This window comes from Pyrus communis, chromosome 4, assembly GCF_963583255.1.
Source record: "Pyrus communis chromosome 4, drPyrComm1.1, whole genome shotgun sequence".
Lineage (NCBI taxonomy): Eukaryota > Viridiplantae > Streptophyta > Magnoliopsida > Rosales > Rosaceae > Pyrus > Pyrus communis.
In genome coordinates this window covers 13924111-13996199 of record NC_084806.1, presented here as the reverse complement: position 1 = coordinate 13996199, position 72089 = coordinate 13924111, and the positions used below count along the sequence as shown (strand labels likewise).

The 72089-nt window shown below is 36.4% G+C and overlaps 4 protein-coding genes, 1 long non-coding RNA gene and 1 pseudogene across 5 annotated transcripts; 4 read left to right on the top strand and 2 right to left on the bottom strand.

Moving 5' to 3' along the window:
- The first annotated feature begins 7177 nt into the window (after nt 1-7177).
- Nucleotides 7178-10005, top strand: LOC137732726 (ureidoglycolate hydrolase-like; annotated as a pseudogene).
- A 32-nt stretch (nt 10006-10037) lies between these two features.
- On the top strand, nt 10038-11095 carry LOC137731946 (uncharacterized). The gene is made up of 3 exons (XR_011068297.1): nt 10038-10274; nt 10494-10534; nt 10852-11095. It is a non-coding gene; the product is annotated as an uncharacterized lncRNA (long non-coding RNA).
- Nucleotides 11096-11219: 124 nt separating this feature from the next.
- On the bottom strand, nt 11220-12860 carry LOC137731945 (uncharacterized protein At2g34160-like). The gene is made up of 5 exons (XM_068471211.1): nt 12561-12860; nt 11819-11867; nt 11578-11640; nt 11424-11491; nt 11220-11310 (listed from the first exon to the last, which is right to left on the bottom strand). The coding sequence occupies exons 1-5, from the start codon at nt 12819-12821 to the stop codon at nt 11245-11247; spliced, it is 507 nt and encodes a 168-aa protein (XP_068327312.1). The 5' UTR covers nt 12822-12860; the 3' UTR covers nt 11220-11244.
- Nucleotides 12861-39893: 27033 nt separating this feature from the next.
- Nucleotides 39894-44239, top strand: LOC137731786 (protein WVD2-like 3). Its single transcript, XM_068471006.1, has 7 exons — nt 39894-39988; nt 41956-42523; nt 42712-42800; nt 42905-42998; nt 43104-43175; nt 43398-43508; nt 43696-44239. The coding sequence occupies exons 2-7, from the start codon at nt 41960-41962 to the stop codon at nt 43981-43983; spliced, it is 1218 nt and encodes a 405-aa protein (XP_068327107.1). The 5' UTR covers nt 39894-39988; nt 41956-41959; the 3' UTR covers nt 43984-44239.
- A 9944-nt stretch (nt 44240-54183) lies between these two features.
- Nucleotides 54184-54876, bottom strand: LOC137732725 (uncharacterized). Its single transcript, XM_068472011.1, has 2 exons — nt 54504-54876; nt 54184-54368 (listed from the first exon to the last, which is right to left on the bottom strand). The coding sequence occupies exons 1-2, from the start codon at nt 54874-54876 to the stop codon at nt 54184-54186; spliced, it is 558 nt and encodes a 185-aa protein (XP_068328112.1).
- Nucleotides 54877-67593: 12717 nt separating this feature from the next.
- On the top strand, nt 67594-71663 carry LOC137731218 (uncharacterized). The gene is made up of 6 exons (XM_068470321.1): nt 67594-68388; nt 69290-69455; nt 69906-70082; nt 70194-70277; nt 70802-70883; nt 70987-71663. The coding sequence occupies exons 1-6, from the start codon at nt 68009-68011 to the stop codon at nt 71421-71423; spliced, it is 1326 nt and encodes a 441-aa protein (XP_068326422.1). The 5' UTR covers nt 67594-68008; the 3' UTR covers nt 71424-71663.
- The last annotated feature ends 426 nt before the right edge of the window (nt 71664-72089 follow it).

The following is a 72089-nucleotide window of genomic DNA, read 5'->3' as shown; positions in this document are numbered from 1 at the left end:
GTTACGGTTAAATGGGTATGTGGTTATGGGTATGGTTAACCGTTTATAAACAGTTATGGGTATGGGTATAACCGTTTAGGCAATTACCCAACGGGTAAACGGTTATGCGGGTATGAGCATAAACGGTTATGGGTAAATAACCGCGTTTACCCGCCCGCCATAACCGTTGCCCATCCCTAGGTGCAAGAGTAACACTCATCTCCACCATTGTGATAGAGGGCCACTTGAAGAAATGGAAAATTGAAGAAGGATTCGCTAAAATTACATAGGAGCCCAAAAGCTCAAGTCCAAAAGTGACCACACAAAAAACCTAAAAACCCTAAACAGAGCTTCGTCAACTGTGTACGCAGCCGAATCGATGAAGACGACCAGTGGACAAATCTAAGAAAAATCACCACATGGGGCACAACTCAAACCCATCATAGTCACAACGATGGAGGAAAAATGCCAAATCTGTAGATCCATTGAAACCACACCAATACCAATCGCCACATTTCTAGTCCTCAACCGATACCAAGCACACAACAAGCAACTAAATGCCCAGAACCAAGCAGTAACAAAAAAAGGTCAGGTGGTGTGAACATCATTCTAAAGAGATACCAAACCTTTGTAGGGGTGACAACATATAGTTGTCTTTAACTGGAGAGAAGCACGAAAGAAGCAGCAAGCAAGTGTTAAGGTGAGATCCACCAAATTTGGAATTTGATTCAAAGTTTTGGAAGATCTTGAGCGCAGGGCCCCAAATCAGAGACATGGGCAACTAGCCTGGAGATGGTACTCCATCCACAACATCTGTAGATGGTGGGTTGCTCCACCGTTCCTTGACGAGAAACAGGGCCACTGTAGGTGTGGGGAAAGACAAAAAGCCCAGAGACAATGCTCCATCCACTTCTTCTAAAGAATGTGTGTAGATTCCCAAATTCCAGACGGGGAAGGGGGCCATTGCAGGTGTTGCGATGGAAGAGAAGGAGAGAGAGAAGGAGGAGGAGGAAAACAAGTTTGAAAAGTTGGCTGCCACCAACCCTAAGCAGAAGCTAGAAGCTGGCGGCAAGAGAGAGGATGAAGTTTAGGGTTTCTTCTAAATTTTAAAAGGCCAATTTTTTACTGATGCTTTACTTAGCTTTGATCGTAAAGTGAGACGCATGTTTAATCCAAGTTGTTCTTTGACTACTTATTTTGTTTTGCATTTGGACCAATTGAATCAAGGTTGCCCAAATGATCCTCTTTGTTTATGGTGTTTACTATGAGTTTAAAACATATCTCAAACAAAGGCGAAAATTATGAAGTAAAGTCTTTTTCTTTCTTTAAAATGTTATTAAAAAAACTTAACTATATACTAATGCAATTAATGATAAACTTAAAAAGTGTTTTTCTTTTTAACAAACGATATCATATACACTACTAAAGGAGTGGGGGAATGCGCTAAGTCTCACGATGAGCTAATAATAATATGGTTTAAATTCGCCTATATCGAGAATCGAACCTAAAACTTCTCACTCACAAGTGAAGAGGAATATCACTAGACTACAGTACCAAACGACTAAAAACTACTATTAGCAGTTAAAAATATCATCTTGTAATCCTCCCCTATAAAAATGTGAAGTACAAATTGCACTTTGATTTGAGTACATGTACCTAATTTTTTTTAGGGTAAATTACACAAAACTACCTTAACTATTGGGTCAGTCACAGTTTCATATTCCATCTTTAAAAACTGTTAATGTCATACATCATCTACGAATTTATTACAATTTCATACATTCAGTCAATTGTCTATCAATTTCTTCGTTAAATGCTAAAGTGGCTTGAGGCGAGATCCACTCTCTATTAAAAAATTAAGTAAATATTAAAAAAAAAAATTAAATATTAACTAAACATTAAAAAATAAACAAAATAAAAAACCAAAAAAAAACCAAACCTACACCCAGATCCCCTTCCCCTCCTATACACCCATCACTCTTATACCTTCTATCCACTGTGTCCCACCTAACCCTCTTCTCTTACCTCACTACCTGCTCTTAATACACTTCGCCGTCGAAGCCAGTCTTCAACTACACCGTTTCTCTCCTCTCTCTCATCGTTTTGTCTCCCCAGTTCGTTTATCTCTCTACCCTCATCTCCTATCTCCTCTGATCATACACCCAAATCTTCACTTCCTTCCGAATCCCATCCCAAGGTTCTGCTAAACGAAAATTGAAAACGATCTGCACCCATGGATTTCTTCAAGTCGGTCTTCTCCGATGACCCCCTTCTCTTTGATGATCTGCACCCGGACGCCCAAAACGACGACTTTGACCCGAACTCGAACTGGGAACCAGACCGCAATCCGTGTTCGAATTACGGCTGTCACGCCCCAATCCCGACATACGTCCAGAATTGACACGTGACGTCGCCAAAAATCCATATCTATCATATCCCACCTCCAGGATATGGGCAAGCACAACTCAAAAATCGAATCACATAGTTATTTTTCGTATGTTTTATGGCTGCATCTAACCTCCCTGTTAGACTACCTACGTACCCTAAACAGGGATCAAGCCATTCGTAGTTCATCATGCACAATAATTGACATATAACACAGTCCGATTAAGTCGAAAGGTATAACATTTCTCAATCAATCAATAGAACTTGACAAACATGAAAATACTAGACTCAGGGTTACATAACAAACCCATCTGAAAAACATGATTTCCCCTCCAACTATATATAAATCATTATGTCGCAACATGATACCACAATTCACAACATATATCACTTCAAAGAACCAACGAAGCACAATACCATTCTCTAGCCACATTTATCAACAAGTCTAATCATAACAATAACCATGATATCCAACATAACAATCCCACATGACGATTAACCTTTCCACTTCATCCATCACGTAATTCATCACGTTTTCCACATAAAATCGCATTTGATAGTGTGTAACATAGTTAAGAATTAATAAAGTACACATGATTCTCTAGAAATATTAATCAACTAAAATATTCATGATAACCACACTCATATCCAACTTCATTCCATAATGACATCAATCAATAATCTCAACCATTACATCATCAATAACACATACAACAAGTCGAAACGCAAGGCTAGAGCAACACAATTCAATTGAAGACTACATCTTTGGAAAAAGGGGATTTTGGACCACCCAACAGACCAAGGCTCCAAAGGGGATTCCGGACCATCACTCAACGGAATCCAAACAGAACTCAGTTCCAAACCACCCAACTGAATTGAACGGAAGTCCAAGAAGCATAACAACGACTCGAAGGAATAAGACATGATTCAAGTTACCCAATTCACGAAACTCAACGAAACGAAGCAATATTAAGCAAAATCCACATCACAATGGGTCATCAGTCATTTACTAGACTTCCCATCTCCCAATCAATTCAATATGCGTTTCAATCACATGTCACAACCATTTCCAATACACAAGTCAAATCACATTTCACTTCATCATACTAATCACTATACTTCCAACATTATATCTCAATACATAGCTTGTAACATATCAAGGAATCACGAAGTACAATATTACTATTTAATTACGTTAATCAATCAGTGAGATAACATATCATTTCACGAATTTAATTAAAGAACTCTACATAATTCCCAATTTGGGTTAAGAATAATAACATGGTAATTCTAATTATTTTCACAATATCTATTTTGGGTAATTCCCATCTACTCGAATTTAGGATTCTAAGATCACCTTACAGAATGAACAAGAGCAAGGATTCCAGACCACTCAACGGAATCCAACAACATTGGGTTCCGGACCACTCAACAGAACCAAAATATCAAGCGGTTTCTCATAATCTACCCAGACCTGTCATATGTAAAGTCATTGCCAATATTATGGAATTGGTGCACTGGCAAATCAGGCACCCAGACAAGCTGAGAGGCTCAGGTGAGGGACAATAAAATAAGCACGTGATACAATAATAAAACTAGCCATCAATCATAATTTATAAACCTTGAATATAAATCTTTTATAAGAAATCAATACCCAACTTTTGAAAACTCCGAGGGAGTCACCCAGACATCCAAAAGTTCATTTCAAACAACCATAACATCTCACACCCATATTCACATACACACAATGAAAGAAGAATTAGGGCGACACTGTTCATCCAAAGCCTACACCTTTGCAACCATCTCAACTAAACTCAATGAACTAATGTGGATACAATCCCGGACCATCACTCAACGGGATCGCGGAGTAAGAGGGATTCCGGACCATCACTCAACGGAACCCAAACCAAGATACGATTCCTGACCATCACTCAACGGAATCGCGAAGTGGAGTAGGAAGGATTCCGGACCATCACTCAAAGGAATCCAAACCAGGATACGATTCCGGACAACCACTCAACGGAATCGCGGAGTACATTGCATAACCACCAATCAATGAAACACCCATGAATCAAGTTGCTCAAGTTATAAAGGCTCAACGAAACAAGAAATGAAATAATGAAACGAGTATTGACACATGTTTCAAAGCAAGAAACCGCATGACAATGGGTTAACGGTCCACCACTAGCCCTCACCTTCATCAAATCAAGCCAATCAAACAAAACAATCCATATTTCCAATATGCACGTCAAATCCCACTTCATATAACAATATCATTGGCTAAATATGAAAATTAACAATTTATAGGAAAAATGATTATAAAACCATTTCATATTCACATATATTAAAGTCACTCACATTTCATCATAACATACCATCTATGTAAATCAAACACCTTTCGAATATGCATGTCAATTCACATACCATGATCATCATCAGTACACAAGCCAAATCATGTTTGATAAACATAGGTCTATGGCTAAATATATATAAATATATATATAATCACATTTCAATAGAATCACATTATAAGACCAAGTCAAATTCACAGATGATACCAATATAAGAAATCAAGGTAATAACCATATCACATATGTTCAAGTCACTCTCTAACCAATGTAGGCCCATTAGACTTCACTTAAGTCTCCCATAGTACTAATTTTATTATTTAAAACATTCCGAGACATGTTGACCATAAATCAATTATCGGTCAACGATGGGGTCCACAACAATCCGCAAATCAGATTTACGATCCATAACTTCCCAAAGTCCACATTATGCTTCGAGGATAACATACTAAAGTTTCATTTTGATCCAATGGTCGAATTGTCGATAATCACACAAACAAGTGGCGGTCCAAATTGATCACCACACCAAACAATTAAATCTTTGGAAACCAAGCTAGACGTAGGTTCACATGGTCACTAGAAGGTATTTGAAACCTAGACAACACTCATGAACGATCCCACGCACCGCCACACGCGGTGGAAGTCAAGATGGAGGGTTTACAAACCCCGAATTTCAACATTAACTAGATGAGCTCAAATTTACGTGGTAGCTAGAGCTCAACAAGGAAAACACTTTTCACAACTAGGCCGACGATAAATTCTAACCGCAAACCGTCCAATTTCACCGGAGAAAACCGGATTTCTAGAGTTCTAAACACCCAACTCTAAAATGAATACGAAAGCACAAATTAAGCATACCCACTTGAAGATTATGAAGAGTAGATGAAGTTTCATACCTCACTCGAAGGAAATTGTTGCCGAAATCGCCGGAAAAAGGATAAAACCGCCGCAAAAGTCGTGGACTTTGCGACCTCGAACTGCAAAGATGGAAAAGAAAGGGGAAAATCTAACATCATAGAGATGTATGGCTCGTCAAGAGCTTTCCATGGACACCAAGATCATCCAAAACGGAGCTCGGATGAAAAAGATACAAGCGGGTCAAGTTTGGTGGGTTTATGGGTTAAATTCTCCCTAAAACGGGTAAGGCAGCTCTTCCCCTTTCATTTTCTGAAAACCTCCCCCTTTTCTAGAGGTTTTCCTCCCATTTATAGCATTTTGGTAATATTACCAAAATGCCACCAACTTTAAACGAATCTAACTTCTTCGTTCGGACTCGGAAATAAGATCTGTTTACGCCTACGCACTCATGGAATTGAACTCTACCTAACCAATTCAAGAGTTGACCGAAAAGGTCGAGAAAATTGGAAATGACTAAAGTAACCCTCACTTCGTTTTTCTCAAATTTGGAGAAATAAAGAACTAGTCCCAATCAAATCTTCGAAATACGTCAAGAATAAAATAAAATCATAATTTTAGGGACGGGATATCACAACGGCACTGGGGCTTGGAGCTTCGAAGGTCTGATTTGCGACAATGTCCAAGTCTGTCATCTAGAACTACTACCGTGATCTCAAGGAGTTTGAGTCTGGGTTGAAGAAGGAGACGGTGGTGATCTGGGAGGTGGCTTCGCGCGCCATCAAGGATCTTCTTGGTTTGCTCGAGGTCAGTGCATCGGTGGCTCAGGATAAGAGATTAAGTAGCAGTGGGGCGGTGAAGATGGAGGAAGAGAGGCAGCGATGGGGTGGTGAAGGAAGGTTAGGGGGGGACACGGGTGGACGGGGAAGAATCGAAGAAGGGTTGGTTTTTTGGTTTTTTTTTATTTTTAATTTTTTAATATTTAATTAATTTTTTTAATAGAAAGTGGGTCCCGCCTCAAGCCACGTTAGCATTTAACGTAGAAATTGACAGACAACTGACGGAAGGTATGAAATTGTAATAAATTCGTAGATGAGGTATGACATTGATATTTTTTAAAGATGAGGTATAAAATTGTAATTGGTCTAATAATTCAGGTAGTTTTATGTTATTTATCTTTTTTTTTTTTAAAACATCCTAATATTTTATCTGTCCAATAAAACTAACTTTTTTTCCCCTAAATCATAAAGCAAATAGTTAATCAAAAGATGCCAGTAAAAAAGCAAATGATGTCACTCCATAAACACCACACTTGTCACTGTCACCACTCGCTATAGTATAAACCAAAGGACTTATCTGCACTTCCACTTTCAGTGCCTTCCGTGTTCTTCTATTTGTGTGATCACGTTAAACCACGTCAACATTTTATATTACTATTTATTTTCATCTTATTATCTCTAGAAAAAATAATATAAAATATTGACGTAACTTAACCGTGACCACACAAAATAGGAGGGCACGAAATGCAGACAATCCTTGTCCTAAACCAAAACAAAACCAAACCAAACCAGTGTCAGATTTAGCAGCCATGGTCCTTGGATAATTTACTTTCTTATGGAATTCTAGGTATAAAATCCCATCTGAAATTATAACACCACATTCCATCATTTTCTCAAAAACCCCAGAAAAAATCATGTCTCTGAAATTCACTCACTCTGCAGTCCTTGTGCTCCTCCTCCTCCTCCTCTGCTCCTTCACCGCAATCTCAGCTCATGAGTATGAAGACCCAACAATCAAAACAATGGAGGATTTCTCTGGCTACCCAATTCACGAATCACACTCTACCTCTCACACCACTCTTTCCTCACTCTCAGTTGGCACTCAAAGTCTGCAGAAACAGGTACTTTAACCAATCAAAACTTGATTTGTATTATACCTGCTAATTGGGTTTTGTTTAATTGTTTCATATGACTTGGGTTTGTTGATTTTCTCATATTTGAGCTAATTTTGTGAGTTTTTCGGTTGTTAGATTGATGAACTTTCGACTATTTCCGATACACCTGCCCCATCAGTTACCAGGATCTTGTATACCGACAAGGATGTATTGGCGCGTAGGTATGAATGTCACCTTGTCAGTCTCAATCCAACTAAGCTTTAATTTCAGCAAGTCCGTTCGGATTTCCTGGGTAGCTAATACTTCGCTTGATTGTAGAATTTCGCGATTCTGTACCGCGGTTGTTGTTTGCATAGATTGATATGCTACATACACTTTGCATCTCTTTCATGTGTTTCTATAGTTTATATGTTGGAGTTAGAGTAGATGTGAGAATCTTGATTGGAGTTTGGTAAATTCAAATTCCGATTATTTATCAGAATGGCAAATAATAACAGAATGAGGATGATGGCAACGCGCACTTGTATTAAGGTTTATGTTTGAGAGGAGATTTAACCTTTGACGTGTCTTTTATATTGTTTTTATGGGTAATGTTTAACTGCAGGTTCATCAAAAACTTGATGGGACTCTCTGGGTTCTCTGTTAGAGAGGATGCTGTTGGTAACATTTTTGGTCGGTAGTGGGTGTACTATGTCCTAATCTTTGAACTTATATTCATATTCGATCTTGTCATTTCAATATTGTAATGCTATGAACTTGGGGTTTTCCAATTTAATCAGTTAAACTGCTTTTACCCCAGTAGATGGGAAGTTCTCGGTTTTTGTCCTCCCTCCTTATTCAGTTGCGATAATCTGTTCTTGATATCATACTTCTATTTAGTTTCTTTGACCGTGTTTTTGTCTTGCTTTCCTATATGCAGGGAAGGCTATAACTCAGATCTTTCTGCAGTTGCAACAGGTTCTCACATTGATGCCATTCCATACTCGGGAAAGTATGATGGCGTTGTGGGTGTTCTAGGTGCTATAGAAGCCATCAATGTACCAAAAAGGTGTGCAACTTTAGTCCTGGTATGAACCGTAAATTGCAATCTTAATTGATTTGGTCAAGCAGTAGCCTTAGCACGCTTGATTTAGCTCTAGGAGACGAGGATGAGGCACCAATCCTGTGAAATGAGAATTATATTCGATAGCAGAATGATCCTAATCAAAAGTTCACATTTTTGGTTTTCCCAAGGTGAAGTGTATTTAAAGCTCTTATGTTTATGCTACTGACTCTGGCAGGTCGGGGTTCAAACCTAAATGATCACTGGGATTTATCTTGTTCACCTCAGAAGAGCCTACGCGCTTTGGAATCAGCTGCCTGGGAAGGTTAGGATCATTACCTGGTCAGACTTTAACGCACTAATTGTCTACTTCAAACATTTTAGTCTTTATCATTTAATTTTTTGGGTTCTGGATGGTGAAGTTCAACAATGACGTCTTCTGTTGTTTTAAATCCATTCTACCTTTTCCCTATATTTAAAAGAAAAACACATATTGTGCAGCTGCTTAATGGCTGGGATTGAGGAGCTGGCTAATGCTCTGAAGACAACAGTTGATGGTCAAAATATATCCTTCTTAGATGCTGCAGGATCCGCAGGCTACACTAAACACGAAGATGAGTGTGTTCTTGAAAAAAGGATGCTACTCTGGTTTTGTGGAATTGCACATTGAGCAATGCCCCATTTTGGAGGAAAAGGTACGCCTTTTTTGACGTATATATTCCCGACATTAGGCATAATATTTTATGTATTAACAATGTATGTTTTCTGATCCAGGTGTATCAATTGGCATTGTAACTGCGATCGCAGCCCCAGCAAGTTTAAAGGTGGAGTTTGAAGGCAATGGAGGCCATGCTGGTGCCGTCCTAATGCCAAATAGGTGAGTTGTTTGCAGGCTGTAAAGAAGAGGACCACTCGAACATTCTTTTTGAAGAGTTGTAAGATTATATGCAACTCTTCCCTACCCGCAAAGTCTGCATGATATTTCCCAATAACTTTAGAAAACTGTTTATTACCGGCATTGCATTAAGAACACAAGTTATGCACAGTTCCAATTGACGCGTATTTGTTTTCATAAATCAATTATACCAGAAATGATGCTGGACTGGCAGCTGCAGAATTGGCGCTGGCTGTTGAGAGACACATATTAGAATCTGGATCTGTTGATATTGTCGGTACAGTTGGTAAGTTGTGTTTCCTTCGCACCTACGTGCAGGACTATGGTTTAGTTCTTTGACTTCCATCAAAATTTCTTCAACATGGTCTAACTCTCTCACGTTGGCTGTTGTTCTTAATTTACGTCGGTGGTATATATTAATAAATTCATTTTGTACAAAGGTATTCTGGAGCTACATCCTGGAGCCATCAACAGCATCCCAAGCACAAAATACAATTTTACTGTAAGTTTGAAAAGATCATCGTATATCCTTTCTCGGCCATAATTTGAGCATGTGGATATTAGTCTTTGGGATTTTTAATACGTGTCGTAGAAAAATTTGGTTTGATGTATATTATACCTTTTCCTTTCGCAGACACAAGAGATATTGATGAAGAGCGGCGGAACATTGTGATTGAGAAAATCCATCAATCTGCAATCGGTATAGCAAGTAAACGTGTGGTCAGTCTTATCAGAATTCAAAATCATAAATCAGGATCCGCCAGCACTTTCTGATAAATCAATACTTGAGGCGATGGAAGCTTCATCGAAAGAGCTAAACTTAACCCACAAGTTCATGATTAGCCGAGCTTACCACAATTCACTGTTCATGGCCAGGTAAGAGAGAGAACCTTATCCCTATAAGAAAGGATTCCCTAAATATCTAAAGTCTATTAGCAAATGATTTCCCCGGAGTTCCATTCTTTTAATACTCCACCAAGTGGCTACTTAGGCTGCTAATACAACTAAATTGGAGGAAATTCAGGCGGTGAAGAGCATGCCGTTATTCGTTTTTGCCACGAATAGATTCTAATAATGTATTTCATATCCTTGCAGAGTTTCTCCGATGGGTATGATATTCATTCCATGTTACAAAGGTAGAATCTCCTTTCTCATTTTCTAGAAATAACCATTTAAAGTAACTGTTCTATTGCTGAAATTAATAATCTTAATCAGACTGATAATTAGTTTTGTTGCAAAGCATGTCAGTTGCCACGCATTTTTAATTATTTGAAATTCGTAATTATAGACATTGAATGACATTCACTCACATAACCGAACAAAAGATTGAATCAGTAGCTAGACCCGTAGAGAATGTGAGATCGAATCAGTAGCTAGACATGTAGAGTATGCTAGATCGAATCAGTAGAGAATGCTATAAAGTATATGCATCCATTTGGATTTGGTTTTGCAGGTTACAGCCACAAGCCTGAAGAATATGCATCCATTCAGGATATATCTAACGGGGTGAAGGTATTAGCGTTGACCCTTGCGAAGCTGTCATTGCAGTGAGCCATCGGAGTTGTTGGCCTGTAAACTTTACATATTTGGGTATACTTTTCTAACAGTGTCGTAGTTTCTGTGTGCGCGCCGCTCATTTGAGAGAGAGAGAGAGAGAGAGAGAGAGAGAGAGAGAGAGATGCCAAAAACCTTGTTATTTATTTATTTATCAAAGGGCATGTAAGAAAACATGCATTAGGAAGCTTATGAATTACCCAGCTATCACTCCTTAGTATGCTTATGAATTACCCAGCTATCACTCATCATCCAAGTTTCAACTCAAAACTCTACTGAATCGTACATGCCATCACGCTGCAGCCACAGGAACTGCGGTCTCCTCGAGTTCTTCAGCCTTTCCCAGCAAAATCGCCAACTATGAGACGGAGAGATGGACAAGTTCAGGATTCGGAACAGAGGGTATTTACAAAATCCAGCAGTGAATAAAAAAACAACTTTGATCAGTAAAATCAAAAGAAAATAACGAACCTGAGCCTTCAACACAATCCGTCCATCTTCGCCATCCAGCTTCGAGACAACAGTAGAGGTGCTTATGCCTGTTCCAGTATTATCCCCAAAGCATTAACCATTATGTTCATCAAAGCAGTACTGGAAATCAAACACTAGTCAAATATCGACTTACTCTTCTCGACAGCAACTCCATTGCTCTTGAGACTCTCAGCAATTGTGATCAGAGTAGGAATGGCTGTACCAAATAACTTTCACAAATAAGAACAAAATGCTGAAACTTGATGCAAATTAAAACCATGGCTGCTCTAATTAACACTGAGAAATCTGCAGCCAATATTGTCGATGACGGAAAAATAACATAAACAAATATACATGCAAACGGAAAGGAGGAAGATCGAACAAGTTGTCGGTACCCATTCCCAATGCAGAGAGCTCAACTGCATTGTACTGCTTGATGTACCTCTGCAACCGAATAACAGATTCAAGAAAGCTCCTTTAGAAACATCCAAACCCCACCAAATATATGCATCAAAACTTAATACAAGCAAGAATTTGATGGAATCCGATTAATCTCAGACCGAATCACTCGAGCTCCATTAGAAAATCCCAATTCAGATTAATGAGATAGCAAATTGCAAATAAGAAATGGAATCTAGGTTAATCAGATCAAGATCTAACAAATCAACGCAAGAAAGTATCAAAACCTAAATCACTGACCAATTAATTTCTGTTCGAGATCTCTGATATGTACTCACTCAGAAGATTAGCAAATTTACAGTTCAGATTAGTTGAAGTACTGAAATAGTTAACGAGTCAGTTCAGGGCATATCATAGTTAATTTATATCAAGATTTAACAAAACCCTAACAAACGTCGATTAAAATTCTTTCCCACAGTTTCTAGGCAACCAAACACGCAATAACCAAGAAAGATAGAGAAAATGCAAGGACATTTTAGTGAATAATGAACAGAATCTATGTTAATCAGATCAAGAATCAACAAAAAAGTGCAAGAAAGAACCAAAACCTTAACAGACGACGATCAATTTTCTTTCCCGGGGTTTTTACTTTCTAGGCAACCAAACACGAATTACAGCCCAGAAAGCGAGATAAAATGTAAACGCATTTCCGTAGTCCTTTCGTGTGTGTATACATACCTTGGCAAGATTGCAGTAGAAGAAGAATGGACGCTTGGTGTGCGAAACGTGAATCCGATTCTTGTTCTTCAGCTTCTTCGTCTTCTGAGTCTCAGCGGTAGCAACATCCCCAACGTCGCATTTAGCAATGGCCTCGCCAACACCGCATGTAGCAATGGCCTCGCCACCACCGCCAGTAGCAACGACAACAGGCTTGTTGTCGTTCACCGTCACCGTAGCCTTAATCCCATCCGCAACAACAACAATCGCACTCGACTCCATTGAAATCTCTCGCTCTCTCTTCTCTGTGTAAAAGGGCGGGAAAATCTGTTTGGAAAGCTATGTGAGAAATGTGAGTCGTGTGTGATACGCTACGGGTTTATAAGGGCGGGGATGTGTATGCCAATGTCCAATGAGGAAGGACGCGTGGAAGTGTTTAATTGGTTGGGACCTTCTCGCGGTTAGAATCTAACAATTCGGTTTGGCAAGTTGTGTAGCAGAGTAGAGAGGCAGCTGCTTAATTCGCTGTGACAGATTTGCCCTCGAACATTTCTTTTTTGACCAAAAAAGAAAAACACATTTCTTTGGAATTGCCCATTTTCACTGACCGTGAAGTTGAAAATTGCCCGAGCCCTATTTTTGGGCTTATAGATGTAACGCCCATATGAATTTTTTAAGTTCAATTTTATTTTAGAACAAAGCTTGGCCGCTGCACAATTAACAATATAGCTACTGCTAAAATCTTATGCACAATTAACAATATATATATAGGATAGTGATATCCAAACACCCATTTTTACTTATTACATGCTCTTCTTCATGTTCGGCTGGCGGATCAAATGAATTGAAGAATAACAATAGCTAAACATTATATTGCTATTGAGGATACAAAACCTCATAGTGCCCTTTTACCATTATATGAGTTTAATGTCAACCACAAAGAGGTTGATCATTTACATGTTGGTTTCCACGTGATACCATCTCGTTATGAATGTGATACCTTTTGCGACACCGGGAAGACTAACCTAGAACTCTCCATGCAACAGCCATGCTTGTTCCGCTATTATTTTCAAACAAATCCATAGCATATGTATATAGTTATAGCAAATATATATGTTCTCTTGAACTTTATCCCCTATCAATCCAAATGGAGAAGTGGTGTTGCAGCCACCACCCAACTCTTGATTCTTTCCGGGAAATATTGAGAGGGCAAATATTAAACCATAAACAAATCCCTAACCACACAAACAAGTCCTACCACTAAAAGTAACCGATCCTTGTTCCTTCACGAGTACTCAATAGATCAACCAATTCTTTTTTTTTCGAACAAACAATATTACCTACATTAAAAGAGTAAGGAAAGTGGGCTAGACCTAGCAATAATATAGTTCAAATTCGTCTTTGAGGATAATTGAACCTAAGATTTCTTACTTACTAGTGTGAAATAATACCACTATACCGTACTAAGTGATAATAGACCGACCAACTTAGAGCCAAAGAAGAATACAATATTTTTTTAGAGTAAAAAGAATACAAAAGTTTTAAATTTTAAATTTGAGATTTTTTGTTTGTGCCCCAAGAAGAATGATTTCGAAACGTTGCTCCCACTCATTAGCACTCTTAAAAGAGAAAAGGTAAGAGCATCCTTGTCCCAAATCCTCCCAACGTAGCCTCTATTTATTTATTTATTTATTTTTTTTTTTTTCAACTTTTGACCATTCGTCTTGTTTCAACCAAAGAGATCTAATTTGCTAAATTATAGGTTTTCTATTTTTACAACTGCGATAATAATCTTGTAAACTATTTTGATTTGTACAGACGAGAATGCGAACATGAGTACAAATAGTAGATCTGGTAATTTCTTACACGATCTGTTAATACGACAAGGAAAAGACACAAAAGTAACAAGTTTCGAGTCAATATGATAACTAATCGGATCGTTATTGAGTCACCCGTTAAGAATCTATTAATAACCAGTTGTTATCGGGTCATCCGTTAAGAATCTGTTAGTAATGGGTCCTGAACGGGTTTTCACACGGGTAGTCTGTCAGTAACCCGTTTCGACCCGTTAAGAAAAAATTATTTTGATGATTTCTAATTTAAACTACTAAAAACACTTACTATATACAATAGCCATAGTACATATATATAATATATTTGACACACCCCAACCGAAATCAGGGCATGCTGGCCGTCACGTGAGAGTGACGTAACCATGTGCACAGTGCGGAAGCTAAGAATAATAATAAAAGTACGAATAAATAAAAACCAAACTACACACAGAGTAATTAACATACATGTGCAAGTGTAAGTGTGAAAAACAATAGTTAGAGCACAGAAAATCAAGTGCAGTCCAGAGGAACAAATACTAACAAAATACACCTAGAGGGGGCCTACACTGGTGATAATCTGTCAGATATGCCGTGAATTCCTCGTGAGCCATCAAAAGAGCAATTCAAACTAGAACCTGGAGGGGCGAAAAACAGAAAGTGTGAGTGGGCAAAAACAAGGCTTTTCAAAATCATTTCATTATCAAAAGTTCTAACCCCTCGCCGTAAAATCTGTATAGTTTCCCAGAAAATAAAATATACATGTATATCGAAAACATGCTCAAAATATGCCATGTCAAATGCCTCTACATAAAATGTACGTAACTCAGGTAATGTCAATCCATGCAATGTAATATGTCAGCCGGAGTCACCTAACGTGACCTGTACCGCTGAATCTAGAGCTCAAATCTCCAACTTACTAACTATACCTGTACACGAGTCGGAACCACCTAAAGTGGTCTGTACGACAGGACTGAGTGTAAATAAATACGCTCAAGTGCTACGATCACGTGAAGACTGGGCGAATAATCGTGGGTCACCTATGAGTCGGAAGCATCTAAAGTGGTCTGTACGACAGGACTGTGCACCTAATTTGGATCCAAGATGAGCGTGTGCTGCGGAAGGTGAATATCATGTGAAGGACTGTGCCCTACTCTGGGCAGGAGCACTAACACCGATGGTGCAGGTTATGAACTCACTATGAATAACACATAACTACTACGTCACGACTATAAACTATAACTTACCTGACACTTACATGTGCGTCCGCATCACCAAACATACATATATGCAACTATTAATGCATAAATAAATAGGCAAACGCTATACATGGCATTTAAAACATATAAACATTCCATTTCATTTTCTGGGAAAACCACAAGTATATAGGTATATACGGAAAACCAAAAGCCCACTTACTGGTATGTAGAAGGGTCGTAACCCCCTTACCTCGAGTGATTGCGCTCGTCCTCGAGATAGGTCTCACCTATATGCGAAACAACTATAAAAACGTTAATTTAAAGCACATAACCAAAACTAGGTAATAACTTCTCATACAATGCTCAAAGGGGGTGTATGAATACACCAACGTGATCTACTCAACCTCACGAACATCCCCAAATTTTTAAAATAATTTTTCGACGTCTCACGCGCCCCTACGCGCCGGCCACGAGCGGCCACGTGCCAGGCACACTGACAGCGTCAGTTAACGCCGTCAGGAATATTCCGTTAAAACTAACAGATTTCGTTAAAGTTAACCTAACGCCATTAGGAATATTCCGTCCAAACTGACGGAATATTCCGTCATCTTCTTTGGAATGCCTCCGATACTGTCGCCATTGCCGGAAAACCGGAAAAACTTCAAACCTTCGTTTCTCACTCATTTTTAAACCAAATTTCATGAAATTGGTACCAAAATGAAGCTTACAACAAATAGAACAAAACCGTACCACTTTCGAGCCCTGAAATTCATGGAATCTCGCCGGAGAAACTTCACAAAATCCGGCCAAACTTACAACTCACAATCCCGACGTCCAAAACCTTCCAATGAACCACCCCGAGCTTCCTAAAGACCTCACTAAGCTTCCTACAAGCTTCAAATTCCCTGAAAAACAACATTTCACGTATGCATGAACAATGACCAAAATCGGGGTTCCATGGTTCGGAAATCGAAGGATTTCCTACCTGAAATAGGTATGGTTGAACTCGTATGAACCTCACGAACCCAAAGGTACAGTTTTTCACCTCGATCTACAGCGTTTTCACAGGTTTTTGGTCTTGTCCGTACGAAGAAGAAGAAGTGAGAAAGAGAGAGAGAGAGAGAGAGAGAGAGAGGCACGAGACAGGGAAGGAGATGAGGATAAGAGTGTGGGTGTGTGTGTGGTCCAGATGCAGCCAACCAAAACCCCAAAACAACCACACAACGAAACATAACCACTAGGGGCAAAACCGTCATTTCACACCTACGGTACAAATAATCCGGGACGAGCTGTCACAATACTAAATATGTATTATTGTATTATTATTATATATAAGTTTTTTTTTTACTTATTCTATATAAGTTAAAAAATTTAAGTTTTATTTATTTATTTATTTTTATTATGAGAGTTTTTTATTATCATTGCTGAGATAACTTTTACTTGACATGTTGCCCAAAATTTAATCAACTAGTATAGTATTTGTATAGGAAAAAAAATAGACTTTCAATTTTGGAGTGAACAATCCAACAAAGTTTTTACTCTTTCACATAAAATCATACTCATAAATGTTTTATCTTCTTAAAACTGGGATTAAAATATTATAAAACACATTAAAAAATAAAAATGTCAAAGTAATTTAAAAATAACCAACACATTAAAAAATTATAATAATTAATTTACAAGTGAGAAAAATGTGAAAAAAAAAATATGCAAACGCTCGTGATCACATTATCTACGTTTGAGATGGGTACATCGTCGTTTGAATTTTTAAAACCCTACAAAGCCTTGTGACTAATATTTTTAGGGGAGTCCAATATAAATAAAAATTAATTTTTGTACAAGTGTGAAATGTGAAAGAATATATAATCCCTCATGATTGCATCGTCTACGTTTAGATGATGGTTACATCGTTGTTTAGATATTTAAAACCCTCCAAACTACGATGAATAATGTTTATTATTTGAGTGCAAAATTAATGAAATTCATAATAATTATTGTAGAAGTGCGAAAAATGTAAAAAAGAATATTAAATCACTCATAGTGACAAGCTTTACAACTTTCGTCAAGGGCCAATTCCAAAATTTATCACTATAATTCATAAACCTTAGATTTATAATTACCTGTCGATTGTCGTTTATGCTGTATTCTTCTCACCGAAATTTTATTTTCTTTTAGACTTTCTTTTTTAAAAACATGATCTTTTTAGCGGATATAGAAAAAATGAACAATTTGGATCATTGATATCATGTTCCCATATTTACGGTTAATTGAAATATGAGTCGATGTTATATAGTTTTTAGACTTTACAAACTTCGAGCAATATTTTCACTAACAGTAAAACTATGAACGTAACATCAACGATCTGAACCGTTCATCTTCCTGCATTCTCTAAAAGTTTATGTTTTCAAAAAACAAAATTTGGTGAGAAGAATGGAGTATAAATGTAAACGACAATCATTGGTTAAATTTCGATCTATAGTTTATGTGTTATACAAGCGAATTTCGAAGTTGAGCCATTCATGAAAGTTGTAAAGCTTGTCATTACGAGTGTTTGCATTTTTTTTTTCCAGTTCTACATTAATTATTATTTATGTGATACTTGAAAGACAAAATGTTGTTTTTTATGTTTTTGAAGTAATATTTATGTAACAATGTGATATGCATATACTAATTCGGTGTTATTTTTTTCATTTGATTATTTATTGGTTTAAAATATATTTTTTTAACGGATAACAGGTCGGGTCATATTACTTGTTAATATTAATAGGTCGAGTTTGGGGGTCATACTCTCGTTTTTTTTAACAGGTGTTACACAACATGACCCATTAAGATCTTGGGTATAACGCAAAATCAACACAAACACGAAAAACATGACATGAATGCCAGGTCAAATGGGATATGACTACTTGGTTTAACCCAGCATTCCTTAAAAAGAAAAAAAAAAATTGGGAATCTAAATAATGATAGCAATAAATCTGCTAAGTGTTACCCTAATCATGCTTCTAACCATTTTAACTTTATGGGCAAATTGGAAATGAAAAATAGAAATAGAAACATCAATTTGCACCACACATAAAAGGAAAGGGAATTGGATCCCCTCCTAAGCAAATGGTGGAGATCCTCATGATCCACTAACACAGACCGTTAAATTTTGATCCAACGGCTACAATTATTATAACTTTTAGAGGAACTTCTTGTTTGTAGCCGTTAGATCAAAATCCAACGACTCGTGTTAGTAGGTCATAAGGATCCCCATTATTTGCTCAGGAAGGAATTCAATTCCAAAGGAAAGTTATCATAAGTGGCATAAATGGTCAAAGGCTCTAAATCGAAAAATAATAAATATTTGGGTGTTACCTAGAATTGGCTTAGGAAAGTGGGTATCAATCAACTTTTCTATTATATTTAAAGGAAAACTAATGAAAAAAATGAGGTAACACTTAGCAGGAAAACTAATAAAAAGGGCATTTCATTAAAGTGAACAGTACCGTGGGCTTTTCCGTTTAAAGGAAAAATAATGTGATTTTTCGTTAAGGTGAACAGTACCGTAGGCTTTTCGTTAAAACTCTCATTTAAAGGAAAACTAATGAAAAGGGCTTGAAAACTTTGAGTTTTAATGATAAGGACAAAATAAAGAGTAAAGTGAATAGTACCAGGTTTGACTTTTTAGTGTAAAAATGTGGTTTTTCGTTAAAGTGAACAGTACCGTGAGTTTTTCGTTAAAACTCCCTATATTTAATTACAAGTCCAACTTACAGGTTGCAATTTGTCACTTGAAAAAGTTGAAAGTTGAGTCGATTTGCAGGCTTGCAGCTTGTTTCTATTCAAATAGGTATATATGGGTGCTTACAGTGTGCTCCTCATTTCCAAGGCCGGTTTTGATATTTTTGAGCTTTGGGACGATGTTAAAAAATGTGACCTAATTTCATATAAGAAAAATTATTTATTTTCATACGTAAGACTTTAATAAAAATGACTTAGAAAAACATTTCAAACTCAATAATTTAGAAACACGAAAAAAACTAATTTATTTTGTATCGAGAGAAGAGAACCTAAAAACCTTGGGCTTCCAAGTAAATAGATGGAACCCCTTTGAATTGACAACTTGTTTGACATGGTCACACAAAGCAACCTGAGATATATCGAGAGCAACATTGTATCGAGTGATGAAGACTCCAAAAAAACAATTGTTGGAAGCATAGAACGTCAGAGGAAATAATGCATTGATTTTGGTTTTTTATTTTTCAAATGGGTGTAAAGACAAACTTGACACTTTACATTGTTTCAAAATCTCACTGATTTTGTGCATGAAGGTTTGTAAGGGTAGTTTATTCAGTAAATTTGGATTTAAAGAGATATTGATAGTTTAATTAAAAATATAGGAAACTAAATTATAATCCCTAAATAAGATCAATTTTTCATTAAAGTTGGGTGTAAGATTAAATATTGATTTTGGTCCCTTGACTTTGTATATCACCTAAAATCTAGCTAATAATTATTAACTTTTGTTTTGTTTTATTTTTAGTATTATAAATAGAAGATTTTTACTTAATTTGTATTCAATATGGGTACAAAAATTGCTTAAGTGGTAACAGTACATATATGTTTATTTGCACGTATATATATGCATACATAATTTGTGTGCCTGTGCATATGTACATAAATATATATATATATATATATATATGTACCGATATATATGCACCTATATATACATTTGTGTATCTATACACATGAAACCTATGTATATATGTTACCTATATATATGCACCTATATGTACATTTGTGTACCTATACATATGAACCTATGTATAGGAAGCCTTTAAGGGAAGAGATACCCATTTTTTTTGTTATAAAAATGGAGATTAGTTGTGGAGTCCACACCACATTGAACTTTAACGATCCGAATCATCTATTTTTTAAGTTGTACCTCATAGATCATCCGTGCAAAATATTAGCCAAATCGGGATATTTAAGACATCTAATTGGGTTCAAATGTCACATCCCGGCCCGGGGCGGATCACTTCCCGGGCCCGCTCCACCACCGTAGCACGATATTGTCCGCTTTGGGCTTACCATTCCCTCACGGCTTTGTTTTTGGGAACTCACGAGCAACTTCCCAGTGGGTCACCTATCATGGGATTGCTCTAGCCCCTTTCTCGCTTAACTTCGGAGTTCCTATGGAACCCGAAGCCAGTGAGCTGCCAAAAGGCCTCGTGCTAGGTAGAGATGAGAATATACATATAAAGATCACTCCCCTGGGCGATGTGGGATGTCACATCAAAGAAATGAATGAATACTTTGTTATACAAGAAACAATGAAATTTGATCTTCATAATTAAATAGGCAAATGACTTTGGATTGAATTGAATTTTTGTAAGGATAGTCTATGAATTGAGACTTACAAAATAGACGGTTCGGATCGTTGAAATTTGATGTAGAGTGGGCCCCACACCTATTCCCCTTTTTTTTCTTTTTTTTTTTTAAAAAATGGGGATCCCTTTGCATAAAGGGCTTGCCTATGTATATATGTATCTATATATATATGCACCTATGTATATATTCATGTACCTTTATAGTGTATATTGTTTATTGTGTCTGCAATTTAATTTATTTGTTTGGTTTAGTGATTGTTTGTATAAATTTTTATATAGTTTAATTCTCATTAGCAAAATGATTTAAAAAGTCTTCCATTTTAAATTACTAAATTTGATATGTAGAAATAAAAATTTCTATTTTAAGGCCTTCTTGATGATTAAATTAGGAATTTTTGGAAAAACATTTGAAAATAATAAAAGTGGGCAGGGGTATTTAATATGATTGATAATGAGTTTTAAAGTTAGGGACTAAAACTAGATTTATAAAAGCATCAGGGTTATAATGAAAAAAATAATCTTCTTTAGGTCTTTAAGTCTAAATGCCCCTTAAAAATAATATGAGTATAAAGAATAAGCTGAGTGTAGAAGGAAATTATATGAGTTAAAATAAAGAAAAACTAACGAAAAGTCCCAAAAAATTTTAGTTTTAATGAAAAGGACAAATAAAGGTGTAGTGAATAATACCAGGGAAAGGTAAAAATGTGGTTTTTCATTAAAAGTGAACAATAGTGTTTCCTTAAAACACCCTTAAAATAAAAATTTTCTTTTTTATTTTATTACATGTAGAAATTTTTTTTTCAATGAAAGTTTCTGAAATTGTTGATTTGGGATAGCAAGCACATAATCTACCTTTTTTTTTTGGTTGGCATAGTCAACCTTTTTAGAAGGTGGATTGTAGTTACCTTTTTTATTTGAGTAATGCTAAGGAGACTAAATGTGTAGATTAATTTTGTAAATTAAATGACATGGAAGTTGATGATTGAATTATTACTTAAGTGATGATTAACATGCTTATTTCTTATTGATAACACACCATTTAATTTGTAAATTTAGTCCACCTAGCATTGTTACATGAATTTTACCTTTTCTATAGAGACACAATTATCATAGTGTTGATTGTGTTGTTTCTCTGCAATAGCCAATAGGTAATTATTTTCATAATATCGATTAGATTTGCATTTTACCTCTTGTGTGTGTGTGTGTATATACACACAATTGTATCCTACCACTTCAAAGGGGTGATATCAATTTGTTCCTTTTTATTCTCTTCCTAATTACTTAACTACCTATTAGTTAGGTTGGGTTTTATTCTTTCATATCATTTTAAAAGGATCACGTGCGAATCACAAAACTGCTAAGAATAACTTCTTGAATGACGAAGGGGAAAGTGTCACGCAAAGGCCAAAACTGTCATCGAAAACATTGGGTGGTGAAGAAAGCGTCCCACAAATTCTGTTGTGCAAAGCTCGTGATGTCAGGAACGAGATGGAGGGAAACTATTCGTTGCGCAAAATGAAGATTGTGCGACGGAACTGGTGGTCGTTATGTGTACCGAAGCGACGAAACCGGGGTTTGACCCCTAAACTCTTGCACGACGGATATAGAGGCCGTCACTGTAAGATTTTAAAATTAGTTTTTTAAATAATTTATTATTTAATTTCTTTTTCCTTTTGAATGTTGCTAATATTGTTTTATGTAAAAATGAATTTAAAGAAATTAAAAATAGTAAATGTAAAAGAATATTGAATTAAAAAATTATTGTAAATGTACATACAATGGAAAAAAAATATTTTTAAATTTGAAAACAATTTAAAACAAAACTAAAATAGGTAGTCCTTGACATCACAATCACCGGCTGGTGGTGTTGCTGCTATGACGAGAGGCTGGGAGGTTATAGCTGCAGCAGCGGGGGGGCTAGGAGATCGTTTTTGGAGGTGGTTCAACGTCAGGGAAGTGAATGCCAGAGATTTGAAGTGCGCAACGAATTTGGTTCATCAAATTGTTTTGGGTCGCAATACACTCCTTCAGGTTCGCCACTTCAGATGTCAGTGTTTTAACCTCTTCTATTCTCTGCCTGGAGGATGAGGCAAACGAGTCCTGAATGTGGGCTTTCCCAAGCCCCCGGTGAACATTCTCATGCCGACGAGCGAGGGTATGATCAAGTGTGTCTGTCATGATCTGAAAACTAGCATCCTCAGGGGGAACCACCTCCTCGATCGGGGATCTTTAGGGGAAGCTGGGAAGCCATGTCCTCCAGAACGGTCTAGCCCTTCCCCACCATGATGGACTGGAAAAATGAAATAAACAAACTAATTTGAATATACATGTAATTAATATTAATACTAATTGAATATAAAAAAATTGAAATAACTTACATGAAGCTGCTCTGTCAACTCATACCTGGGCTGAACGTACATCTCCTTAAACATGTCGATTTCAGGAAACTTTGACCCCCTTGAAAAAATTTAAAAAGTGTTAACGTAGATTACCAATTGTGTAATAAAAAGCAAAAACATTGAAAACGTAAAATAAATATACGGTTACTGATAGGGATTTTACCACCTGCAAAAGTAGGGATAAAAACACTTAAAAATACTTATAAGAGTACAAGGTTGTCGTAGTATAACGGCTTAAGTAAGGTCGTTCTCCACAGGGATTGAATGAATAATTTATGTATAAAACCATCTCTTAATTAATTATTGAAAACAAAGTTTGAAAAATGTTGATTCTAGAATTTAATATAATAAAAACGAATTTTAAAATAAAACAATTAAAGAAATTAACTAGAGAACAATTTAAAGAAAGTCAATTTGTAAAACCTAGGGTTCAGCCGTTACCCTAACAATCTTGCGTAGTTCTTCTAATTCCTTATGAATTAGACATGCATATTTTGAAGGTTAGGTTTTCCTAAAGTATGCCCTACTTGGAACCTCCAACAAGAATGTATATCTACCATGCAACTCGTCCGTGGCATTCAGATTGAATGTGAACATGCAAGACTCATTAAGTTTTGTGAAAACCTTTTGAAAAACCATATAACTCTTAAGACGTGTCGTCCATCCTAAGTAGTTACACATATTAACCACAAGAAGCGAACACCAATTTTAAGGACAACCCCTCCGCCAAAATTGCATCAAATTAATTTTCTAAATATCCTAATGGTTGTGAATCACTACGACAAATAGATAGTTTAAAGCACAGTGATAACAATCCAAAACTTGCATGCATAAATTCATAAGAAAATTAAAAAAAGACTACATATTCTTGCTAAGGATCATGACCTCGCCCTAGCAAACAAAATTAGTTACTAACAACCATAAAACAAAATATTATTAAGAACATAGATAGAAAACACCTTGAAAATAAACTTGAATCGTCAAGGCTCTCTAAAGTCAAACTATTGCGTTCTCTCCCCCCCCCACAAAAAAAAATGTTGCGAAAAGAACCCTAATGGCTAACAAACCTTATTTATATTAATACAAAATAAAACCCTAAAAAGTCTTAGAGTAAAACTAGGAAACATAATTAAATAATAAAACAGAAAATAAAAGGTTTCCTATTTGAACTAGAATTCGGAGTTCTTAGAAAATCACACTTTTGACTGACTAAATCAACTCCAATTTGGTCCCAAAAGGTATCTTTTGAAAGCTGAGGACGTCCCCTACAATTCCTCAAAAGGAATCTTCCTCAAAATACGCCATCTTGACCTCCAAAATACTCAAAACGTCCAAAAGCGTCAATCTGGGAAAGCTGCGTGCTGAGCCTTTATTTCATCGCCACGATCAAACGATTTGGTAGAAAAATATTGAATTTTGATAAAATCATCTTGAAAGACTCACGAAAATCTTCCAATTAGAATCACTCCAAAATTCATCTGTTTGTTCACTTTTTGCTCCAGAGGAAGTCGAATGTCCTACATTGAAAATACATAACAAAGTATCAAAATTCTACCAAAGTAACTAATAAATTAATAGTAAGATTTGGGAAAAATATATGATATAATATGGACTCATCAGTTACCTTACGTCGCTCCTTCAACCTATAAGAGAAGCGTCGTGAGCCGGATTGGTGAAGAAGTTTGTTCCTTGACCGATTGATTGAGTTTGCCTTCACTTTTTCTGTTGAATTAACAAAACGTATTAATGAAAAAAATTAACATATTATTTAAAAATATAAAAATTTTGATTAAATATTATTGAAATATATATTATACTCTATAGGGCACCCAATTGCTAGAGTGACTTCCGGACCGTCATATAGCTCATAATGCTTATGGAGGTCGTTCTTCCATTGAGTGAACCTACCAGAGCAAAGGTCGTTGATGTACTGCATTTAATTGGCATCGAGGTTGGAGATCTCATAGTGATGTTGCAAAACTCAAAAAATGAATATAGTTAAAATTTATAATCTTTGTTTACTTTAATAAAAATTTAGTATTTGAGGTTGAAAATTCTTACCGATAATTCATGAAGAACGGCTTCCTTGACTTCTTGGGGGACAACTCTCCATGACTCCCACATGAGGGGGCAATGGTTCTTGATAATCGAGCCAATGTCGGTGGCCAACGCACTGTGCTGCTCCTTTATTGCAGCCGCACAATGTCGTGGATCCCATGTAATGGTGAACTTTCGGTCGTGGTGCAAGTGGTCTGTGAAGTCTTAAGTAGTCTGCAAGGGCCCCTGGTTTTTTTTTTTTTTTTTTTTTTTTTTTTTCTTTTTGACCTACCAAATAAACAAAGTTAACATTAGATGAATTCTATTTTCTACCAAAAATTTGGTAGAACCTCCCCTAAAACTATAACATTTCCTAAAACCTGCAGACAATATAACAACCAAAATAACACATCCACCCAACAATTCAAACAGTTTATAGCAATTGGGGACGTGAAAACAAAATTTACAACTTGTTGATATGACTTGACACTGCGAGTTTGCAACAAGTTTTGTCTTGCAAGGCCAGGTGTGCCAACTTAAATCGTTTATAGTAGTGGTTCTACTAATATAGAGAGCATTTGTTTGTGGGATTACACGAACTGACAACAATAGAGGCAAAGCCCTCAAAGCAAAGTTCTTAGTAAGTTCGTTCTAATTAATGGGAATGCGACAGTTTTGAAGGTTTAAGCATTTCTACGGACTAATGTCAATGTTGCTTTGACCATCATGAAACCAAAAGCAAGCTTATAAATGGACAAAGCAAGCTTACCTGTCTGGGACACCTATCCCTGGACAGAGGAAGCCTCACCAGACTGTTGAACCCCCTCAGAACTCCAGGGCCATCGATGAGTCCGCCCGGCGCTTAGTACAAGATGCGTCACCAAAGAAGTCGATAACGCAAGAGCCGTAGACACCGTTGGCCCCAAAAGCATGACCGGAGGCACACCCACCATGCCCATATCAGGTGTGGAGGTGGCAGCAGCACTACTTCCTGAAGAAGGTGTCTGACTGCCCTTACTAGCTGCTCGCTAATTTGATATTAAGTTCGACATCTACAAAAATAATTAATTAAAAAGTTACATTCCATTACTTTAATCTGATTTAGATATACTAAAACATATCCTAACCTTGATAGTTCCAAATACATTCCTAAGTTACAAAACTTGTACAAATTATGAATGAAAGACAATTACAAAACTTGAACAAACTGACAACAACTAGTACCATGATAGATACAAAAGTTGTTGCATCCCTTACATGTGTAATGCCAATGTGAATGGGATGACTGTGGTTAAACATGGAGCTCAATTGCCAGCAACCAAATAAAATGAGAACTTAGAGCAAAAACATTCTTAAAATGACATGATGAAATTAATTCCAGCTAATTATCAAATGCATGCCATGACAAAGTTAAAACCAACATATTATCAAATCAATAATATGCAGCAATTAGATTCTGCATGGTGAAAATTAGTGAGGTTTTAGCAGTTAGTATCTGTAGTTGGATTGATGATATTGTACATACGGAAGAAGAAACTCAGAAATGCAGTAGATAAGGTGTTAGTATTTTATTTCGAAAGTGTAACTAACTGCTCACATCATTTTTACCTGTATTGAAGTGATCTCCTAAATATTTTCAAAACCCTTTTTCTTTTTCTTTTTGTCATATATTTTAAAGCATCTTCATTATCAGTTTGGACCTGATTGACCTCCAGGTTGGACATGAAGATGAATACTTACTCCGTTTGCTCTGATTAAGGATAATCCCAACTTCCTTGATCATTCATATTTGTTTATGAATTGTGAAAACATATACTATTATTGATACAGTCTTTAAAATTGGTATATTCCAACCAGTTCTCCTATAATTTGTATTCTGAATTCAGACAACTACAGAAAGCAATGACATTTAAAAGCTTTTGTGGGTTAGAACGAAATGTCAACAGAAAAAATAATGTTTTCCCAACTCCTCTTTTTGTCACATACTCATTGGTAACCTTACTCATCTCAATCCCTCTCAATAGTCTCTAAAGGAGTTCCTAATACACCCAAGAAACTTGCTCACTCTCACAGTTTCTCTCTCATTCGGTATACCCCAATATAAATTTTAATCAATTAGTCACACTCAAAAGACAAAGGCAGCTAAGGCCCACAGTAAAAATATGATGCTTACATAAGGGGTAGAACATATTATTCATGCTCCTTCGATTGAATATAAAGTAAAAGACATATATAACTTGACTTTGTTATATTTAAGTACTTTATTAATTGGTGAAATTTTCAAATGCCTACAAGTTGGCTTAATGAAATTTGAGACAAAAAAAAAAAAAAAAAGGAATGAAATTATAGAAGATATTCTACTATCATAAATTTTCTCAAGTTGAGCTAGAAGTTAAGGTCACCCCAGCTAAAAAATGTTTCTAGCTAGAAAAAGGAATGAAATTATAGAAGATATTATACTCATAGTAGATAGCAAACACATTACAGAACAAACAACACCAAAACATGAAGAAATTGAACAGAAATGTTATGATATTTGTATGAAGGAAGTTGGGATTACACTCTAAACTCAATTACCAATGAAGTGAGTAACCCAATTCTTTGCAAGCCCTTACAAGGTATGGTAAGTTTCAAATTTGAGAAATTTCCTCACATCTTCACAATTCATAAACAAATAGGAATGATCAAGTAGTGTGCTTGTTTTCATAGTAGCGTCTTCACAATTCATAAACCATATTGTTATAATGTTTCATGGAAAAACAATGATAAAGGAATGACAACTAAGTGCTAGCTATGTGCACCTAAGAACTTATGACTCCATATGCAGTGAATCAAAGGCTCACAAACAAACATGTCAATCTTAGGTTTGTCTATATTCCATATGCAATATGGACAAAACTATGAATTCCGTCAACACAGTAAAATAGGCATCATATGATTGAGTCCAATGCAAAATTTAAAAGCATCAATCCAGTTTCAGTAAAGCATGAGAACAGAGAGTAATGACAGGTACAATCAACCTAGATTAATTCATTGTTTGATGCCCGTGTACAATAATAAGCCAAGAAAATATTTTTCTTTTAAATGAAAACCGTGAATTACTTGAACCTTCGCTTCCTTCTTCCCTTGCGCAGTAGAAAAGTTCATGGATGGCTACAAATACAAATGCGAAACAATTAATCTACATTCAACAAATTCGACTAAACTTCAAATAATGGCCTCGTAAAACTTATTTTCTCATACCTTCAAGAAAAACACATGCACATATGCACAATGTATATACTGCTAAAGCTGTGTTTGGTTGAAAACAATGTGAAAGCAACAAATTAATTAAATATTAATCAGAAATTTTCATCCTTTCAAATTTGTATCTATCCTAATAAAAAAAATTTGTCCTAGTAAAACACAGTTTTCATTATCGAGAAACAAAATACAAATACATATTTATAATCAAAACTAATTAATAAATTAATCAATAACCCAAGATTCCCAATTTGAATCCTAAATCCCTAACCCAGGATTCCTAATTCTAACCTTAAATCCCTAACCCAAGATTCCCAATTTGAACCTAAATCCCTAAATGTTGCAATTAAAACAATTCAACAGAAAAATTGAGAAAATTGCACTCATAAATAATTGCATTAAGGGAGACCGGGTGCTTACCTAGTAATGTTACGGCGATGGGAAGAGGGTGTGGCGTCGGAGTGCCACGGAGGCGAGATGGAGACACTGAGATAGAGAGAGATAGAGTGAGAAGCTTGAGAGAATCGAGAGAGAGAAAGAGAGGAGCTTGAGTTCAAACAAAATCAAGATAAAGGTTGAGTGAGTATGAGATAGAGAGAAATAGAGTGAATTGAAGGCACAGAAACAAAAACGTGCCCAATTTTGGCAAAAAAGATCAAATTTTTACATGTTTGCGCAACGAGGGTGTCTAAATTTTCGTCGTGCCACCAGTTAAAAAAAATGAATTTTTAAAGAAAACTTTTGTTTATATACAAAATAAATACTATTAAATAAATATCATTACATTTACATCACAATTTTTCATTAATCCTTGTCTGAACTAGAATAAAGATCATCATTATCGTTAGATTCAGACTTCCATTCATCCTCATCTGTAGGCATGTCAACATCGTCGTTTGCGCGATCAGGTGCATTGTATCGCGATAGATAGATCCCTGAGGTCAATCATAATGGAGTCGATCGGTATTTCGATTTTAGGACCTCCTACTACTTGATACGGTTTTTGTACAATAGTTATATCCCGTAGTGTATATGCACCAAGTTCCGTTGAAGTCTTCAATTGTTGGTTAGCAACGTCACCATAATCATGATTGGCAGCCAAATCTCGGTCCGGAATATCACACAACCCTTAATGCTCAATCTTCTGTACTATTTTCCATCCCCTCCAGCCCTTAGGGTCATCTATATAGAAAATTTGTTTGGCCATCGTTGCCAATATGTAAGGGCCATCGTTATACCAACATTTGTTAGTGTTGACCAATAGCAAACCATCATCTCGCTTAACACCTCCAACCCTACGTGGGTTTGTATCAAACCAATGACACTTAAACAAGATAACTTGACACCGGTCTTTGTAAAGTAATTGCACAACACTTGTCAGTTTTCCATAGAAATCACTGTCTGCAATGTCACCTACACCTAGGACATGTACCCCACTATTTTGCGTACTAAGCTTGTCATCCCGATCAGCTACCAAAAACTTGATGCCATTTACGTGACAACCGAAGTACAATTCTGCACTTAGGGGCCCAATAGCCAAGTTGTACAATTCTTCAATGTAAGCGGGTGAATTCATTTCATTCACCTAAATAGATGAGAAAAATTTGTTTTAGTTTAACATTTACCATTATGCAAATAACCCAATACACGAACAACTTACATTTTCACGAAACCATCGAGGAAACAATTCACGATGCTTTTTGGCATATAAATGTGAAGGATGTTCCCGATCATCAACTCTTCATGCTCATCTAGGTAGGTAATTGTCTTGTCACAATTGTTAAGTACAAACCAATGTGCTACATCCATGTCCATTTTGTCAAACGACTCTTCTCTGATTGGTTCACCAAAGGGTCGTGCAATTTGGGCAAAAACATAAAGTTTTTCACTTCTCACACCACCGTCATTATTATGTTGTTGTCAGTTGAAAGTAGTCTCAACGTCTTGTAGGTACATTGCACAATATGTAAGCGACTCAAATGCGACCTATGCCTTCACGATTGATCATTTGGGGCTTCCGTACACTCTTTTTTAATTCACCCAGTAGTCTGCATCAATAAACAAAATATCGTATAAAATTAGTCAAATCATGCATACATTACGAACTAAAGTATTTATGGCGATTATATACCTTTATATCGGATACATCCATCGATAGTTTACCAGTCCGGCTATCAGTGCCTCATTTGACAAGTGAATCATCACGTGGATCATGCTTTTGAAGAAAGCTGGAGGAAATATTTGTTCAAACCTGCATAACACTTCAATAATATCGTTGCACAACTGTTTAACATCAGACTTGTGCAAAGATCTTGCAGTTAATTGAGAAAAATATCTCACCAACAACATAATCGAGTTCACGTCTTCGGGCAAGAGGTGTTGAATTCCCGCTAAGAGAAGGCGTTGAAGTATGACATGACAATCATGACTCTTAAGGCCGAAAAATTTACCTCCATCCACGTTTGCACAATGGCCGATGTTTAAAGCATATCCATTTGCAAACTTTATAGAAGATAGAAATTGCAAAAACTCTTTCCTTTTATCCGGTTTCACCGAAAATGGTGTGAGCTTCTTTCTGGCTATGTCTCAGTCCCTCGTCTTCCATAAACCTGGCCTAATGCCCATTTTTTCCAGATCGATCCGAGTTTTTATTCTGTCCTTCGTTTTTCCCTCGATGTCTAGTATAGTTCCAACCAGTGTATCAAATGCATTTTTCTCAACATGCATTACATCAATGTTGTGTCTCAATTGTAATTTAGGCTAGTATAGGAGCTCGAGCAACCTCATCTTGTGTGTCCAGTTTAGATGTGTGTCTGGTCTTGTCCTATTTACAGATTTGCCCAACAGAGCAAAATCAAACCAATTCACCTGAGCCAAAATTTCATCGCCGGACCATTCTCTTGGTCTTGGCAGAAACTTTGTGCCGTTAAAGAAGGCTATCTTGTTTTGACGCCATTCATGGTCCCACGACAACCATCTACGATGCCTTAGGTAACAAACTTTTCTTACGTGCCAACTAGATGTTGTGTTCTCTTTGCAAACTGGGCATGCGTAATGCCCTTAGTGCACCACTCATACATCATAGCATATGTAGGAAAATTGTTTATAGTCCAAATCACGGTTTCTCTCAAAGTGAACATCTTTCCTGTAGATTTATTGTATGTGGGAACATCGTTTTTCCATAATTCTTTTAGTTCATCGACCAACGGTTGTAAATACGCATCAACAAACATGCCCAGATCTTCGGTTATCAACTTCATCTTCATATATTCTTTTTTTTTTTTTCATGCATTTCCAAGGTGGTAAATTATACAAAATTGCGAAGATTGGCCAAGTATTGTTGTTTTGGTTTAGAACCCCGAACGGATTAAACCCGTCTGTCGCAAGTTCTAATCTAACGTTTTGGGGCTCACGTGTAAAATTGGGGTACAGCCGATCAAACTCTTTCTAGGCCTCTCCATCTGCAGGATGTCTCATAACATCATCATCCACTCGTCTGTCCTTATGCCACCTCATGTTGCTTGCAGTGTGCGTCGACATATACAATCCTTGCAACCTGGGCTTTAATGGGAGATAACGCATAACTTTTTGTGGAATCTTCATTCTTCTATTCTGAGAGGTCATTTTAAATCGCGACTCATTACATACAAGACATTTATCCAACGCTTTCTCTTTGTAGAACAAAATGCAATTATTTTTACAAGCGTGAATTTTTTCATGTCCCAATCCAAGACCACTCATCATCTTCTTTGCACTTTTATGATCTTTAGGAAGGCAATTGTCCTTTGGAAGCATCCTCTTGAAAACCCCCAAAAAGTAATCAAAACACTGGTTCGACATACTAAACTTTATTTTGCCATGCATCAACTCAACAATGGCCGTGAACACCTAAAATTCTCCCCAACGGGGGTATAATTCTTGCTTGGCACTTTTTAATAGTTTTTCATATTTTTCGAATGCTTCACTATCAATGGTAGGAGGGACGTCATCTTCTACTTCCTCATTCGTATTCGAATTAGCAGTTGGAAAAGTATCATTGATAATGCCCATAATTTGGTCATTTGGGTCTACAATAGATTCAACTATATCCACTGCTTGGGTAATGTGGGAGGATGAAGCATATTGCATTTGTTCTTCATGATGATTCCATGTAGTATAGGTTTCCATCATCCCATTTTTGACTAAATGGTATCGAACAATTTCAAAATATTCAATCACTAAGTTGTTACACTTTGTACAAGGACACTGAATTTGAGTTGAACTACAGTTGTTAGGATTATGTATCCATTGTTTGTCCATTTCACCTACAAACAAAAAAAATTTACAAGGGTTACAACACCTTTAATTATGACATGCCACCTTATGCCTTCGGTATGGGTCCTATCTTATTCGAGAATGCATAGCTATGTGCTGTAATTTACGGTCCCAACACATTAGAGTTTGATCGTGGGAAAATTTTGGCAACATCTCCCTGTAGTTCTTCAAGTGCACGACGTAGATACAAAAAACTACGATGCACCCGAAGAATGCAAAGAGATGCTACCACATTTCCCACGTTCAAACTCTAATGTGTGAACCGCAAAATACAACATGTAACTGTGCATTCTCAAATTGTCCAAAATTTTGGGACAATTCAAGAATTAATTGGACCACAGTCATGCTTTCGCATAAGTTTGTGAAATCCAACTAATTCTCAAACGAGAAACTAAGCTCATATGAACATTGCAAACCATTTTTTGTACATCCATACAAAAATGTTTGCATACAAATACATAAACTCACAACACCTATAAACTAAATACAACACAATTTAAATGAATGGAAATTAAATAAGTTAGTTAAGAAAAATTATACCTCTAAGACTAACGACAATCTCGATGGCCGAAGGAAATATTTCCAGGAGAAGACAGTTGCTGCAATGCAATTGTTTTGCAACTTCTGCCTTCCTGTATTCTGGTTAATTTCAGTAAATGAAAGCCTTTGTGCGACGCATTGTCGTGCAAAACATTGGGCGCCATCCAACTACAGTTTGTGGCGTTTTTATAGCACATTGTGCAACGAACCATAGTTCGTCTCGCATTACTTTTTTTTTTTTTTCAATGTTCTTTTTTCAAAAAAAAAAAAAAATTAATTTTTTCATTCACTCTTCAAAAATTTCAAACCACATAAATACTTAATAAATCAAGAACTTATTTCATTATACCATTTGTGCATAATTAATTAATATACATATTTATTAAAATGCATTGATTTTATTAGTCTTAAACATTAAGTACATATTTAATTAAACTCTTCATACTAAAAAAAAACTTAGAATTCATATCCAATTATTAAATAAGCAATAAAATTAAAATAAAAAAACCCTATTCTACTCATCCGCTGGTAGTTGTGGTTCTTGCTGTGCGCGTTGACTATCAAACTTCCATTCTTGGAAACGCGACTTGAACATGTTGTCGATAGACTTCATCAGATTTAGGTCATTTTTGTCAATGTCCCAATTAGGTAGTCATGCAAAAATTAATAAATTAAAAGCTCACTATTATATTATATTTAATAAACATTATTATTTAACTAATAAAATTAACACATACAGCTAACTCATCAATCATGTGCATCTTTAGCTCCTCGGGGATGGCTCTCTAAGACTCCCAATCCACAACACATTTGGTACCCACCAATGCTCCAATGTCGGACCAAAAGCTAGCGCCCTATTTTGACTACACAACCCTATTACTTCGTCATCAGTGATTCGGTAACGGTTGCAACCATAAGTGTGTTGGACCCGTACCACATAAAATTTCTTCTTGTCTATCCATAAAGTATATTTTCATCATACTTAAGCTAAATAAAGAATTTATAAAAAAAAATGCAAAATTTATAACGCAAACATTTTCTGGAACCTTCACCATTTGTTGTCTTTAACGAACGCGCACCACTGTCGGCCATCGTACCAACAATAAAAGAACGAATTGATTATAATATGCAAACTTGGTAAGCATTTCCGAACTGAATTGTGAAGAATAAGGAGAGCAGAAGAACATATTTATAGCAAGGTTAGGGACTTTGTGCGACGAAGACTTTGTCGTGCAAACTTCTGCACTAAATACGGTATTGATTTCTCTGATTCTCTTGCACCAAATACATTGACCTAAAACTGAACGCCATTTGCGCGACGAAGGGTTTGTCATGCAAGGTTTTGCATAGCGACAACCTTTGTCACTTAAACCTTTTAGCAACGACCGTGATTTGTTTGTAATTATGAAGTTTATGTAAACATAGATATCTATGTTTATGTAAACTTCATAATTACAAACAAATTTTCAGTTATAATATTTATTCTAAAAAAATTAAAACCTTAAATAAAATGATATTATATTCCATTCAATTATTTAAAAACCAAACAGGAATTAAAACCTAATTAAGTCCAAATACATAACTTATATAAAAAAAATTCTTAAATTTAAATATTGTCCTAAAAAACATAAATTTAAAACTACTATTTCGACGGTGCTCCATTCAACTCGACGTCATAACGTCATCAGTTGTAACCTCCCTCCAATGCTGCCTCCATCAACTTCATCAACTCTTCGTTGGTATCATCATTAAGAGTATATTTACACTGTTACACATATATGCAAATAATTAATTCCAACATATAACAAAAAAAATTCACAAAATTAATTATTGATCCATCAACAATATACTTACTAATAATTCATCCATCACCGCCTTCTTCACATTCTCGAGAACATATTTCCAAGAACACCACTCAACAATAGGACAATTATTCCCCATGGCTACAACAATAGCATGCGCGAACTCCACATGTTGCCTCAAATCATTTGGGTTGGCGGCCACGCTTTAGTCCTTGTTTTTATCCTCCATCCTAGCACGAACAGAGTTGTGAAGAATATAGAGAACATAATTGTGTAGAATAAAGAAAGCAAAAACGCATATTTATAGGAAGGTTAGGGCCTTTAAGCAACTAAGGCTTTGTCGCGCAAAGACCCGCACTAAATATAGTGTAGATTCCTCTTGATTCACATATACTAAATACTCTAACTCAAAACTAACTGAAAATTGACTGTAACTTGCACGACGAAGCCTTTATCGAGCAAGTGTTCCTCTGATTCCCATGTGTTGGTTGCTCTGCCCCAAAAACTGAACGAGCTTTGTGCGACGAATGCTTTGTCGCACAAAGCTTCAGTGGGAAAATCTTTGTCGCACATTTATTTTCGTACCAAAAAAAAAAAATCACTTGCGGTTTTCTAATTGGCTTTGCGCGAAGAACATCTTTTTTTCGCCGTGCAAACATTTTTGTGCGACAGAGTTCTCTGTCGCGCAACGTTACCAACCTTGCGCGACGAAGATATGTTCTTCATTGCACAAGGCTTCCTTCCACGATGGATTTTTCTTTGTCACGTAAAATTCTGTCGCGCAAACAATTTTTCCTACTAGCTAGTGCAAAAACCTTCTTCGACAAAAATATATAAAGTTAGGCTACATATGACACATTACGTTTGATTAAAGTGGCAAATTGAACTTAATTAGGGTAGGAGTCATCTACAATACGCAAGACCTCATTATCAATCCCTTATTTTTGTTGAAGATTTAAGCCGTGATATGGGGTGGTGATTAGGGTTCCAATCATGAGTGTGCCCACTTGAATTGCCTTAAATGATACCCTTTCTTTCTCTCCTCCTACCTACTTCATTCACAAGTTCCACTTCCAACAACACCACCACCAACAACGAAAGTCATATAAATATATACATATATCTATATACATGTGGATTATAGAGAAGCATCACGAACAGCTCACAGGAACACAACATGCACCCACCCACGGGCTCACACTGTCTGCTAACTACACCCATTATCTGCCCCATAATCTTCGTTTTTTTCCATTTAATTCCCCTTTAACCTACCCACTAATCCCAATTATAATCTCACTTTCGGTTCAGCACAAAATTGTTTACGACTTTTACCTTCCCACCCACTGCATGTATTCTCTCTTGTTAGTTGTTTATCAGTGCATGCATGCATGGCATCTTCCTTTTAACACATAAATATGGAGCCGTTTGTGATTCTCTAATATCATAACAATTAACTGAGGTTGAACAGTCATAATCCTCTACCTATATTTTTATGATGAAATATAATGGATATTATATTTAAGAAAAAAATTCACATCGAATTTAGTTTTACTTTATTTGTTTGAATAAAAGTTATTTAATTGTTTCAAACTGATGTGACCATGCTTGGATAAATATTAATTTGGATGATACCATCACCATATTAGGTGCAATTAAGATTTTTTATAATTCCTACAAGACAAGATAGATATACACATCAACTATATCTATATATTTACTATTATTTGTGTGTGGATCCATCTGGGTGTTGGATACATAAAACTAAACTTAAAGTTAATTAAGAGATATTTAATTGAATCTCTAACGTCATTTACAAGTCCAAAGAAGAGGACACCTTATGATTAAAGATGAATCAATACCCAAAAGAACCAAGATGATATAACTTTGGTGTCTATTACGAGTGTTTTGGAAGTATGAAATTTTTGGTAAAACAATTTAACGTACGACAGTTACTTGTTAATCTTGTACGTACAATTAAGTTTACAGTGTGGATAACCAAAAGGAACCATGACTAACTCAGATTTGTTCTAATGTATAGAGTAGTCCATGTGTTAAGAACGGTCTCAACCTTACTTGAATAAACAACATGTGGAAAACACTCGGTGTATCTCAATTAAGTTGAATACGAAAGAAAATAAGACTTAACCATTGTATCAATCTCGAAAGAAGTAGGATATTAAAAGAGTGGAACACAGACATAGCTGTTAATTTAGTTTAAGAGAATGAACATGGGGTAAGCTAGAGAGGGATTAATGTTATATGAATATAATAAGAGGGTGTTAGGGCTTTATCAAAAGGGTTAAGCAAGATTAATCATATGGATGGAACGTCTGTGCTTTCCTTGCTTTTTGGTTAAGATATGAACATCTTCTTGTTTACTTGAAAATCCCTCTGTCGTGGCCTCTAATTTTCACGTCTAACACCACCTAAATTTTAAATTTGCCAAATTATCCAAATAAATTACAAAGTAAAAAGAAGGTTGTAGTTAATCAATAATCGGTTACGCATGCTTTCGAAGGAAAATAATTATTGGTTAACTAATCATGTACAATATTTCCAAATCAAGCATTTCTAAGTTAAACAAGGTTTCCTTGTAAATTGAAAAGTTGATAAAGAAGGCCAAATACTTTTCTTTTCATATGTTGTCCCATATGCTTTTACTAGAAGTGTTTCGTTAAAACTTCATTTTTCTTTTTGTTAAGAAGATATGTTTATTTAAAAAATTATTATTATTATTTTATTAAGAAAGTGGGAGGATTTGAAACTATTAGAATAGTATATGGGTGAGGGAAGTTTCAAAGACGGAGCCGATGAATAGAAATATAACATTTTATCCACTAGGATATTGAACCAAATGCAAGTTAAATTTATGATATGCTAATATTTAGGAATACCACCACAACCAAAAAAGAATGCTTTAATGTTTTTTTTTCCCCTAAAAAGAATGCCTATTAAGACTCGTTTAATTTGATATCACCATAACATAGATGTGAGATTGGTAAAGTGAAATCAAATTAAATGGGTCTTAATGGCTACCCATTAACAACCTGATAAGTTGATTTACCACCTCTACATCATATCACTCAACTTAAGTATGGAACTACTTATTGGCCAGAAAATAGTTATGATACTAAATTTAGTGTCTAGTAATGGCAATTGCTTTTTATTATTATTTTTATACAAGCGATATATATTCTACTTTAAATTTATCTAACTTACCAAAAAAAAATTAAAATTTGAATTTTACTCTAACAAATTTGATTAAATTTAATGGTTTGTTTGATAAGTGCTTTTAAATGACTGAAAACACTTTTAAAAACGCTTGTAGAGAAAATATTTTTTAAACCAATCTTTAGTAAAAATGCAAGTTAATCCTCTAAAAGCACTTTCATTTTCTCTAAAAGTACTTTCAGTTATTTAAAAACACTTATCAAACAAGTCCTAATTAAATCTATATGTTTTTTTGTTGTTATTAGTACAAAAATGGTCTAAAGTTCGAAAAGGAAAACAAATAGTGTTGTTGTGTGTATGAAAGGAAGTACTCTAGCATTTTCCCCCAAGAAAGTAAGTAATCTACCATTGAATTGAAGCTATGAGTTTTTACATATACATACAGGCCCTTTATTCAAAGGGATTCTTAATTTTAGGTAAAAATAGAGACTAGTTGTAAGGCTTCCTTCACGTAAAATTTCAACGATTTGAACCATCTATTTTATAAGTCTCGATTTATAGATCATCCTTGCAAAAATGTATTTTAATCCAAAATCATTTGCCTATATAATTATGTCGGTGAAATTTCATTGTTTCTTATAGAACAAAATGTTTGTCAACTTCTTTGAACTCAAGTTGTCTCAAATATTTTCGATTTGGCTAATATTTTGTATGGATGATCTATGAGGTCCAACTTGAAAAATAGGTTCGGATCGTTGAAGTTTGATGTGGTGTGGATCCCACAACTACTCCCCATTTAAAAAAAATGGGGATCCCTTCCCTCAAAGGCCTCTTATATACATATATGATAGTGCTATTTACACATTTATTTTTATGTCTTACACACTCTTGTTAATTTTTTGTCATTGATCTTCTTCAATTCATTCGATCCGATGCCTGAAAATTAAAAAAAGTATGTGTAAAATAAAAATAGATGTATGGATAGCACAACTTTATATATATTGCTTAATGGAAGAGGAAAAAGTACAAGGAAACACATGAAAAACACTTTAGAACCAAGAAAATTAAACTTATATTTAATTTAACCCTTCAACTTTTTTTCAATTTTGATTTAAGTAATTTTCTACACCAAAGACAAAGGGGACAAATTTGAACTTCGAAAGTAATGGATTAAAAAAATAAAGACCTTAATCACCAAAGCAATCTACCACTCGTCCACTCCTTTTATTAGTCATTCTTCTTCATTTCTAATTCTTATTACACTCGAGTTTCATATTCCTCCATAAATCTCGCTTGTATTCTATTTTTTATTTTAATTCATGCCATATGAAAATAAAATAATTCAAGGCAAATAATTAATAGGCATTAAGAAGCGGCGTCAATGCCGACGAGGCACCACGCATATAAAAGCAACAGAAAACACACTATGCTTTGAAAACGTAACAGCTCGATAAGGCGAGGTCCATGTATACAGAGGCACAGAGGCTCACAGACACACAGAGCGAAATCCTCCTACATCTTCAGACTTCGGACCAAAACTGTGAGTTAATTACCATCCTTGCCACCTTCTCTTCCATCCCTGCTCTCGATCTGCTAGAAATGCGCCTCCATGAAATGCAGTATCGATTTGTGCAAATTTCATTTGATCTGTTTTTCGTTTTGTTTCTTCGGCATTTGATTTTATTTTTGCTGATTATGTATGAAAACCCAGATTTTGAAATCTGCGTTTTACACTTGTTTGGTTCACTTAGATCTCTGTTTGGTTGCTGAGAAAATGCAGCTGGGAAAATACACGATTTTTTTTCGAATTTTGGTGTTTTTATAGTATCTGGGGAATGAGAATGCAAGAACCCATATTCCAATTTCCAATGTGGTTAACTGGTTATTATAATTTAACACAGTTGAGGTGAAATGGGTTTGCTTGATACCCTTTTTTATGTGTGTGTGAAAGAAAATGTCTGTTTTTATATGCAAAGTAAGTTATTTACCCAGCCAAAGCTAATCAATGTATTGTGTTTGGTGTTTTTCCCCTAATTAAGCATGATTATCCTAATTTTGTTTAGTCAATTATGAAAATACCCCGACAACCGTAAGTTTTATACAAAAAACACTTCCAATAGCTCAATTGGAGAAAAAAAAAATCCCCATTTTGTCATCCTCTATTTGATTCTATCCCCATTTTGTCATCCTCTATTTGATTCTTACTTGTAAAATCCCCCCTTATTACCAAGTCAGTCAATTGGGCTTTTTTCTTCTTCTAAAGTATTGGATTTGAAGTGTTTTTCTTTAAAGTGTAATGTTTCTAAGTGCTTACATGTAAAAAGCCCCTCTCTTTTTATTGCATATGCTCTTTTGGTGTTTGTTTAGTAGATATATTTTGTCTGTATTTAATCCAACATATTAGTTGTGAAATCGTTTGAATTTTGAATTCAAGCTTAGTATTCAAATTGGTCCACTATTCCTCTGTTTCCATAAAATTTGAAAGTGAAGTAAATGAGTGACTTTGTTTACTGGAGCGATTCTATATTTGGCAAACATTTTTTATTGGTTCACTTTCTGCTTTTCTATCATACCCATATACTCATGTCTCAGAATTGCCTTTTACCGCAATTTAAGTTTAGTACAGAGTGATTCTCCTTTGCTTTGTAAAACCCTCGCCATTTCTTCGATTTTTCTGTCTTTGGCAATGTCTCAGGGTGTGTTGGGGACATCATAGAAATTATGGATTGAGCACACCTACCTGTTTTTTTATGTTTCATTTTGTTCTTCCCCTTCTCTGTCTTCACATCTATGGTGGCAAAGCAAATGATTCTGTCTCTTGCTACTTTATGTTTAATAATTAATATCTCTTTTCATACTTACTAGACCCATCATACTCCCGAAGGGAATGATGACTTTCTGAATAGTTCGTATGCTTTATCATCTTTTCTCACTTGCTCATTGTTTGTCAATTGTCATCTTCCTTTGATAGTACAGGGTAATTTTCATCTATCTGCAGAAAAATTAGTATACAAATCTTTCCTCATGGAAGAAGGGTGGTTTCATCTGTCTTTTAGAATCCAAATCTTAATGATTTAATGATGCTTACACATGTTGAGTATTTAAAACTCAAATCATGTCACATTTTTGTTATATTTGCCCACACGAGTTGTTCTGGAATTGCTTTATATTTCTTTAAAACATTACATTGTAACTTGTAAAATACCATCACTCTTGCATCTTCTTTTGTTCCCCTCTCTCTTTCATTTTCTTCTTTTTGGTCAGGAAAAGAAAATCTTTTTTATTTTCTAATAGCAGCATATCCTGAAGGATGGTACAAACATGAATTAAAAATATGGTTGGGCATTTTTGTGAGTTAAAAATATTCACACTATTTACGGAGTTTGTAAGCGGCAAATCATGACCAAATTTTATTTTATTTTTGTAAATAATGAGAGGTGCAAACATGTTTGCAGATAAACCTATAATGATATTGATACAATTGTGATGCTTTTTCTGTATTGCAAGTGTAATGGGGATAGAAGTTACAGATATCTGCATGGACAAGGAATCAGAATGTGTCACAAATTACTCAGAAGGTCTTTCTCATGATTCAAATCATGAGAGAATCCCCAGTGATCACGTGATTTCAGAGTCATATGAGCATATTAATGGGGATAGTGAACAACAAAATTTGGAAGAAAGTCTTGAAGTAAAGGAGTATGAAGTGAAAGAATGTACTACAGAAAACTCTGTTGATGTTTCTCAACTGAGTCTTATTGAAAAATTTAGTGAGGATCAGAATGTAGTAAGGTCGAACTCTGATAATGACCAGCCTTTGGATAAGGTTCAACTGGATTCTGGGAAAACAAAGGTTAGTAGTAAGTCACTAGCATCTGCAAAACGTGCATCAAAACCTACTGCGGGAAATGCTAGAACAAAACACACTGTTCCGCAGCCATTTACCTTAGCGACTGAAAAGCGTGCATCATGTGGAACTCGTTCAGTCAGTGCTGTACTTGATTGCGGTAATGGTGCCAATAAATTACCCAACACAAGTGATCTGCGTCATCTTAATACCACAAAGCATAACCAGGTAGCTCCTGTCAACTAAGCCTAGATGCATCTAATGTAGTTTGTTTTAAATCCCCTATGTATCCATTGTTTCTTTTTTATTCTATTGACATATGACAAAAACATTTGTCGTGATTTTCCTTGACTTCCTTTCATGCATTATCTCTGTTGGAGTCGTAGAAGTTTGTGATGACATTTATATCTATGCAGCCAATATCACCTTTGGTACCAAGGATGCCAATGCAACCAGATAAGAAGAAGCATTCTGATGAGGAAGATTCCTGTTCTGTTGCTTCCACGTATCCTACAACATTTTGAAGTCCTAGCTTGATTCATGTCTTTTATCTTCTTCCTACTATGACTTCTTATCGGGATTTGAATTCTATTCCTTGAACATGCATAGCACAGTAGCATCTGCACGAACTATTAGGTCCAGAGCAATTGTTGCATCAGCTCCAACGTTTAGATGCACTGAGCGTGCGGAGAAAAGGAAGGAGGTAGTGCCTTCACAGTTTTTTTATTATGTGTAGTTAATTTAATCAGTCTGATGAGTAGATCCCTAAGCATTAACTATGTACCCTTATTATTGTTGCCATATCTAGTTTTATTCAAGGTTAGAGGAGAAGCACCAAGCATTGGAGGTGCAAAAAACTGAAAGCGATGCAAGGACCAAGGTTTTACTCTCTCTCTCTCTCTCTCTCTCACACACACACACACACACACACGCGCGCGCGCACACACACACACACAGAGGCGCACACACCATTGAACGGATGTTGTTTGTTGTTCCATTGTGTCTTGCCTTCTTTTAATATGGTCATGTTTTTGAGTTCAACTTGGTCATTCTTACCTGATTTTGCTTTACCTTTGGCTGCTTCATAATCTTGGAATTCAAGGAAGAGAAGGAGGCGGCTATCAAGCAACTGAGAAAGAGTTTAACATTTAAGGCAAACCCGATGCCAAGCTTCTATCACGAGGGACCTCCACCTAAAACTGAACTTAAAAAGGTTATACAGAGACTTCATCTGGTTCTACCCTGTATGAGATTCTGATATGCTATTTGAAACCACAGATTCTGATGGTTAGCATAGAATAGTATTACATTGTAGGGGAAGTGTGACAAATAGATTAATATTTTTATGTGTGTAAATGACAGCTCAAGTTTGTTAATTTTTTCCCCTGTCTCTATGCCAGCTGCCACCAACTCGTGCAAAGTCACCAAAGCTTGGCCGGAGGATGAGCTGCAGTGAAACAGTCAAAGTATCTCGAGGAGACAGAATGAAAGGAAATCGTCACAGTATGGGTAGTTACAAAGAAGACACCAGTTATGCTGGTTCCCTGAAAAGTGAGGGTCAGATCAACATCCAAAATGGTAATGCCGTTTGCGAGTTCATTGATGAGACTAAGAAAGTGGACGAGATAAACAAGTTTGATCCGGCAAACCTAAATGGACAGCACATGGACATGTATGTTCAATCTTGATTTTTCTGGTGAGTGTCGTAATTTATAAGAGGAAACGAGTCTTCACTTTCTGTCTCAATCTTGTGACTTGCTCTGAAGTATGTGCATGTTTTGTTTCTGTAACTCGCAGTGACTTGTTGCATTGTTTGTGTGTAATTTATGAACTGTACACATCTTCTGTAATTTATATCCACTCGTGTATATGAAGAGTTATTTATTCACCAAGAATACTGCTTGTACTCTTGTCTGAATAATCTAATTATGTTGGAGATCAACCTGCTTTCGTATGCAACTTGTTTTGGAAACAATAATAGTGCGTCGCCATAGACTTTTTTCTTTAAATATGTAGTCTGCGCTTTTTGTTTTGTTCCCACTAGATAGAAAATCAAACAGAAATTTTATTGGCGGGGTCAATATACTTATGTGGTTAGGATTCTACCTGACGGTACTTTGTAAGTTTGTAACATTAATGATGTCAGAATTCATGTTTTCAGATTTCAGTGACGATTGCATACTTATATGTCCAGTTTACATGATGATGTCGTGGAGGTGATGTTTACTTACTGTAACCATAATAGAGACTAGAGAATAAAAGTTTAGGCAAGGGCCCCGTAGATTTGTGCTTTCTTAGGGTGGAAATTGTGCTTTGTTGGAATGGAAGTCCTTGGTTCTTTAGAAAAATGAGAAAGTTACCGGTACAGAGTAAAGTGCTCGACGTTGTTGTAGTGTATTCATTATTGAACAGAAAACATGACCTTCTGAGCACAATATGCCTCTTTTATGGAAGCAAAATTCCCAGTCAAAAGTTTAGGGGCTTTAGATTTTGCTCCACTTCAAGTTCTTGAGTTGTCAATTCTTGCTTTCCTTTAAATTTTCATTGATACAAACACAGTTTCAAAAAGAAAAAGTGAGAGTGGAGAGAAAATATGAGAAGTTTGTGGTGTTTTATAGGCATTTGAACTATATTCGAAGTTCAATGCTGAGTTCTCTATGCTACCTACGAGTGTTTTAGCCCCAACTGTTAGATCTTCTATTTTCAATTTCATCCATTCATTTTTCGTATCACTTGAACCATTTGAAGAAACATCACAGATTATCAGAAAAATGTAAATTTTCGGGAAATAACGTGTCAAGGCTAAGGCTTTTGCCAAAGTGGGCTCCTTTTCCATGTGTTGCTGGATTGAGCATACTGTTTTCTTTTTCCCTTCTCCATTGGATGCAGTCCAGTCTTCCAAATGTCCTTCGAGTTCAATATATAGTGTTTGCGTCAGCTTCTCTCTCCACAAGGTAAAAGCGAAATGTTATACACTCGGTCGCATGTAAGTTTCAGCCCTGAAGAGGAATCTGGGGTCTGGTATTCATAATCATTCAGATCATTTGTTCAACTTAATAGTCCAATCCTCATTATCTCAGTTCAGTAAACAAAGGATATCATCTCCTCACAATTTGGCCACAAATCATATTTTTTGGCAAGGCAGGATGTTACTTGGCATGTAATTGAACACCAAGAGACTCGTTTGGAACGACTTCTTTGAAAGTACTTCTGCTTAAAAGCACTTTCAATAAAAAGAATTTTTAATAAAAATGCAAGAGCGTGCTTTTTCGAAAAAACACTTCAAATACTTTTTTAAACTCAAAAGCACTTGTAACTTTTTTATGTTATGCATGGTCAAAGGTGTTTTTAGCGATCTGAAAGCGCTTTTAGTTATTTAAAAAGTACTTCCAAACATGCCGTAACCTTTACGTTTCACGTTCTCATTGGATATTCAAGATCATAGATGAAGTCCGGCCATGAATAATCATTTGCAAATCATTCGTATCAAGTAAACTTTAGTGTTTTTGCACTTGTAATAAGATCGAACTAGGACATTTAAGTTCACAGGGTCGTATTTTCTAGGACAATATAAGGGTTTTTTCCCTCCTTGGAATAAGTAGGCTTGACATTCATTTCCAATGGAAACATAACCATGATCCATGAAGCTATATAGTTTTGTATGCTTAGTCACATTCTGCATAGTAGGCTGTGGGGGATCTAATAAAGTCATAGGACCAAAATGTTGGTTTATTAACCCACTTCACGTGTAACATGTGATGGCAGATATGTATCATATAAATACTATCTATAACAATTTAATACCAACCAATATCATAATTCATCAAACTTTAAGCAACACCTCCCCAACCATCTTTTTCTCTTTTTCCCCTCTTGGTTTATCTGCTTAAGCTTTAACAGGTATTACTTACTTTCCACTTAAGTTTTAACCTGCCACTAGCACTACAGTTTACTGATTTTTTTTTTCTTCACTTATAAGTGGAAGGTTTAAGTTCGACCTCCATATATGGCAAGTTCAATACCAAATTATTGTTGACTCATTGTGTGTCTAGGCCAACTCCCTAGCTCTAATATCGTTAATATTGCATGATATTGCACAAGCAATCCATATCACATTTAAACTCATAATCTTTTTCAACAAAGTAAAGACGGAATGTTAGAATTAAATAATCTTATGTTCCATAGGTTACAAGAAAGAGCAAAGAGCAGGTAGCAGAGACTTCTTCTCAGTCTTTAATTCGATGCTAAAGGAAGCTTTTGCTTTGACTTGAATTGTGCACCACAATCACAATCCCTACCAAATGGTCTTCATATTTTTCACCAGGCCATATCAAATGGTCAATCCCTTTGACAAGTTATCCATGTTCTTCGTCTAAGAACAAATCTGACTTTGCCCTAGCAAAGTGCTTTCGGTTTCAGCCATTCTGTATTTTCTTTCGTGTCTTTAAAGCAAACAAAATTAGGTAGGAAAAAAAAATGGGCAATTTCTTTCTCTTTTTGGTCAGTGACTATTTCATTTAACAAAGTCCAAACAGACATAGTACAATGACCATGCAAAGGCGGTCTAACAAAGAACTCGAAAAATGACTAAAATACAGATAAGACGCCACTTACACAAGTGAGGGCTGAGAGGTACAGAAACAGCAAATGAAGCCTGAAATTGGTTTGCAATGCTTTGTGAAAAGCATATAAGCAAGACAGGGAAGCCATGGAAAGTAGTGCTACCACGTCAGCTGACCCACATCAGACACTCCTCTCCTCTTCACATATAAAAGGGCCCATCAAAACCAAATGCATGGCCAGATCAAAATCTACAAATAATCTTTCTCTCTCCCTCTCTCTTTCTCTCTTCTTTCTCTCTCTCTCTCTCTCTCTCTCTCTCTCTCTCTCTCTCTCTCCGTCTCGGTGGTTCAGATGTGTCACAAGGTGTTGAGGGGAATGCTGTCTGGTTCGAGACCATTCCTTTGAAGCAAAGAACATGAACATCGAATGATTTCGGACCAGGCTTCATTCCCCCCAACACAAAATGCAGTACGTTCCTACTCATGGCAATTGATCAGTTAGATACACCCTTTTATGCATCGCTGATCAATGTATGAATTCTGAGCATTTCGACGATCTAGCTGCTTGTTCCATATCATCGATCATGTAAGCATACAGCATATCATTCTCATTAATTATCGTTCTATGCATATTTTCTCCATTCATTGATTTGCAGCCATAAGTGAGAACACTGTACTAGAAGAAGAAGACCGGTCCGGGCAGGTATGTATTACAGGACTTAAGTCTGTACTTTAAAGCAAATCCAACCATGGAAACCCTGGTTTTAGCGACGAATATATAATATTAAAGCACGACTACTTTATTATGGTTTACATTGCCAGCAGAGTGTAGCATTTGATGACATGAGAATTATTAAATTGTACATTTGCTTGTTAGAACATTATTCATTAATTATTGTTAGGCAAGATTAGAGCTGCAGGATCAATATCTTCTCCTGCTACGTCTTATTTATTTATTTATTTGCTACAAGCGGTAGTGAGGAGGGGAGAATCAAGCCTAGGACCTCAAAGTTCAGAGCTTCGTAACCCCTCGAGCTTCCTGCTACGTCTAAATGTTTGAAAACTTGGATACTATTTCAGCTGTTTTTTTTTTTCCTTTCCAAATGCAATCCTTTTGCATATTTTATATGTTTCTACCAAATCCGTTCAAAAAAAAGTGTGTGTTTGTGTGAAAATATGACTGAAAAGGAAGAAACAAAAAACAAAGTTATATGCATGTTTTTTCATCTTTAAGCAGTTGAACTTTATTTTTCTTTCTTCCAATTTGGCTTTTGCTTGTAGGGAGTTACAAAGAATATAAGCCAAGTAAGAGCTTTAGTGTTCACTTTATCATGTGTTGCATGAGATGAAAGAGTAAACAGCAAAGATATATGAGCTTTGAATTCACTCCTTTTTTCACCTTGTGACTGCCATCATAACCCCCCCTCCCTCATAGTCTTTGTGCCTTACCCCATACATATACATATATATATATATATATATATATATATATATATTCTTCACTTTTCATAAAACCGTGTGGGTCATCAGATCCCATTTCTGCATAGAAAATCTACATTCAACTGATTCTTATGGATGTTTCCGAACCAATGATTATTTGGTCTAGTGATACTTTGTTGTAGTGAAAAAGGTTCTAAATTCAAATTTCGTGAGGATAATTGTTGATGGACGTAAAATAATGACAACTAATTGTTCCTTGGTATAGTTCCACCATATTTAGGCCAGGGTTCGCGTCTCGACATATAAGTAAGGGCAAGAAAGCATGAAGTGGGCTAGGATTAAGACAAAAAGATGGTATCAACGATAGAACAAAGACATTATTAAACATCAATACTAACATAACTTCAACGGTACAACAAAGACATCATAAAACAACAAAAGCACCAAGCACAATAACGCAATAAAAGCAACGATTCCAAAGGGCGAAATTGTAAGAATGCGCTTTAATCAAGTGAACAAAATCTAAAACAATCAAAATACTATAAACACCTATAAGCCAAAAAAAGTACTTATCGACACTACCTAAAACATCACCCTCATCAAACTTATCACATCTAGCTAATAAAAAAAATGTAAAACAGAGAGCAAATGAATAACTATTATAAGCTCTTTGTCCATACCATGTGGTCTCATTTAATACCCTCAGAAGCCCTAGTACAAGATTTAAAAGCCATACTCATGAAACTGTACTGATATGTTTCTGAAAGTGGATTAACTCATATTCCAAAATTTGGTCTGGTAGGAACCTTATCAGATATACTGTGAAAACAATAATTTGCAATAGTATCAAAATGCTCCATTATACAAAGTTGTCAAACAAAAAAGTACTTGCACCTGACAGATTAATTCGTAAAAGTATTAAATATAAGACATATTGTGTATAATACACTTCACACGGATTGTGCGCGACATCGTCGAACAAACACAAGTTTTCTTCTTAGTTCTTACCTATCCCTAGTTAGTAATTCCAAACGTGATCAGTTTCTAGTTCCATCATCACATGAAAGTTTAAATCTGTATGTTCTATCACATATTTTGTAGACAAACGTCATACATGACAGAAGACAAATGAATCATGCATTAACCTTTTCATTGATTTTGGCATCCAATAATGAATCCTTACAATCATGAAAATTAACATGAATTGCTATGATTTGGATGCTTCGATACGATGTGTTGCAATCCCCAGAGGCAGAGGAGGGTCAAAAGAGAAGGAGAGACATATTGAGTATGTTGCGAGGATATAAAGTAATTCCTATGCTCGATAAAGCGATTTCGAATTTTTGCTCTATTCGGAAGATGGGTTCCCAATTCCCATATACTTTTGTGTGCTTTTTTGGGATTGACCATTTAAAAATTCTAGGAAGTGTTCAACATTGAAAAAATCATTTGTAAAGTCCATTTTAATAGAGTAAAAGAGAGAATTTTGTTAAGCATCACTATCACAAATTTTTTCGAAAATACAAAGTTGTTTTAGCCCCCTACAACCTCCTTTCAATGGTTCAATTGTATGCATGTAGTATGAAAGGAAGAAAAAATGGTATTATAGAGGGAAGCGATTTCCACAAAACATTGTTCCTTCCCTTACACACTTTCATATATTTTTAACTGTTGAATTGAATAAATGAAAGGAAATCAATGGACACAATTGAGTTAGGATTGTGTAGAAGAATCAAAAGTGTGTGTGTGTGTGTGTGTAAATCATTTTCCATTATATATGGAAGGTGCCACTATATACATTAGCGCAAAATTTTTAGAAAGTTGTATACATGGGTTAATTGATTCAGTTTAGTAATATTTCTCTCTCAACGTCGATCTCATTAGAGGCGGATTAAAAGCAAGGTAAGCAAGGCTTGTGTCTTGAGCATCAAGTTAAATAAAGGTGGCATTTTTTAAATAAATGGATCTTATAAAAGGGATTATGCTATAAAAAAAAAAAATGCCTCATGTATGAATATATACCAGTAGGTTTTTTTATGACCCCAAGACTCTATGACCCCAAGACTCTACTTCATGTTATTTTTGTTCGCGCATGAATTTCACTGGGAAAGGTCCCTGGCTCGAGCATACAGCTTTCTGAGGAGTTGGCACTTTGGTTGGTTGTTGGGCTCCTTCTTGTTGAGAGGTTGCAAGAGGAGAACAAAGTTAGTTCTAAAATGTGCCTTTGTGGGGCCTTAGGTGTAGGCCTTGAGGCTCACAGTCAAAACTAACTAAGTGCTTAGGCGTGCCACTGCCATCTCAGTATGGCAGATGTAGAACAAGTGCGTTTTAAGTCGATTACTTGCACCCCAAGTTAATTTGATTTCTTGTTATCAAATGATTGTCGTAGATGAGTTAAGTCTACATTAAATTCTTTTCTATACCTTGAGACCAAGGACTTTCAGTTTATTATCTTGTATGCTTTAAAGGGTGAAATCCCAGATCTGGCTTAAGCCATTGGTCTAATTCCCATTTATCTTTTGTGACAGTAAAACCACTAAATGAACTAGATCTGAGGACCAATGGAGCTTCTGATCACCAAAAGACTAGAAATAACTTGAATATATATTGGAGAATACATCATAATACTAGATCTACTAATGGAAAGACGAAACAAAGAGAGTCAGGCAAGATTTCACCTTGTCAGGCAAGGTTGAACGTCATGTAGTCTCTTTCCTTTGTGATTACAAAGGGTTGTGTGTTTGAAATGGATGGATGGTAAGCAAGTTTACACGAGAAAATCGATAATACGCCACTAGGGGTGATAGCAGAGCTTTAAACTAGACAAAAATGGCTTTTGTAAGGAGTTATCTTGAAAAGGATTGAGGTCTGGGTTGATTATAGCTTTGGATGCAAATCTGGCTTAAAAGTAGAGTTTGTATGTTTGTTTGTTTGATTGGTTGAGTGTCCTTGTCTCTGGGCCCTGTTTTCCCTTTTATAGGCAATGATCTTGCTTGTTGCAAGCTTTGCCTGGAAGCACTTCAGTGAGTCATCATCTTTTTTACATGTTCTACCATTCAGAAAGTGCTTTTGGGCTGAGAGTAGATTGATTTCCATCGGTTGTCACTTCCCTTGTAAGCACCTAACCTTTGTATTAATGAGGGGCCGTCATATTGTCTTTAAGATAGATGGATGGGCTTGGTGCTGGGCCTCGAGCAAGTCTCATTTCTTTAGTTCTTTTGGGTTTTTTCTCCTTTAAGTCCAAAGTCTAAATATTAACCCAAACAGTGCCCCCTTCAATTGTTGTTGAGCCTTCAATCCAAGGTGTAAATAATGATTGAACAGCCACCACCGTTGCACGCCCTTTCTCGGAACTTGTGCCATTTTAATGCAACCGTTTTGTTTACCTAAAACCTTTTGTACTTCCCCCACGAATGCTACCATTCCTATATATCATTTTTACTTGATCTGTTTGGCAAAATATCCTACCCATTTCAAGCCTCTGAATTTCTTCAAACTCCTTAGAACTCCCATAGTCCAAATTCTTCGGAAATTCCTATTGTTCTTCAATTCTTCTCCCTTGGCTCCAAATTTATCTTTTCCTACCATTGCCTCAAAATTCCTAATGGTACCCATAGTGGCTTGAGTTTAATCTTCCTGCAAGACTGGTGAGGGGATTTCTACCATGAACTGCCCTCTTAACAGCCTTCATAGCCCTCGGGTTGGCCTTCACACGGAACTCTTCTTCAAAGAGGGAGGGGTGCATTCCTTGGGACCTGCATGGACTTCTCAGGTCTCAATTGTTGTTGGAAACAACATTCCTAAGGAGGAATCATCTTTTATAATATCTTCAGAAAAACGTATTGCTTCCAGCTTCTGTTTCAGGACTTCTATGGCTTTGAGGAGTAACTGAGCAGCCTTAATTGCACTGGTAGATCTCACTCGTGCTGTTATCCACAAGCCCAAACTTTCTCATAGCTTTGCTTTCTTGATCACTTCATCATTATAAGTGTATGCTTCAGGATCAACTATCATGACTCTGCCGGCCAAAACAACTTGGTCGAGCTTGAAGGTTCAAAAGATTGGAAGAATTCAAGACATCAAACGGAAGTCGGATGTACTAGACCATACTTAGGAAATATTAGCAATGTTTAGGAAGAGTTGAGCGAAATGTGGACCCACCATTCTAGGATAGCTGCCTTAGTCAAAGATGTAAAACTCATTGAGCTAAGTCTGATGTAATTCTCAATGTTTACTGAAATGAAAAATGACTTCTTCAATTTATTTTGGCTTGCCTTCTTTTCTTGAGATCTGAATTTGATGAGCCCAAAACTGCCTTTAAATTTCATGTAATGCCTACCCTTCTTCAATGTAACAGTCTCTAACATCCCACAAGGTTGGGTGATATTTCTTTAAAAACTTAGCATTAATTAGATGCCTCTGTAAACTCCCTTCCAAATCTGTCAAATAATATCCCCCTTTGTCAAGTACTTGGTTGATAATGAAAGGACCCTCCCAAGTTAGACTCCACTTTCCAAATCCTCTAACTTGAGCCCCCTAAAGGTAGAATGGCTTTCCATACTAACTCTCATTTCCCGAAGTTCTTTAACTTCACCTTCTTATTGTATGCTCGGGCAACAACTTTCTTCCCTTCTTGAATTTTATCTAGAGCTTCAATTTGGGCTATATCAAGATCTTCAACTCCTTAACACATAGCTTGAATGTACTCTTCACTGTGTAGCCCAAATTGATTCTGAATCCTGACAGAACTTACATTAATTTCCATGGGGATGACAGAATCTTGCCCGAAGGTTAGGGCATACAGAGTAGTTCCAGTTGCTGCCCTCTTAGAAGTTCTGTAAGCCCATAAAGTGTCTCCTAACTTCTCATGCCATTTTTCTGGACTATTTACCACCATCATCTTAATAATGTTCACCAAGACTTTGTTGTTAGCTTCTACTTGACCATTTGACTGTGGGTTGTAAGGACTACATTGGATCATCTTAATCTTGAACTTGCAAATTCTTCTACCTTTTTTGAAATAAAAGATGGCCCGTGGTTTGTAAAAATTGTCTCAGGCACTCCATATTTGTGTAAGATCTTGGTCTCAATGAATTTCTTGATCGAAGTTGAGGTTATGGTTTTTACTGCTGAAGCTTCTACCTATTTGGTGAAGTAGTCTGTTGCCACAATTATGAACGTGTGCCCTTTGCTAGAACTTGGATGAATTTGCCCAATGAAGTCCATCACCCATCCTCTGAAGGGCCAAGGTTTAACCACATGGTTTAAGGGTACCGAGGGTACGTGTTGGAGAGGTCCATGTTTTTGGCATTCTTCACACCCTCAGGCATAAACTTTGCAATCTTTCTCCATCTCGGGCCAGAAATAACCATACCTCCTAAGTAGCCACCTCATCTTGGTTCTCGCCTGATATGCTCCACAGATCCCTTCGTGTACTTCGGCCATTACCCTTATTAATTCATCTTGGCTTAAGCATTTCAACATTAGTCCATCTGGAGTTTTTCTTAGTAGATTTTCTTCCCACAAAGCGTACTTAGTTGCTTTTTATCTATTCTTCTTTCTTGTGGGGAAGAAATGATCTTTTAAATACTAAAGAATAGGTGCCCTCCAATCTTCAACCTTCATTTCTTCAGACATCACATCTAGGCTGAATCCCCTTTCAAAGATAGAAGGGAGATTTCTTTTTTGGACCTCTATATCTTATTCATACCTTCTTTCTTGGATCTGTGCTCCAAAAGCCAATTATGCCATCTCATTGGCGATTGCATTCAATCATCTGGGGATATAGTTGACTGATATCTCAATGCCCCAATAGCTTAATAGTTGTGTAGATACCAAATAGTAACCTGCCATGGTGATGTGTCTGCACTTGTATTCTCCATTTAGTTAACTGATCACCAACTCTGAATCACTAAATACTTCAACCTCAGTTGCCCCCAACTCTATCAAGATTTCCAGACCAATTATCAGTGCCTCGTACTCTGCCTGATTGTTGGTAGTCTCTTGATAGTCTAAGGGGAATGAATAATAATGGTAAGCACCCTTGGGATCAATGATAACAATCCCGGCTCCTGCGGCCGTTTGCGTACAAGAGCCATCAAAATATAATTTCCAAGGAGTGATCCAATGACCAACTATTATTTTTATCTCTTGTTGGATCCATTCTTCTTTGCCATATAAGGCTTTGCTCGATGAGATCCACATACTGGCTACCTCCAGAGTCCCCGAAACATTAATAATCTCATATTGTGATTCTTGGTGCTCAACCAAGAAGTTCGTAATTGCTTTCCCCTTGATCACTCTCTGAGGCACATACTGAAAGCTGAACTCTGAAAGCACTAAAATCCACTTTCCAATCTTCCCAGTTAGCATTGGTTTTGACAGCATATATTTGATTAAATCAGTCTTGGCAATAATGTGGATGTGGCAATGTAACATATAATGCATTAGCTTACATGCCATGAAGTATAGAGCCAGACACAACCTTTCTACTGGTGTATATCTTGTCTTTATTATACTAAGGTAGTAGATTGCTTGTTCTTTCCCGCCTTCATTGTTCTGAGCCAACAAGCTTCCCATTGATTTCTCAGAGGTAGAAATATAAAGCTTTAAAGGCTTCCCTCTTTAAGGTGGCATGAGCACTGGTGGGGAGGCCAAGTAAGCCTTTATGTTGTCGAAAGCTTCTTGATATGGTGGGCCCCACTCAAATTCTTCTTTATCTTTCAACTTTAGCAAAAGAGTTAGTGGCTGAATCTTGCCCGCCAAGTTGGCGATAAATCTCCTTAAGAAGTTGATCTTTCCTAGTAGCCTCTGTAATTGTACTTTATTAGTGGGAGGAGGTGATTCCATGATTGCTCGAGCTTTGTTCTTGTCAACCTGTACACCCTTTTGATGAACAAGAAATCCTAAGAAATGGCTCGACTTCACTCCAAAAGCACATTTCTTTGGATTCATTTTTAGCTTATGGATCCTCATTCTTGCTAAGGCTTGTCTGAGGTCTACCAAGTGTTTCTCTTCAGTTTTAGACTTCACCACAATGTCATCAATGTATACTTCCATGCTGTGGCTAATTAAGTCATGAAAAATGGCGTTCATTGCTCTTTGATAGGTTGCACCGATATTTTTGAGCCTAAATGGCATTACCAAGTATTCATATGCTCCAACATGACCTGGGCACCTAAAAGTTGTTTTGTGTATATCTTTTCTAGCCATTTTTATCTGATTATAACTGGCATTCCCATCCATGAAAGATAAGACATTGTGTTTGGCAACTGCATCTATGGATAAGTCAGCTATGGGCATTGGATACTCATCTTTAAGTGTGGCTCCATTAATGTTTCTATAGTCAACACAACATCGGACTGCCTTAGTTATAGCTTTTAACACAGGTACAATATTGACCAACCACTCGACATACTTGACAGGTTTAATAAATCCAACCTTCACAAGCCTTTCAATCACTTCCTTGACTTTTTCCTCGATCTCATTTGACATCCTCCGTGGTGCTTGCTTAACAGGTTTATATCCCTCCTTAATAGGCATTCTGTGTTCTACTAAGGTTGAATCTAAACCTGGCATTTCAGTATAATGCCAAGCAAAACTGTCTTTGAACTCATGCAGAAGGCTGACTACCTTTGCCTGATCTTCCATTTCTAATAAGCCGCTGATCTGGATAGGCCTTGGATCTTCCTTAGTTCCTAAATCGATGGTCTTCAAAAGGTCTTGTACTTCTGGTTGTGGCTTGTCAGGTTTTGCACACAAGAATTCAACTAACTTTGGATTCTTGGGCAAGTTTTCTGGCCCATCTAGATTATATACACATTCAGCCATTTGTATGGCCGCTTCCAACTCCTTTCCAAAAAAATTCCTCTTTGCTCTGACTGCTTGAGGCTTCCTTCTGGTGTTATTCGACCCAGCTCTCATTTTCTTGCTTTTTTTTTTTTCCTTCCATACACCAACAGTCTTTTGATTAAGGATCTTATTGCAACTACCTGGTCCTTCTTTCTTTGTTCTGACATCATTGGTGTTGGGGAGTTAGGATAATATAGGGTCGTCCCATTTTTCCCTTATAAGGAACAACCTTTGTTCCAAAAGCTTTTGGGCCGTCACTTTAGTCGGGCGGCCGTTCTCATCAACTCCCCAACACTGAAGAATCTCATTTCTAGGATTACAAAAATTAGCTTCTGCCACATTAGCAGTGGGAAGGAATGGTCGTGACTCAGCCTCTACCATCTCCCAAAATCCAGATCTTGTTTCCCCATCTTCATGATAGATAGCCACTTGTTGGTGTAAGGTAGATGGCACAGAGGGACTTTGATGAATCCAATCTCTGCCCAATAAAGCTTCATAAGTGGAAGTACTATCAACAAAGAAGGCTAACATGATTTGTTTAGAACCCAAATCAACTTCTAATGACGGTATCCCATGGGTCTTAGTGATGGCTCCTGAGAAATTGGAAACTGTAAGATCTATGGGGATGAGATCCTCCTTACTTTTGCACACCCTCTTCATCTACTTATATGGCAGCACATTGATCGCTGTTCCACCATCAATCAAGACCTTCTTGAAAGGTACTTCCTCCAGATGAGCAGTCACATATATGGGTTTGAGATGGTTGGCCATGGCCAAATTCGGGCGACTGAAGATCATCCTGTCTATGCATACCCTCTCGGGCTCTCTTTTTGTGGGCTCAGGCAAATCCATTTTGCCTAACTCTTTTTTTCCAGCTTCTTTAATACTAACATGTGCCATCATAGGTTATGTTGCTAAGTAGTCACTCTCTATTATGGGATGTTAATCATGCTTAGCATAAAACATGGCAGATAAAACATATGTCATGTTTACGTGGAAGTTGCTCGATCCAGATAAGTCCTCATTTTTGCCCCCAATGTGGTTCATGAACTCATCTAACCAGGCTAGTGCTTCTTCTGGTGGCATCACCTCAGGCATTTTTTCCTCTTAGGTTATGCCAAAGTTTGGCATTTGTTATGGAACCTCGCAGAGAGTATCGACCAACAATGGTGCAGGCAACCCCCTCTCAGGTGAGATAGTTCTAAAGCATATTGTCTGGGTTCCATCTTGGGGTTGGCATCATTATCATACCATCTTGAGCCCTCCTCAAGATTCTGTATTTCCCAGGATGGGGGTTTTGCGGCACATGTTCTCCTTCCCCTTTGGTCTTGCTATTAGCCTTTTCCACCTCCTTCTTGATCTTCCAATGAAGTTGATTTATTGCCCCATCAGGTACCCTCTCAAACTTTACATTCTTTGAGGTCTTTAAGGCAGTAGGAACTTTTAATGAGTTCATGTGGGCTTTATGTTGCATCTGGACTATCCTAATCATGGATGTCCCTATCTCTTTAATGGGTTTCTCATCCTTTCCGACCACATACCATTTCCCCCCCGAGTCGGACAGGATTCTTCTTTGTAACTAGATTTATGGTTATCCTCTTTACTCTGACATCTCCACCAATGTAGCTTGGTTAGGGTGGCCTTACCTCCATCCATCTTGGCACCTTGGCTTCTTTGTCCTGTACTTCTTCAGAAGCTTTGTAATTTTTTAACACTTTTGACAAACCTTTCGGTTGAGAGTCTCCTCCCAACCGTTGGAAAACGTTCCTAGAGGTTTCTCTTTCTGTTGCTTGCATGACATTTTTGTGGGCTTTTTGCTATTCTTTTTCTTTTCCTTTGATCAACTCTTTATCAATGACAGCTTATGCTGCTGGGACTTCTAACTCACACTCACATTGGCATTTACTACATAACACCACTCCTTTGATTATGGCTACTTTAGGCTTCTCGGGCAACTTGATAGCCCCTTCAGTTGGCCTATCATCTTGCCTTTTTTTTTGCCTTCACCTCCCAGGTGGCTTTTCCTTTCCCCTTCTCCACCTACATTAGATTAATTATGTTTATTGGGACTTTAGGGAAGGGGTTAGTGTCAATCATCATGTTGGCTTGTGGTTTATCTAGTAACAACTTTCCTTTTACTATAAGGTCTTATATCTAGTCCCTGAACTGGACGCAATTGGTTATAGAGTGATTGAAACAGTAATGCAACTTGCAATATTTCTTTCCTTTTAGCTCTTCGGGTTTGGGTAGCTTTTGGGTACTGTTGGGCATCATCACTCTTGCCCGAACCAGCTCTTCATAGATCTCCGCGACCTTGGTTAAGTTAAAGGAATAACTTTGGTACTTGGGTGGTTTCAAAGGGAAAAATTCTCCATCGTTCGTGACCACTTTTTGGTCCTTAACTGGCTGTACTAACCCCTTTACAGTCAATGGTTTGAAGGGGGTAGTCATCTCCGATGTGTACACGTCCATTCTCTCTCTTTCATGGCCATTATTCTCTTTTGGCTCTCCTTCAAACTCTACTTGGTGAATGGTAGCTTTGCTTTTGTAGAAGGAAGACACCTTAGATGAGTGTTTTACTTGCTACTCTTCTAGTAGTAGCTTCTCATACTTGTTGGCCTTAATTACTAACTCCTGCAGCTTATTGAAATGTACGTCATAAAACTTCTTCCTTAGAGGCAATCTCAAAGCCTTCTGAGCTATGGATATGAGCTATGCATGACTTATAGGGAACTGGCACCTCATCCTCGTTCTCTTGAACCTTATCATGAAGTCTTTTGTAGACTTATGCTCATACTGCTTCACCTCTACAAGGTCATTGATAAACATTTCAAGCTCGACCCTGTAAAACTGCTCATGGAAAGCCATCTCCATTTACCCCCAGTTGGCAATGGAATTAGGGGCTAACAAAGAATGCCACCGAGATGTTAAGCTTACCAAGGAGTTCCCAAACAATATTAACTTGTAGTTGGGATTGTCTTCAAATGCTACACAGTGATTAAAGAACTTGAAAATGTGATCTCTGGAAAACACATTGCCATTTTCTCCACTGAATGTTTGGAATGTGGGCATTTTGAAGTTGACTAGAAAAGGGTTCTGCTCGTCAATGTGATCAGGATAAGGCTCTTGATAAGTGATCCTAAACAGCGAGCGAGCTTATGGCTGTGCATTCCGGGCCCCCATCCTCCTCAATTTGGCTAACTCATCCCTGAGATGTTGGTGAGCTGTATTATCAGAAAGAGTATGAGGAAGTTCCCATCCTCCTCAATTTGGCTAACTCATTGCCCGAGAAAGTCTTTTTTCTTGGTTCGGGCTTCCTCGACTTGGTATCCCCTCCCTTACTGGCCAATGGTGGGGGCCTATAAGGAAGAAGCTTGTTTGCCTTGGTAGGCTCGCCTTTCCCATTGGATTTCTCAATCAACTGGGGCATCCCATACTTCACTCTTTCTGGCTTGCTTTGCCCCTACAATTAAGTGGGAATAGTAAGGGGTCGGGTAACTCCGCTTTTAGTATTTCCTCCAATACTGGTACACTAGCTCTGGATCTTTCCTTGTTTTTATTTTTACCATTATTCTCCTCAAGCAAAGGAAAGAATGGAATATTTGGTTCTTCCTCAGGGCTTGCTCCTTTCACATAGCCATTTTTTGGAGTAGAATACTCCAGATCTAGCCTTTTTTGCAAACTCCCCGTTAAGGAATAAAGTCTGCCGACTTCTCCCCTGGTTTCCAAAGAGATTTTCTCCATAGTTCTTAATACTTGCACCATGGTGGCTTGTAAGTCTTCACTGGTTACTATTTCCCCCGACTTCTCAAATGAGGTCGGGCTTCTCAAAACAGCTGGTCTTTGTAAGGAGGGAACGTTCTCTAGGCGATCTGCCATGTTTGATTTTGGTAGAGCTTGGGGTAGCATGTACTCCGTGTTCCACCTGAAGGTTTTTTCCTTATTTTCTTCTTGGCATACAAGACTAATGTGATCCCACCAGGCGTGCCAAAACTATGTTCGAGTGGGAATTTCACTGGGAAAAGTCCTTGGCTCGAGCACACAGCTTCTCGAGAAGTTGGCACTTTGGTTGGTTGTCGGGCTCCTTCTTGCTGATAGGCTGCAAGGGAAAAACAAAGTTAGTTCTGAAAGGTGCCTTTATGGGGCCTTAGGTGTAGGCCTTGAGGCTCATAATCAAAACTAACTAAGTGCTTAGGCATACCACTACCATCTAAGTATGGCAGATGTCGAACAAGTGCATTTTAAGTCAATTACTTGCACCCCAAGTTAATCTGACTTCTTGTTATCAAAGGATTGTCGTAGATGGGTTAAGTCTACATTAAGTTCTTTTCTAGGCCTTGAGACCAAGGACTTTTAGTTTATTATCTTGTATGCTTTAAAGGGTGAAAACCCAAATCTGGCTTAAGCCATCGGTCTAATTCCCGTTTATCTTTTATGATAGTAAAACCACTAAATGAACCAGATCTGAGGACTAATGGAGCTTCTGATCACCAAAAGATTGGAAATAAATTGAATATATATTGGACAATACATCATAATACCAGATCTACTAATGGAAAGACGAAACAAAGAGAGTCATGCAAGATTTCATCTTGTTGGGCAAGGTTGAATGTCTTGTAGTCTCTTTTCTTTGTGATTACAAAGGGTTGTGTGTTTGAAATGGATAAATGGCAATCAAGTTTACACGAGAGAATGAGAATCAATACTACGCCACTAAGGGTGATAACAAAGCTTTAAATTAGACAAAAGATGGCTTTTGTAGGGAGTTATCCTGAAAATGATTGAGGTATGGGCTGATTACAGCTTTGGATGCAAATCTGGCTTGAGAGCAGAGTTTGTATGTTTGTTTGTTTGATTCGTTGAGTATCCTTGTCTTTGGGCCCTGTTTTCCTTTTTATAGGCAATGATCTTGGCTGTTGCAAGCTTTGTCCGAAAACACTTCAGTGAGTCATCATCTTTTTTACGTGTTCTGCCATTCAGAAAGTGTTTTTGGGCTCAGAGTAGGTTGATTTCCATCGGTTGTCACTTCCCTTGTAAGTACCTAACCTTTGCATTAATGAGGGCCCATCATATTGTCTTTGAGATAAATGGATGGGCTTGGTGTTGGGTCTCAGGCAAGTCTCCTCTCTTTAGTTCTTTTGGGCTTTCTCTCCTTTGAGTCCAAAGTCTAAATATTAACCCAAACAATCTGTATATGTAAGTAGGTCTCACATATGCTATATGATGTGAGTATCACATAACCATGAATATATGACACATGTTTCACGTGCATATTAGATTTTATATTTCATTGATGGTAAGGAAATAGATGACTTGTTACCAACCAATAATTGCGAAACTTTAAGGTCCTAATTAATTTTCTAAGTTGCTTAGTGTAGATTGTATACTTTTTTCAATCTCGAATACAGAAATTGAAACTACGAACTAAAAAGAAAAAGGAAAAGAAGATCAAATTGGTTCTGAGTTGCATGCATGCTTCTGATGAGCGAGATTAATGTTTTAAGGTGCCCCTTATTGATATCGACATGAATTTAGTTGAAACTTTTGTTTATTAGGACTTTTAAAGTGCGCCTTATCGTTATCGACATGAATTCGGTTGAAACTTTTGGTGCATGCATGCTTCTGATGAGCGAGAGTAATGTTTTAATTGAACAAGTTGATTTAACTTCTTGCTTAATTAATGTTGGGTGTTGACACTATTGTTGATGATGCCAAAAGGCCCAAAACTGTATTGTTCCATGACTCAATCACAACTGCACTTGTTATATTTGATTAATTGCCACTCTTGGCTCTTATTCAACAAAAACAGCTCATGCCCCGTTTCGCACATAAAGCCTCAAAATTCTAGTGACCATATATAACTGAAAAAGTTAATGGATTCCTGAATTAAAAAATTTTAAGTTATTAGTCGATGAATTTGTCACAGTATAGAGTTATGATCCTTTTGATTATTTCGTTTATTTCATTACAACTTGCATTCCTTATTAACTCCTTAAAATCCTCTACTTTAGACGTAAGTTTAACAATGTTTTTAAAAATGATCATTTGGTTTACATTGTGACGAGTTCATAGATCAAGACTCACAAAAATTTAATATAGGGATCAAAGTCAAAGATATCCAATTAGATCGATGTAAAGACCAATGCTAGTTTCCAAAAAAAAAAATAATAATAATTTAAAGACCAATGCTCTAGTTCTCTCGAAATAATTTGGGCTGAATTGCTTAATTTGATGTCCACATTTCTGTGGACTTAATTTATGTAAAAACTCGATGAGATCAAAATCTCATTTGTCGAATTAAGGCACTTAATGACCACCATAATGATTCTGAAATGTATCCTTAATATTGAATCTCTAACCATAATATTACAATCAATTTAGCGAAAGAAAAATAAGAAAGTAGTTAGTATCTATCTACTTATTATGTTCTAATTAATTTTAGTCACGACGTTCTTCTAGTGTGCCTTTCCATTTGGGTGTTCATCTAAAGCATTGAATTGTCCTTTGTATTACAGTTAGTGAGTCCTTGTCACTTATAAGTACACTGTCCATATAAGTCCATGGATATTTCAAATAAAGATTTTAAAAGAGTTTATAAAAAAAACTCCATAGAAATCCGGCTGTACTCGTTTCGTATTTTAAAATAGTTCATAAAACTTCATATTTAGTCTATTAGAATTTGATTTTAAAGTATTTCAAAAGATGAAAGATTTTAATGGATTATGAGAGATTTTATAGCATTTTTTTGGCTTTAGGAAATCAGGCATCTCACCCTAAGATTTCAAATGATTTCACAAAAAAGATTCAGGAAATCAGGCCTCTCACCCTAATATTTCAAATGATTTCACAAAAAATTCACATTTAGTCTATAAAACTCCATTGAACCTCATGGATTTATCTCTCTTTTAAATTCCTTTATTTTTTGAATTGAATACACTTTCTAATTATGAGATGTCAATGGAAAATGTAATTCCATTTTTAAATTGAATTAAAAACATAAGGAAATAATTCTCACACCCTTTTTCTCCCATGCATAATTATGTTTGTCCAAGCATTGAATAAAATATGATAACATAGAAGGAGATAACGAGAATTTTATCTTGTAACCAGTTTACCCATATGTCAATTATCTATTAAATAGGAGTTGAACACATGACAAATCTTTATTTCATAGCGCTGACACCAAAATAAAAAACTAAAGGAAAAATTAATGAAAAGAGTTTCAAATCCTTATATTTTAATAAAAAATCATTTACTAACTTTATTTTAGAGAATAAGAAAAAGACTTCAAATTGAATTACATACCTCAATTTTATTTTGGGGTTTTTGAACTTTAATCATTTAAGAAGATTAAAATTTAATAAAAATCTGGTGTTAGATTGAATATTGATTTTAGTCCCTTAATATGTACTTAATTCAAATTCCTATTATATTTTTGTTTTTATATTTAATAGATAACTTATTTAATGTTATTACATTAAATTTTAAATTTATTATTATACACATTTTAATTCATTAATTTTATTTAACTTTCTCTAATTAGTGTACCTAAACGTCCGTATCATAATATATTTTACTAAGTTAGTGTACCGAAATGTCCGTATCTAAATATATTGTAGTGAATAAGAAAAAATATGTAAAAACATAAGTGTACCGAAAATTCCGTACCTAACTATATGATACTAAACTAGTGTACTGAAGTGTTGGTACCTAAATACAATATAAAAAAAAATTATTTTTTTTAGCATATACTAAACTAGTGTACCGAAATTGTGAGATCCCACATCACCTAGGAGAGTGATCCTTAAATGTATATTCTCATCCCTACCTAGCACGAGGCCTTTTGGGAGCTCAGGCTTCGGGTTCCATCGGAACTCCGAAGTTAAGCGAGTAACGCGCAAGAGCATTCCCACGATGGGTGATCCATCGGGAAGTTCTCGTGTGAGTTCCCAAAAACAAAACCGTAAGGGCGTGATTGGGGCCCAAAGCGGACAATATCGTGCTACGGTGGAGTCAGGCTCAGGAAGTGGTCCCCCTCGAGCCCAGATATGACAGAAATGTCCGTACCTAAACATATTATATTAATCTAGTGTACCGAAATATTCGTACCTAAATATATTGTAATGAATTAGTGGCAGATAAGAAAATATGCAAAAACATAAGTGTACCAAAAAATCTATATGAAAATATTTTCTTATATAAGATGCTTACCATAACAAGAATTAAAATTTATAATATTTTCATAAAATTATAAATAAAAAAAGAGACATTGAATACATATGCTGGTATTAAATAGAGTCTAGGGACTAAAATCAATTTTTAATCTTGTATAAGACATTTTTCTAAACTTCATCTTATTTAGGGATTAAAATCTAGTTTTATTTTGGTGTGTTGTTCCCCAGTAGTAGTCAAGATGATGAAAGATTTTTCAATATGTCAGGAACATGGGGTGGTACACCACGTGTCTCTGTACAAGTTGTGAGATTCTTGTTTTAAAAAGTTAATAACATAAAAAAATAAAATTTCCACCACTTACATAATAACACGTGGTGTACCACTTGTGTTACAGGCACAAGGAAAAATTTCTCCAAGATGACACCTAAACTCAAGAAATTGGATGGAGAACTACATTTATTGTTGTAGGTATGTTAAAAATGTGAGGGAATTTGAATTTGGCAATTGAAAACAACTTTTTAAATATAATTACTGAGAACATGATTGTCACATCCCGGCCCGGGCCCCCACCACATCCCGGGCTCGACACCACCGTAACACAATATTATCCGCTTTGGGCCCCGACCAGGCCCTCACGGTTTTGTTTCTGGGAACTTACACGAGAACTTCCCAGTGGATCACCCATCTTGGGAATGCTCTCGCGCAAACTCGCTTAACTTCGGAGTTTCTACGAAACCAGAAGCCATTGAGCTCCCAAAAGGCCTTTTGCTAGGTAGAGATGAGAATATACATATAAGGCTTACATGATCCACTCCCCTGGGCGATGTGGGATGTTACATAATCTCCTCAAAGTTTTGACCTAGAGGATCACTTCTGGGTTCATCGTTTTCGACGCAATGGGTACTTTTACAGGACCAAAAAAGGTCAAGTTTCAAACCTTACGAAACATAACCAAGAATTTAGACACTATTTATGAAACGAAACCAATAATTAGGTATTATTTCTAAAACTAAACCAATAGGTGGAAACTATTTATGAAACTGGACTATACACTATTTATGAAATTGGATTAAGAAGTAGACATTATTTATGAAACATGACCAAGAACTAAACACTATTTATGAAAGTGGGCCAATAACTAGGCACTATTTGTGAATCCAAATCAAGAAATAGACACTATTTATGAAACTATAACCAATTACTACAAACTATTTATGAATCTAAACCCAATAACTAGACACTATTTATGAAAGCGGACTAAGAACTGGACACCATTTATGAAACTAGACCAATAAATAGTGTAGTACCGTTCAGTTTCATAAACAATGTCTGTGATGGACTCATGGGTCCCGCATGTCAGTCTTTTTTTTTTTAAATATTAAAATTGTGTCATTTTCATTAAAATTTAAGTTCTTTTGTCATTTTTATTAAAATTTAAGGATTGTTCATTAATATTTAATTTTTTTTATTAAATTAAGTGATAGCATGGTTTTCGGTTAAAATAAACTTAACCCCCTTTTCATGAAAGTTCCCAAAACTAAAATGATTATTTTATTCACACCGCACATATTATTGACTATAGGCCACTTACTGAATACATCCCACATTTACTTTTTAAAATACAATTTATCTTAATACACCTACCTATTTTGCAATACTATCCTTACACCCCATACTTTCCATCGCACATCAAACTCTATGTTTGCTTTTGAAAAAAAATTGCGTGTTCGTCTCATACGCTAGTTTTCTTTCCCCCAGAATCTCAAACTAAATATATAATAATTGGAGTTCAGTTCAATGTAATATCTTGTCTACTATATAAATGTGTAAAATCAATTTCACGAGGAAATCACCATCATTTCAAGGAAGAAAATGATTGCCATTGTTAATTTAGGTACATCTTGCAAAACCCAGCTTTTCTTATTTCTGAATTACCCTACTCTATGAGTGTATCGCATAATCTGTGTCTTGATCCGTTCAAAAAAGAATCAAGCATATTGAAATCAAATGTGATTTTTCTCTCAAATGATTTGATTAATAAGATTTTCAAACGTGTTAAGTTCAGTCATGAAAACACTATATACAAGGCTTGAAATTGTTCAATTATAATGGGGATAGAAGAGAATGTCTCACCGTAAATTTTGAAGTATATCAAAAAAAAAAAAAAAAAATATATATATATATATATATATATATATATATATATAGAAAACTCTTATGGACTGTAAGATTATCTCTAAGGAAGATGTCAAAATGTCTATATCAGTGATAATAGTAAAAAAAACTAGCAGCATTGTTTTCTAACCGAAATGCCGATTGCTATATCGCATGACATAGAATAGTAGCATAGAGTGTTGTTGTCAAAATTTGATAGTAGCTTCAAATAAATTTTTATTAATTATGAAATTCTTTTTATTGGCTTAAATGTTTATTATAATTAATTGTTGATTGTGTGACTGATGCAATTTGTCTTCTCCTACGTTTTTATTAATCAACGAATTGCTTTGTAAATGGACATCGCACAGTGCTTTGTAAACATCCTATAATGCTTTGTTGGATTATTTGTATTAATATTTTTTTGTTAATTAATACTAGCATGTGGGCACACAATGTGTGAGATTTTTTTTTTTTTTTTTAATTAGAGATATGTTAGGATTACATATAGATGATGCTTTGGAAAAAAAAAAAAAACAGCAAAAATATATATATAATTTAAAATATAAAAAATAATAATTTAATTTGACATTTTGGATAAGGAGCAAAATTTTAATATATGTCAAAATGCCACATAGCTTGTTAAATATAAATTTTATGTTTAAAATTTGACATCTCTTTTACAAGTGATCTAAATAATTATTTTATATTTTTTAAGAGTATAATCAACAATATATGAGGTGCTAATAAAAAACAAACTAGAAACAGATTGCACGAGCCATCTAATATTACAGTCTAATGATATTCCTCTTCATTTGTCAGTGTGGGTTCAATTCTCCCCAAAGACGAATTTAAACATATTATTGTTAATCCATTATGAGACTTAACTCATTTCCTGATAAATAATATCGTTTGTTTAAAAAAAAAAAAAAAAAAAAAAAAAAAAAAAAAAAAAACTCAACCGGCAGATGTTACAACTCAACCGGCAGGCTCACTGATGTGTCGTCTTCCTGGAAGCACCCAATCTCTCAAGGGACAAAAGAATATCTTCCCCCTGGACACTCCCCAATACTGAAAACTGAAAACTGAAAACTGAAAAGCATGCATCATAAAAATCAGCACTCTTATCCTCTAACAACCTCCTTAACCCCCTCCCTCTCCCACTCTCCCTTTCGCACGTGTCCCCATCCCGATAAATCCACATGCGAGAAAATCCACACGCCAAAAGAATCACGTACGAAAACACAACTCACATCCAGCTCAGCCACCATCAACGGTCCTGATCTTGCCACGTCATGTTACCGTACCGTCTAACAACCGCCTGAAACTCCCGTTCTCTCTCTCTCTCTCTCTCTAGAATTTTTCTTCCTTCTTTCCCCAATTCTAATCGGATACAGAGAGAGTAGGGAGAGGGGGAGAGAGAGATAGAGAAAGGGATTGGATAACCGAACGCCGATGTGATTCCGTTTTCTTGAGCGCCCATTTTCTCGGGAGAGTAATACTTTCTTGGAAAATCTCGGTTTTAGGCAGGATGGAGGAAATGTTGTCCGATCTGATGGAGTTCTTCGTAAAACCCTCGATAACCGAAACATTCGTCGACATATTGCTTTGCGCAGTCCCGATATGGCTGGCCGTCATGATTGGCCTGGTGATCGGCTGGTCATGGCGGCCCAGGTGGACCGGTCTCCTGTACCTCGGCCTTCGGAGCAAGTTCCGGTTCCTCTGGACCGCGCCGCCGGGGTTCGGCGCTCGCCGCCTCTGGCTCGCTTTCACGGCGCTCTCCGCTTTCTCCCTTTGCCGCACGATTTGGTCCAATTTCAAGGGAAAAGGGAAAGTAGCGACGCCGTCTGCTGGGGACTCGGCCGCTTCGGGTTCGGCTGCCACGGCTGAGAGCGACACCGACATTGTTGGGTGAGTTTCTAGCTGTGTCAGCTTCGATTAGTAAAATTTTGCTTTTATATATATATTAGAATTGTGTTAGGGTTTATCACCGATTGAATTCACGTTTTGTTTTCGTTTGTATTTCGATGTTTTCGGATTCTTTTGTCAGTGAATTTAATATTTGATTGGAATGTGCAACATTTTAAAATGTAATTCATGTTTTTCTGGCGGACTGAAAAGATTATGAGTTAAATAGGACCTGAATTTCTTTTCAATATTCTTGCGGAAGATGTAAGCTTATCTATTAGAATCTAATAAAATCTATCAATTGACCGAAAAAAAAAGGATTATGAGTTAAATTTAAGCGCTTTCAGAATGCTGAAATATGGATGAACCCACAGTTAAGTGACTTCCATATTTATAGCAGAGACCAAAGAAGCCATACATATGGCTTACCGATAAAGTCTAGCTCTTGGAGTTTAGTGCAACCGCTGGATTTTGAATGCGTTTTTTGGTTTTACTTCCGCGACATTGCTGTTTGGAATAGGAATTATTGCCTATTATAAAGTTGGCGTCTTGAATGTGGTGAGGCATCAATTACATGCGCTCTTCTTGAATCAGAGTTTTAGTTCCTGCACAGCCTAGATTGTTTCCGTTCGACGATGGAATTTTGCCAACCTTTGAAAACATATTTAATTATTAAGAAAAGTGGATGTTGTGGAGAAATGCTTCCTTTCTTTTTGGGTTGGAGAGTTATTCATGTTACTCTTTAATTCACTTGGGAAACAAGAAAGAACTGCATTTTTTTGTAGGCACCTGAAATCAAAAAATTAATCTGTTTAATAGTAATATGTTGCAATCCTTATAATTCTACCTTTTTTTGTCGTGTCTTATTCTTGCCTTGAAAAACTGTTCTTATTCACTTTCTCAGACCCATTGCTAAGGGTGCCGAGAGACTCCAGGATGTTGTCACAGAAACTGATTTGGAGCACCTAGTGAATTTAATTGGAGGGAGAGATGGAGAGATGCAATGGCAAAGCCTGATGGAGAGGTCGACTCCGAGCATGGCATACAAAGCATGGCGCCATGATCCTGAGGTAGATGCTGACCTTGACTTTTTCTACTCTTTAACATCTTGAGTTTGTGCTTCATCTGCTGAAAACATATGTCTGAAAACTGTTGATTTATCTATCGAAAAATTGTTAATGGTAGGGAATAGGGATGTCTACCTTCTACCTGCTGCTTTTATTGACATATGTTTCTTGTGATCCTCAATTGACATCTATATCAACGTCATGTATGATATTCTTTTAGCCAATCTTGTTGCATAATGACATATTTTATTCCTTTTTCCATATTATCACAAATGTGGTTTTCAGTTCCAAAATGCCCTAAGAGTTTGTCGCTAAAAATCCTCACTTATTGCAGAATAAAACGATTCATATAGCTATTGCAGTTACCCTGATTCTTGTTTTAGTACTTCAAAATATCAAATTTTTAGTACCATATATAGTATTCTAGTAACTGATAGTGGTTTTGCTTACCAGACAGGTCCCACTGTTTACTGTAGTAGAACTGTCTTTGAGGATGCAACACCAGAGTTGGTTAGAGATTTCTTTTGGGATGATGAGTTTCGACCTAAATGGGATCCGATGCTCACATACTTTAAGATATTAGAGGAATGCCCTCAGACTGGAACTATGATTGTTCACTGGATTAAAAAGGTCAGTGAAAGAAAGGATTTGCTCGATTATGTTGGTTCTGCATTTTCATTGTATCTCTTTCTAGTTGAAAATATGAATTACTGCTTCCCACTTTGTTCCTCTGCTGTGCAGTTCCCTTTTTTCTGCAGTGATCGAGAATATTTAATTGGTCGAAGAATATGGGAGGCTGGAAAAACTTATTATTGTGTGACAAAGGTAATTGTTGAAGCATCTCCTTGTTGATGCTTGTATTGTAGCTCTCTCCTCGTTGATGCCTGTATTGTAGCTCTCTCCTCGTTGATGCTCGTATTGTAGCTCTCTTTCCGCAATTATTTATTTTACTTTCTTTGTGAAGAGGACATTGTGGCAATTCCATATTTTTCACTTTAGAGAAATAGGCTGGAGTCTGTTTCAGTTGAGTCAGACGCAGAATAGAACTGAGATGGGTGGGTTGAATCTAATTGATCATCAGAAAAGCTGAACCAACATTATGAAAAGAAAATAATTTGATTTGGTTGGTGTTGCATTGTTGAAGGAACACAAAAATGTGTCGGGTTCAGATTTAAGAGGTAAAGAACATTAGAAAACCGTGAAATCTAAAGTCAAGAAATATTGTATCTTTGTTTTTGTCTAGCATCTACCATCATATCTTTCTTTTACAGTGTGTGGATTTAAAAAAAATGATTATGTTGGTATTCATATATACTCTGAGTCTTATTGTATGAGCTACAATATTGCAGGGTGTTCCATATCCAGGCTTGCCTAAGCGTGACAAGCCCAGACGTGTGGAACATTATTTCTCTAGTTGGATAATCAAGGCTGGTAAGAATTTAATGAGAAATCTGATTTTGCAACAATAAGTTGACCAATCTTGGTGACAATGTAACGGTGAATACTCATTTGCTGAATTGGAAAACAAATGCAGTGGAGTCGCGGAAAGGAGATGGACAGTTACCTGCATGTGAGGTTACCCTTGCACACTACGAAGACATGGGCATCCCCAAAGATGTGGCAAAGTTGGGTGTCCGTCATGGGATGTGGTGCACTGTGAAGAAATTACACTCTGGTATGAGAGCATACCAGAATGCGAGGAAATCAGAGGCTGCTCTATCTCAAAGTGCCCAGATGGCCAAAATCACCACCAAAGTATCCTCCAATGGAAGCATGAATCATTTGGAGCCGTCACCTGGCGAAGAAGAAAAAGGTCAAATCCCAAACAATAAAAGACCAAATGAAAACGGCATTGATTGGAAATGGATAGTTATAGGTGGATCTGTGGCTCTGGTTTGTGGACTTCACACAGGTGTAATAGGGAAAGGGTTGTTACTTGGAGCAGGGCAGAGATTCGCCCGAAAGAGATGAGAGTACCATGCGAAGACTTAATCTAGCCGATTGCAGACGTAGCCTCTCTGTTTCTGTATTCTTCAATTTTTGTTCACATCGACCCATTAATTGTTACAAATTATGATAACCGTAGGGTAAATTTTTGTATTGGCTTCAAGTTGATCAACATCATGTCTATGTACTTTTATGTTCAGTAATCTTATTTCCTTGTCGACGTACCTTATGAGCTGAGAAAAATTATTTCAGTGAAGTAAAGCACCTTAATGGCTTTGCCGATCCAATTTGTGTGCCTTTTTCAGCACAAATGGGTGTATTTGATAAGGAGTTTGTCTTTGGGTGACTAACCTACCAAATATAGGTGCTCTAGGTCGGTTTCAAGCTGTAAGGACAAAGATACTTGGGTGATGAGCTCTAAATGATACTTGTGAGTAACAGATCATAGAACACTCTACTTGCCAAGAAAGCTAATGAAGTGACCTCTTTTAACCAAATGAGACTTGCGATGGATAACCAGTTGAGAGAGGAGAAAATGTTGTTTAACTAAACTGAAGAAATTCCTAACCTAAGTTGATTCTATGACTCCAGTAATGTTTAACTAAACTAAATTTGTTCCGGTTGTCAACCGAGTGATATTTAATTGAACTGAATTTGTGTTGACGGGTTAGTGAAGCAATTAGTATTTTT

Excerpts from the sequence above, each read along its gene's own strand:
- LOC137731945 (XM_068471211.1), bottom strand. The coding sequence starts at position 12,821 with ATGGAGTCGAGTGCGATTGTTGTTGTTGCGGATGGGATTAAGGCTACG. Across the intron at positions 11,868-12,560 it reads TCTACTGCAATCTTGCCAAG|AGGTACATCAAGCAGTACAA; the intron begins GTATGTATACAC and ends ATTCGGTTGCAG. Across the intron at positions 11,492-11,577 it reads TGGAGTTGCTGTCGAGAAGA|GCATAAGCACCTCTACTGTT; the intron begins GTAAGTCGATAT and ends ATACTGGAACAG.
- LOC137731786 (XM_068471006.1), top strand. The coding sequence starts at position 41,960 with ATGGGGATAGAAGTTACAGATATCTGCATGGACAAGGAATCAGAATGT. Across the intron at positions 42,801-42,904 it reads TCCTGTTCTGTTGCTTCCAC|CACAGTAGCATCTGCACGAA; the intron begins GTATCCTACAAC and ends GAACATGCATAG. Across the intron at positions 43,176-43,397 it reads AAAGCGATGCAAGGACCAAG|GAAGAGAAGGAGGCGGCTAT; the intron begins GTTTTACTCTCT and ends TTGGAATTCAAG.
- LOC137732725 (XM_068472011.1), bottom strand. The coding sequence starts at position 54,876 with ATGGGAAGCTTGTTGGCTCAGAACAATGAAGGCGGGAAAGAACAAGCA. Across the intron at positions 54,369-54,503 it reads GGGGACTCTGGAGGTAGCCA|GAGCCGGGATTGTTATCATT; the intron begins GTATGTGGATCT and ends AAACGGCCGCAG.
- LOC137731218 (XM_068470321.1), top strand. The coding sequence starts at position 68,009 with ATGGAGGAAATGTTGTCCGATCTGATGGAGTTCTTCGTAAAACCCTCG. Across the intron at positions 69,456-69,905 it reads CATGGCGCCATGATCCTGAG|ACAGGTCCCACTGTTTACTG; the intron begins GTAGATGCTGAC and ends TTTGCTTACCAG. Across the intron at positions 70,083-70,193 it reads TTGTTCACTGGATTAAAAAG|TTCCCTTTTTTCTGCAGTGA; the intron begins GTCAGTGAAAGA and ends TCTGCTGTGCAG.